The sequence below is a fragment of the Rhinolophus sinicus genome, linkage group LG06, assembly GCF_036562045.2.
Source record: "Rhinolophus sinicus isolate RSC01 linkage group LG06, ASM3656204v1, whole genome shotgun sequence".
Taxonomy (NCBI): domain Eukaryota; kingdom Metazoa; phylum Chordata; class Mammalia; order Chiroptera; family Rhinolophidae; genus Rhinolophus; species Rhinolophus sinicus.
The window spans coordinates 96,721,195-96,791,482 of NC_133756.1; the positions used below are offsets into that span (position 1 = coordinate 96,721,195).

A 70,288-nucleotide genomic window follows, 5' to 3' on the forward strand; every position below is an offset into this window, starting at 1 on the left:
ACCAAGTAAACGTTGATAGAAAAACAGGAAAATCTTAACTGAAAATCTTGGCACAAGAAATGTGTGTATAGAAATGGTCCCAAAGAAACTCACCAATGAACAAAAGCAAAGGAAAGAAGAAGTTTGCCAAGATCTTTTGGAGAGGCAAGACGATGTTTTGTGCCATGTCATCACTGTTGATGAAACATGGGTGTACCAATACAACCCTGAAACAAAGCGTCAAAATGCACAATGGAAGTCAGCCAATTCTCCACAACCAAAAACGTTCCATCAGTCCAAATCAAGAGTCAAAACCATGTTGCTACCTTTTTTGATATCAGAGGGATTATACATTATGAATTTGTACCAAATGGACAAACAGATAATCAAGTTTACTCTTTGGAAGTTCTGAAAAGACTGTGAAAAAGTTAGATGAAAATGACCTGAGCTTTTCACCAACAATTCATGGCTCTTGCATCATGACAATGCACCAGCTCACATGGCACTGTCTGTGAGGGAGTTTTTAACTGTATTGGAACACCCTCCCTACTCACCTGATCTAGCCCCCCATGACGTCTTTCTTTACCCGAAGATAAAGGATATATTGAAAGGAAGACATTTTGATGACATTCAGGACATCAAGGGTAATATGACAACAGCTCTGATGGCCATTCCAGAAAAAGAGTTCCAAAATTGCTTTGAAGGGTGGACTAGGTGTGGGTGTCGGTGCAGTTTCCCAAGGGGAGTACTTCGAAGGTGACTGTAATGATATTCAGCAATGAGGTACGTAGAACTTTTTCCTAGGATGAGTTTGCAAACTTAATTGTCAGATCTCATAGTTCTTTATTTTTGCATCTTTCTTCAATAGAGAATGAAAAGAGCCAAAATTTATGAACACTTAAATTATGTGCTTGGCAACATTGTAAGTCGTGTGTGTGTGTGTGTGTGTGTGTGTGTGTGTGTATCTATATATCTATATATACACACACACATATACGTATATATATACATATATATGTATGTATATATATATATATATACACACACACATATATATATATTCATATAATTTTCACAATAACCTGAGAAGGAGTCCTATTATTTTCCCCATTTTACAGATGAGGCAACTAAGGTACGGAAAAGTTACAATTAGCTCAAAGTCACAGAGCAAGTAATGGCAGAACTAAGAATCCAGGCAATCTGACTGCCCAGCCCAAATTCTTTATTACTACCTCTTCATACAGGGTATTTACATAATCATTAAAATGATTTTCCCAAAACAATGTATCAATCTTTTCTTGAAGGTGCATTCTACCTCCACCTTTAAAGCAGAGAAAAAACACTGGCAACCACTCTGTATCAGTTACCCATCTTCTGCTTCTGAACTGTCATCCCAGAGCAAGGCTCAGGGCGCCCCCCACATCGTGCTTTTCTACTCAGTTGGACTGCTCTCCTTTTCAGTTGTTGAAACTCCACCCATTCTTTCTCTAAGAAGCTAAACCAAGCCCTTCCTAGGCCTATTTCAGTGATCTCTTCCATCTCTGAATTCATGTAACAATCAGTTTATAGACATACTCTTACAGATGACCATCTCTACTAGGTTTATAGGGAGTGGATATTTCCCCCAAGTAAATAGCACAGTGCCTTGCACGGAACTGGTACTCAAAAAGAACCGACTACTGATTAAGAGAGGGTCCTTAGATTGTAGGGGTCTGTGTGGTAGGCAGGAAGACTGGCAGCATTTTAGTTCTTGATTTTGTGTTTTATATGATTTTAAAAAAATCAATGGCTATTATGAACATATCTGGAAAATATTTATTCAATAAACTTTTAATGTGCCAAGGCATTGTGCTAGGTTTTAGAAGTAAAATAAACTCTCTCTCCTGACTTCTATACCCAAATTGCCAGATTTAGCCACAGGTTCAAATCCAAGATTTTCATCCTTATCCCCACAACACAGAAACAAATATTCCAAACTTTCCCCTCCTCAAAGTCTCAACATTTTTTGTAGGTTCTCATCACCTTTGGGACACATGTCAATTACATTTCCATTAAAAAAAAATCTGTCACATATTCATTCTATGAATGTAATGAGAATACAGTACCAAGAAACTGTGTTGTTTACTCTTTTACCAACTTAATAATACCATCAGGACAACTCTCTGTTTATGTGTAGATCTTGTATTAGCTGTGGGGAAGTTGCAATTTTAATTTGTTATGTGATAAAAGAGTTTACAATTACTTTCAGACATCATATTTTAATTGAGGATTTTATGTGGGACAAATGAAGCAAAGAAATTGTTATGCTTTTCACAGTCATTGAGATACAAATTTTTATGCAATGAAAAATGTAATTAAATAAAACTCAAATATAAAAAGCTAACAATTCACATTAATGATCATTGGTACAGATGTTTAGTTTTCTGCCACATTTTCATCGAGAATTAATTAGCTTCTGAACTAAAATACATGAAAAATTGAGGACTCGTTTGAACCTTAATGAAACAAATATGAACTAGATTTTTAGTTCTTTGTAACTTTCTGTAAAAATTCTACAAATAGTGGTATAAATTATGTTAGCAATGGAATTTGGTTCCTATGTTAGTTTTCCAAACAAATTTAAAGAGAGGCATCTTGGCATTTGATTGCTTCTGCTCTAAGTGGGTTCTTTACATTTTACTTGAATTAGCTTGCAAAGTAATTGTCTATCTATCTATCTATCTATCTATCTATCTATCTATCTATCTATCTAAACAATTACTTTGCAAGTTAATATGTATATATAGATCAGTATTAAAATTAAAAATTGGTAAAGAAAAAATAGTAAATACAGATAATCTGAAAGAATATTGTTAAGACATTTCGCCCACACCGTAACAATGGTATAAAACATGAACGTGACGCCTGATAGGATCCACAATAAAGTAAGAAAATGTCTGTTCATGACTCTTTGTTGAAGGGTAGCACATACCAACAGAACCCTGAAAAAGACAACTTTATTTAGTATATATTTACATTTAAATAACATATTTGACTAACATATTTTCTGTTAAAATATCATGAAACATACATCAAATCTCTGACAATAAATTGGCAGTTAACCAATATTGTTAAATATTGACATAAATATGGTGCTTATAATATATATGCACAGTACTACACAAACACGAGTAACTCTCGACCTTAAGGAATTTATAGTCCAAAAGGAAATCCTATCTTTTGAAAAAGTGCTTTTAAAGTGTTAATATTGCAAAACTTTCTATTTTTGTAATTTTCTTCTATCTTTGCTTTCTTTTCGAACATGGTTCATATGTACTATGAGGGCAGAGACTATATTTCTTTTGTTTATCAACAAAAAGTGCCTAGCCCAGCACAGTAGCTGATACACAGTAAATACTCAACAAATATTGAAATGATAGAATGAAGATACTTAGAAATTGCTTTGAATGTGCCAATAATCTTTTGTATGATACTAAAATTCAAGCATCTGATTCTGTGTTATAAAGACACTTACGGCGTTCTTATTTATTTGACCTATTAATTATGGTTTGACAGAGAACTATATTTTACTGCATCTGAGTCACAGCTTTAGCTTTTAAATAAGTAAGGACTATTAGACATGTATGACAGAGGAAGTTAGGGGGAAAAGTTCATATAGTTCTCCAAATAAAAGCATAACCTTATTAACTTTTAATTTTAACAAAAAACTAGGTACCACCATCTTTTTTCTTAGGCATAACATCGATCTAATTGCTAACTCCAGTTGTAAAATTAAAATCCCTTTTAATAACAAGTAATTAAATTCATTGGTTGCAAATTTCCCCTCAATACTTACATATGCTGTAACTTTAAAGACGGAAGAGGTAATTTGTATTTTCTTGGTTTGAGGAATCTTTCGAACACTAAAATGGAGGTGGGGAAGAAAAGGTGCATTTTTAGTATAACAAGCACTGACATATTCCATTTAAAAGAGTCATACTTTTCAGTATTCAGGTGTTCTTATTTCTATAAAACATGGAAATATATAATATCCAACTAAAGTGGTTTGAAACGCATGACATTTGTGGTTTCTTTGAAGGATGAGGCAAAGTCAACTGAATTGAAATTGCAGAAAATTGAATTTTACAGTTAGAAGGTTTGAGGTCAGTCTAAGACTCAGATGACGAAACAACTCCCAGGCCAGGGACAATTAATAGAAAAACAGGAAACGGTAAAAGTCAGACTGAAGCTTATACTGCTGTAAGGGGTAGATAAATGCATACTAAGTTAAAGAATTATACGACGTAAACACAAATGCCAGTTCTGCCACTGATTTGTTATTTCACTTTGGGTAAGACTAACCTTTTTGAAACTCAATTCTCTCGTATGTAAACTAGGCATACTATGGTTCCTTTTAGGATTATAGGAGAATTCACTATAATAAGGTATATGGAAGCTATTTAAAAGCATTTTCTCTCAGTAGCTCTCTTTCACTTTCCCCACAAAAAAATTACCTGTGGCAACATATCGTGTTTCCCCAAAAACAAGACCTAACTGGAAAAAAGCCCTAGCATGATCTTTCAGGATGCTCGTAATATAAAATAAGTCCTAATGCGTCTTTTGGAGCAAAAATTAATATAAGATCTGGTCTTATTTTCAGAGAAATATGGTAGGGCTTATTTCATATTATGAGCATCCTGAAAAATCATGCTAGGGCTTCTTTTCCGGTTAGGTCTTATTTTCGGGGAAACATGGTATAACGAGGAAACAAACTAAGGATTGAGGAAATAAGCTACAGATAGATATTTATATAGTAAACTACATGTAAACATATACAGATTATATTTATAATGCCTTACAATAGGCAAAATACCTTTATATAATTCACCTCATAAAGATCACACAATTCAGTGAGGAAGACATTTTGCCAATTTTATAAAAAATAAAACTAAAGAAGTTTAATGATATATTTAAGATATTCCAATCTAAAGTGGTATTTCTAGGAATAGAATCTATTCCAGTTCTCTTTCTCTATACCTCACCTGTTTATCCTATTCTTACACTCTATAAATACATATGCATTAAGGGTATTATTCAGGTATGACATGTGTAGGTTAAATTTAAAGGAAGTTTCCCTCTTCTTCACTTTATCAGGTGGAAATATTGCTTCTCCTTCACTATTTAATGTGAAAATAATGGAGAGAGAGGAGGAGGAAGAAGGTGACCTTGTGGAAGGGTGAGGGTGTGTGTGTATATGTGTGTGTTTGAGTTTGTGCACCTACTGAGGATGGCTAGACCTATGCCATTTCAGGGTTCAAGATTTTTAGGCAATTTTCATCTCTAAAACATTTCATTCAGATTTAAACCCCAGGACTCATGTAATTAAATTGATTTCCATATATTTCTATGACATGGGTTGAGGTCATTTTCTTTTATTTCTCTAATGCTTAAGATATAGTGCTTAAAAGTTGAAGACTACACTTAAAATGCTGTGTTTATCCAAGGGATAACTATAACCACTATAAACACTTGTATACACCTACATAACCATTCAGATCAAAATACAGGACATACTCATATCTATGGTTATACATAATTTTAAATATTGATCTGGAGGTGGTTATATAGGTGTAAACATATGCAAAAATTCACCAACCTGTATCTACATTATGTTCACTTTACTGTATGTAAATTACCCCTCAGTTTTAAAAAATCTTACAAAAAAAACCTTGTAAAAGTTTGTGCTTGTCAAATAAACTTAGAAGAAAATTTAGTATTTGATACTTCATTTAACATTCACTTAATGCATATTAACATGTACTGTAAGTGTATTATTTAAAAAAGAAACTACAATTTGTACATTAGAAATTGGTTCCTAACAGAAATAAATCACATTACCCCATTTTATTACATCTAATCCTATACTACTGCTACTTTAAAATATTTCATAAAGTAATTTGCCTAATTTTTTATAAGTCAGTATGAACTGTCTGATATCTCTTAAGAAAAAAAGAAAAGAAAATGTAAAGTGATATTCATTAATGACTTCAGGTGTGCTACTAATAATTGTATCAGAATTTTGGCATTCACTAAGTCACTCTCCAGACAACCATGGTTTTTAAGGATGCTGGGACATAGTTTCCATATAGCTCTTTTTAAAAGTGTGATTATATTAATGGTCTAGAAATAATATAATGAATGGTTTCTTATCAATATCATTTGTGCTAATTTCTGAGGATCAGTCCCATATTGGCTTTAAACATGGTGTACAGACCATTTTAAGTAACTGTTCATTTTAATAAATAAGAATCCCACTGCTTGATTAGCATCTGAAGGCCATAATCTAAGCCCTAAATTCAAATCATAAAATTTCACATTTAGGGCAGATATGTAGTTTGGGGAAACTCTCCAAAATTTTTGACAAGAGCATGTGTTTAATGTCTAAAGTAAAAAAAAAAAAAAAAAAGAGGCACCATTAGTAACTGTAGAATTATTTCTTCATAGATATTTTTGAAATGTAATAAAACAATTCATCATTTACCTTCTAATAAAATGGTTCTAAAGTATTGCCTCCTTTATTTAAGGAACCATAATACTTGAAAAGAAGGCATTTTCCAAAATATTTACAAGGTGTATTTTATAGGACTTGCGATAATGGATGAGGGAGAAAATATCTTAAAGAATGTTTTTGTCCTTCTGTTTGAGCCAGACACTCCTAAAGTCAGGCTCTGTGATGTGCCCCAACATCCACAGACATAAGCATGGACTTCTTTGCTGGAATAGATTAATGATGATGTTTATCTGCAAGGACAGTTTAGATTCTGTAAAGCAGCTACTGAATATATAACTAGAAAGACAACAGATGTTTTTCTAAAGAATGCAAAAGCACCCAAAATTCAGATAACAGAACAGGAAAAAATATCCTTCTTTGTTGATTTGTACAAATGATTTGATTGACTATGTGGTTCACAATTCTGAAAAATTACTGATGATACTTCAAGTTCCACTTATGTGTCCTCTACTTATATATTCCTCGATAACTGCTATGTTGACCCACCCTATATCTTTACTTTAACCAAATAACACAGCATCTGACCCAAATCAGCACGACATATATTAGAAAAGCCACAAGTAGCACATGTGATAAGGAAACCAACATAGCTCTTTTAAGGGCCTCTGGGATAATTTACTCCATTCAATTGCTTTGTGTTGGCACCTACGCCATCTTAAGCAAATATTACAATTTTCTATTGAAGTTGCTTTGGGAAGACAATTTCATACCCCTTCTTTATTCTTATTAAAGAAATTCATAAGCATGCTTAAATTTGGATCATGAGAAAAATATTTAATGGTTCTCAAAAAAACAGTAATGCTGTCATTAATTGGGCTGGGCTCCTTCCCAGCCTCCCCTCACATGTGGACTTGTGGTGCATCTCTCCTGAACTGGGAACAGACTGCCCTCCTCTTTGCTGGCCCTCTGGCCTCCATTCCATCAATAGTTCTGTGATTGCTGACACTGATAATTTCCTCTTTTGAACTTTTGGGGGTATTTATTACAGCATAAAGAGCTACAAACATTTGCCTATAATTAATTGAACATTTGACTACATAAAAATTTTACTTATAAAATATTTTAAACAATTCCTTGCCTATTATTTAATGTTAGTTTGTCATAATTTCCTTAAGGTCAAGGACTGTCAGATGCCCGTCTTGTAGTCTCTTTAGAGCTTGGCAGAGCTCTGTGTACAATATTAACACTTGCTGGTTGCCTAACTAAGTGATTCCATGGACACGACTCCTTTCTCTAAGATGTCACCCATTTTGGCTATTCCTTTAACAAGTGGCCATTACTCTTTCGTCATACTTTTTCTTAGCACCCAAAGAGTGTAGAAGAGAATAACAGGTGAGAATATAGGGAAGGGAATGTTGGGAAAAACAGCAGTTTCTTCAATGTTTCGGTTCTATGGTTATTTTTTTCAAATATCTCCAATAGAATTTCCTCATCCACAGTGCATGGTAGTGAAAAATTCCACAGGTTCGTGTGGCTCATGAGGGACAATATACTATGGGGGCTGTGTGTGTGTGTGTCTGTCTAGGGTATAATGCAGAGTATCCACAGGGAGTGCTAGAAGAGGTCTTGTAAGTTTTCATGGGCCCCAAATGATAAGGGCAGAATATGTTTGATGTAGGTATGTGTATGCTTTTTCTGAAATTCTGTTCCTAACATATCTCTTCCAACAATTTTAATAACTCTTTTCTAAAAATCAGAGACAGCTTATAGAAATATTTTTGTTTTTAAAACCATATCAGAAATAAATTAAAATAGCTCAATCATACAGTTTATTGTACAGCTATATGACACATGGAATGGATATGAGAATTGAGGGGTTGAGTATAAGTAAAGTAACAATCAAGAATTCAATGAGAAGCTATCAAGAGAACAATTAAGAATTCAATTCTGTTGTTTTATTAAAGTACATTTTATAACTAAACTCTGGGACTCTGCTTTCCTTGTTCCTATCCCCTTTGCCTATAAAGATGATCCAATATCTTCATCACTGAAAAAACCAACCAGAGAACATTCACTTCGGATAAAATTAAAGTATAAGTAAAAGATTTATAAAGTTTTTATCCTTATTTGATCTTCAAAAAGAAAATAAAACAAAACCAAACCTAGTGGAAGACCTAAAATAAAACGGAGTTTGGGATTAGTTTGAAAAGTAAAGATTACACCTAGATGAAATTCTCCCACCTCTTTAGAACAAAGGTAATCATTTTTTGACTATTAGTCAAGCAAATTCAAACATCCTGAGGGATCTCATGTTCCCTTGAGATTTAAAAGGAGGCCTAGCGTAACAAAAGGAGATGTGGAAGACACAGTTGCTAATAAGGGATGGAGCGGATAACAGGTCTGAATGAGGAAACAAAAAGAGGCAGGTGAAGAATGAGAGGACTGAGTACCAAAGAAGGTCAGGGACATCTAGAAATTTTCCAGCCTGGAAGAGGAGGGGGCTATGAGAAACACAGTTTGGTTGTTAATAGGACCACAAACAGATGTTAGGTAATCCCACCATAGTTAAGCAAATAATTTCCTCTATTAACCAGAGACTTACAGGTTGTAATCTAGCAGCATTACCTCACTAGATCCTTATAGAGAAGCTTTGTTGTTTCCAGGTACGGATTAAGCACATCTTCATATTGACAAAGGGCTCCACCAAGGCAAAGATGTTTGAAAAGACAAAACAGGAACTCTTCTCTATCTGGTTGACTGAATACTGCATATTTTTCTGAGTCTTCTACTAGCAAAACCTATGTAAGATGACAAAATTCATCTTAATGTAACATAACTTGAAGATCTAATTTTTATGTTTTTGAAAGTTTCAATTTAGATATTTAAAAATAATCTTAGTCCTGTTTTTAGAACCAATCCTGAGCCAACTGGGGAGGGTGATCTGTGAGGCCTGCAGCACTTGTTTCTCCCCTACCCCACCCTATCATTAGGTACTAATGTTCAATGAAAGAAATAAATCGAAATCTAAGTCTTCTACTTTATTTCTTTGTTCTAGTTTGTGTCTTCAGTAATTGTTTGCTGTTGCAATTTCAGTGTTGCATCACCTTAAATCTTACTTGGAAACAACAGCACAAATAAATGGAGAAACTTCTCCATCCCATAAGGTCTACAGACTTTGCTTCTATTAAAGCTAAACACAATGGTGATTTTCTAATAGTGTTTGGATCACTACTTTCCTTACTCCCATTGTTACTCCAGTTTGAACTATTCAGGTAACTGGAGCCTCATAACCACCTCTCCTTTTCCCGCTTTCTAATAATATCACCTTATACATCACCAATCTACAGTGACTCTTGCTCTCTTGAGAACTTGCTACCTCTTTCAGAAAATAGTTTGGCTTTTTCCTAATGGGTTTGCTGCCAGAACACAGGTGTAGTGAAAACCACTGCTAAATCTAACCTAAAATGGGAAAGGAAAACACACACATCAATATTGTTGTCACTGGACACATAGATTCCGGCAAGTCTACCACTACTGGTCATCTGATCTATAAATGTGGTGGGATCGACAAAAGAAGCATCAGAAAATTTGAGAAGGAGGCTGCCGAGATGGGAAAGAGCTCCTTCAAGTCTGCCTGGGTCTTGGATAAACTGAAAGCTGAACGTGAGTGTGGGCTCACTGATATCTCCCTGTGGAAATTTGGGACCAGCAGTGTTACGTGACCATCATGGATGCCCCAGGACACAGAGACTTTATAAAAAACACAATTACCGGCACCTCAGGCTGACCATGGTGTCCTGACTGTTGCTGCTGGTGCTGGTGAATTTGAAGCAGGTCTCTCCAAGAATGGGCAGACCTGTGAGCGTGCCCTCTGGCTTACACACTGGGTGTGAAACAACTAATTGTGGGTGTTAACAAAATGGATTCCACTGAGCCGCCTTACAGCCAGAAGAGATACAAGGAAATCATCAAGGAAGTCAGCACCTACATTAAGAAAATTGGTTATAACCCTGACACAGCAGCATTTGTGTCAATTTCTGGTTGGAATGGTGACAACATGCAGGAGCCACGTGCTAACATGCTTTAGTTAAAGGGATGGAAAGTCACCCATGAAGATGGCAATGCCAGTGGAACAACGCTGCTTAAAGCTCTGGATTACATCCTGCCACCAACTCATCCAATTGACAAGCCCTTGCATCTGCCCTTCCAGGATGTCTACAAAATTGGTGGTGTTGGTCCCATCCTTGTGGGCCGAGTGGAGACTGGTTGGTGTTCTTAAACTCGGCATGGTGGTCACCTGTGCTCCAGTTGATGTTACAAATGAAGTACAGTCTGTTGAAATGCACCATGAAGCTTTGAGTGAAGCTCTTCCTGGGGACAATGTGGGCTTCAATGTCAAGAATGTGTCTGTCAAAGATGTTCGTTGTGGCAGTGTGGCTGGTGACAGCAAAAATGACCCAGCAATGAAAGCAGCTGGCTTCATGGCTCAGGTGATTATCCTGAACCATCCAGGCCAAATCAGTGTTGGATATGCGTCTGTGCTTGATTGTCACACAGCTCACATTGCTTGCAAATTTATTGCGCTGAAGGAGAAGATTGACATTCTGGGAAAAAGCTGGAAGATTGCCCGAAGTTTCTGACAGCTGGTGATGCTCCCATCAATGATAGAGCTCCTGGCAAGCCCATGTGTGTTGAGAGCTTCTTTGACTACCCTCCTCTGGGCGGTGTTGCTGTTTGTGACATGAGACAGATAGTTGCTGTGGGTGTCATCAAAGTGGTGGACAAGAGGGCAGCTGGAGCTGGCAAGGTCACCAAGTCTGCCCAGAAAGCTCAGAAGGCTAAATGAATATTATCCCCAAATCCTGCCACCCAAGTCTTAATCAGTGGTGGAAGAATGGTCTCAGAACTGTTTGTCGCAATTGGCCATTTAAGTTTAACAGTAAAAGACTGGTTAATGATTACAATGCATCATAAAACCTTCAGAAGGAAAGAACAATGTTTTGTGGACCATTTTTTTTGTGTGTGTGGCAGTTTTCAAGTTATTAGTTTTTAATATCAGTACTTTTCAATGGAAACAACTTGACCAACTATCTGGCACAGAATTTTGAGACCCATTAAAACAAAGTTTAATGAGAAAAAGAAAAAGAAAACAGTTTGAGTAGGTCTGAAGTTGGGCGTTTTCTTTTACCATTCGGCATTACAGACTATTGATTAATTTGTTGACTGTGGTGGACGTGAACAAGGTGATGAATGTAAGCTATAATATATGTCTTTCACTGAATTTTTTTATACCCTACCTACTTTTAAAAAAGAATGTGGGATAGCTAACAATAAAATATAGATGAAATAAGATAAAAATAATAAAAGACAAAAACTGTAACCAATAAATAAAGTGGGAAGAGACAACAAATAACACATCAGGAACTCTAAATGGAGAAAAGCTATAAAAATTGTACAAAACAGCACTACCATACAGATAAAAGAGGGAATTATAAATTATACAACAATCACTGTCTAGTAGTAAGAAGTACACTTAATTAGGAAAATTGGCTGAGCTTAACATTTTATTTACCCCAATCTCAAATGAAAATCCATCACAAGGTCATTATATAAGAGGCATTTTTAAAAATAATAAACTCTATGGTGTTGACTATATACAGTTTACTTATGGTGACTTGATGAAAGCCAAAGTTACATATAGTAAGATAGGTAAAGGGAAGTGGTCCATAGTTTACTGCTCTCTGGGTGTGCCACTTGCACGTCCGTCTCCCCTCTCTCCATCCCTCCCCTTCTGTAAGGAATGAGGTGATGTTGAAGCCCAACTTTGTAGCTACCTAAAGATCTGGCTTAACACAACGGTAACTAAAGCCCTTAAGAATGGTTAACACATTGCTTACGAGCACCCTCATATATTGGATTGATTAGGCTGTGCAATTTAAAAATAATAATTTAAACAAATTTTGGAATGAATGTTAAAACAGTAACATTCTATGGTTGGGCTCCCTCTCCATTCACATACAGACTGTTCACCTGCGTAGCCCTCAGAGAGCTGGTATGCAATGATTAATGAATCAAACTTCTGAGCCGCAGTCAGGAAGGAGGTTATTATCAGTACTTATGTTACAGTGCGCCAATAGAATCTGTGTTGCTGCACAAGGGGGGGGCCCTTTTTAGTTCAGGCTAAATCTGGAAGTTATTTATTTATTTTTCAGCCAGAACACAACCAAGTTAAAACCTTTCCCATTGCCACAGAGTGGTAAAGAACACAAGAGTAAAACATACAGGCAACTACCGTAGACGGAAAACATTGCGTTCCGGCCACTTCCTAAATAGAGGTGCTATTCATGGCATAAACAAGACAGGCAGCGGCAGGAAGTTTTAAACAGTCCTCTGTTGGAAAGCAAATCTTCCTTTCAAAAAGTCCACTGCTGAGGCTCTCTCTGTGGAAGTGCTGGTGAACTCTCCAAAATCAGGGGTAAGGCTACCTGGGCCTTTTGAGACAAAAAAATTAAGTATGCCAGCACAGGTCAGGGACAGAGAGAAGGGCTGAGATTAGTCGCACCCAAAGGGAGGGAATCCCAGACTAGACCAGACACTTTCTGAGTAATTTCCAATCCTTGGTAATGAGTAGAAATTAATATCAGATCCCCACTGTAAAGTATTTATATTATCTTGTTAAACATAAATATACTTCACTTAACGAAAGAGTAAACTATACATAGTCTCATTCAGTTGTGTCAGTTTGGTTATTCTCAATTAGTTCATTTTATTTTCTTCTTAAACTAAGAGTTCTCTTAGGTATTGTACTAGTGTAGATCAATAAATAGACTGGCTGGATGCCTCCTGGTCTCCTACAGACATTCTGTGTCCAGAATGGTGCATCAGTAGCTTCTTTAGTTCGTTCCTATCTGGATTTGCAATACATTAAACTTGTACATCTCTCTTTTCTTTTAATGAAGAATGTTAATAATTAGTAGTAGTCATTAATATTTTACTAAGTGCCAGGCATTGTGCTAAGAACTTTAAATGTATTATCTCACATAATTCTTACACTATTCCCATTTTATAGATATAGAAACTGAAGCTGAAGGGTTAAATACCACAGTCATTGAGTGGCAAAGCCTGGATCTAAACCTATTTGATACCAAAACCCTGTACATAATCCAAGTTCAGTACACCTTTCACTAAAACAAAATTAACTTAGTCAAATGGCTTTTTTGATCTCTGCAATGAAATAAGAAGCTTCTTTTACTCGAGGGATGTTTTTAAATACTCATTTGATATGTTAAGAGCCCCGCATTGAAGAAAAATAGCCATCAATTAAATAGTCCAGGGTTTCTCTACAGTTAGCACTCACTACTGACATTTTAGGCCAGATAACTTTGTTGTGAGGGACTGTCCCGTGCATTGTATGATGTTTAGCAGCCTCCCTGGCCTCCACCCATTAGATGTTAGTAACACCGCGTTGAGAACTGAGTACATACATAATTACGTAAGTTGACAGTAAAAGCCTCATCCAAGAAGAAATCTACCAATGTAGTGACTATCATTGATCATTATTCAGTGAGAAGAGGTAATTTATGGGTTTAGACAGGCAAAAGTTTTTTACATTAGTCACTTCCTGAAATAAAATTCTATTGTGTAATTTAAAAATTCTGTACTTACTTTTCGTAACTCATCAGAAATAAGAAAGGGATCACAAAAAGAATCACAACATTTAACAATATGTCCACTGTCTCGTACAATGTCTTCACTGTATAACCGATTAAAAAATGACATCGAAATCTGTGTGCAAGGAATGTTTATAGCTTCAATTTTTTTCACTTCAGTTCCTGAAAAAAAGACATTTTATAAAGAGACATAAAAATGTATTTATTATCCTCAATTATTTCACTATAACAAAACAAATATCACTATGCAGAGGTTCAAAGTAACAAAATTTGACATGTTTTGATATATTTAAAAGACACATAGTTTAAGGATTTTATTAAATTTATAATTTGCAGCTTTTTCATTTTTATTAATCATTAAAAGTTTGTAACAAAATTTCACCATTTCAGGCTTAGATGAAGGATATGTAAATTAGAAAATGCTTAAAATGAAATCGATTTTTTTTTGTGTAGTAGAGAGTTCTTAGATCAGTTTTAATGCATATATCAGAATTGCCTATAAAAGCATAGGAGTTACTTTATATGATTTTGGATTTGTATTATGCTTAATGCTATATAATTCATACTATAAAAATTTTAATTAACATAAGTAATGCATATTTCTAAAGTCTGTGAGGGTATCCTGGAAATGTTCCTCTCCATTTAAAAATCTCCCCCTTGTGATCTCATTTACAGTATTTACTACAGAAAAGGTTTTCCTTTTTAAGGTAAATTTCAAATAAGGCCCCGAATTATCACAAGTTTGGAATTACAGAAATTTGAAATCATGGTGTTTTGTCTATTTTTCTGTTGTAGCTCTAGTTCTTCATCCTTCCAACCCTTCTCCCACCCCACACTTACTTCATTAATGTGTCTTTCAGGAATGGATTTTCCATTACTAGAAGTTCTATTAAGTTACAGAAAGACAAAGTTTAAAGTGAATTTTTTATTATTGCCTCAATGAATCACTCAATTTCTCTCTTTTGCGCACCCACACATACACAGGAATTCACTCAGATATAGAGGGGTGGTGTTCTTTCTTCCAAGTTCCAGGGAGACTGTAGATACAGGTGTCGTCATCCTTGGTGTGTCCTCTCTCAATACATTTGCTAGATCTTTGACCTGAGAAGTAGCTTGAGCTTGAGAAGAGTAATATTGGCTATAATTTGCACTTCTTCCCTCTGCTGTCCACCTAGAGTCCTGCTACGACCTGAGCTGGGCTAGTGTAAAGGCAAGAAGGATGCCTAAAGCCCAGAACTGTGTATGTAATTTCAATGCTGCTAAGAAAAGTTCCTTTGTTTCAGAGGAAAAATCCTCTGGGGGATTGAAGGAAATAGACCACAGAAAATGATGGCGTAGGTCTGAGCAATATTAGAAGACCATAGAACAAGAGCAGTGAAGAGTCAAACAGTCTTCGAAGATGAAGTGGTAGCCATGGAATGAGGGGCTGACACTGGGTAACATACCATTTTTAACAAATCTACCCTAGGTCTGATATGAGGAATGACAAGAGGGTTTGGATGGTGAGAGAAGGTAATTAAATTCAAACTACTTAATCTGAGGCATAGAAGTAACATTTGCTATGGATTAAATTGTGTCCCTCTAAAATTCATATGTGGAAGCCATAACCCCCAACGTAATGGCATTTCGACATGGGGCCTTTGGGAAGTAATTAGAGTTAGATGAGGTCATGGGTGAGGTTAGTACTTCAATATATGAATTTTGAAGGGACACAATTCATTCAGTCCATAGCATTCTGCTCCTGGATCCCCAGAATTCATGTCCTTGTCATATATAAAATACATTTATTCTATCCCAAAAGCACCAAAAGTTTTAACTCATTCCAGCATCAACTCTAAAGTCTAAATTCCATTTAAATCAGATATGGGTATTTAAATACATCTAAATACCATCTAAATCAGATATGGGTGAGACTAGAGGTATGACTCATCCAGGGGCAAAATTCCTCTCCAGCTATGAACCTGTGAAACCAGACAAGGTATGTGCTTTCAAAATACAATGGTAAGACAGGCATAGGATAGACATTTCCATTCCGAAAAGGAGAAACAGGAAAGAAGGAAGAAATGATAGTTCTAAGCAAGTTTCAAACTTATCAAGGCAAATTCCGTAAGATTTTAAGCCTCAAGAATAATTCTCTTTGTCCATGCGCTGCTGGGGCAGTGGTCCCGCCTCCACTATTCTCCCACGCAAGGCACTATGGTTGTTGAAACTGAGAGGGTGGCCGTGATTATCTTCGAATTGCATTCTCAGTTCTTCGTTTTTGAAAAGTAGAGCATGTTTGAAGCCAAATGGCTCTATGGTATGTCCTGTAGGATCCAAGAAGTCTGACAGTCTTCATTTCATCTAGTTTTTCTGTCCTCTTTAGTTTAAACTGGCAGTGTCACTGCTGGTACAATCCCATCTCTATTCCTAGCTTCTGTTGGAATGCCTGATTAAGTACACAAACTGCACCCATGATCTCTTTATCAAATGGTAGCTCAGCCACACGCTTAGTGTTCTCTTCAGAAAAAGCTTTCTCATTTTTTGCAATATGGATAGGCTGAGAATTTTCCAAATCTTCAAGTTCTGGTTCCTTTTTGCTTAACAATTCCTTCTTCATCTCCCTTCATATTTTATTATAAGCATTCAGGATGAGCTAAGCTGCTCTTTCAACATTATGCTTAGAAGTCTCCTCAGTTAAATATCCAATTTTATCACTTGTAAGTTCGACCTTCCACAAAACACTAAAACACAGTTCAGCCAAGTTCTCTGCCATTTTATATCAAGGATTGCCTTTCCTCCAGTTTCCAACAGCACATTCCTCATTTCTGTCTGAAACCTCACCGGAATCAACCTTAACATCCGTATTTCCAGGTGGCACCTCAAAACTTGTCCAGCCTATATCCATTACCATTACAGTTTCAAAGCCACTTCTACATTTTTAGGTATTTGTTACAGGAGCACTCCACTTCCAAAATCTGTATTACTCAGCTTGGGCTGCTATCACAAAGTACCATAGACTGGGTGGTTAAACAACAGACATTAATTTCTCCCAGTTCTGAAGGCTGGGAAGTCCAAGATCAAGGTGCGGCTGATTCAGTTCCTGGTGAAGACTCTTTATTGCAGACAGCTGCCTTCTAGCTATGTCTGCACATTGCAGAGAGCTCTGGTGTCTCCTCCTCTTCTTATAAGGGTACTAATCCCATGACTGTGGGTGTTCAAGATCTCATATACACCTAATTATCTCCCAAAGGCCTCATCTCCAAATACCATCACACTGAAGGTTAAGACATCAATATAAGAATTTTGGAGGGATACAATTCAGTGCATAGCACATGCCATCTGTTATGTAGGAATTTGGTTAAATTACATCTCCAGCATTTATAAGATATATAATGCATCATTATAATCACATTGAAAGTTAAAAATGTATTCTTTTTTCCCCTTGATACTAACATTATAATACACTAAGTGTCTCATTTTTATTTGGTGTCCGAGTTGGTGCTCTTCTGGCAATCCCATCAAGGTGGGAGTGGCAGAGGCAGGATGAGGTCAAGGTCTTGAATTCTGGGCCTGGATTTGAATCTCAACTCTATCCAGCCAGCTGTGTAAAACTGCAAATTACTTAGCTCATGACTCTGACTCCTCATTTGGGAAACAGGGATTATATAATGCCTCTCTCGGAGTTGTTTTGAGAATTAAAAGAGGTAATAATGTGCATAATGCTCCTAGCTGACCACATAGGAAGCACCCATTATATGTTAGTCACAAAAAGGCAAAATGTGCGTAAATGAAGGAGGCTACAGTAGCTGGATGAGAGGACGAAGCAGCACCAACAACTGCCAATCAAGGCAATGAAGCCAGTAGTGAAGGAGGTTCCATCTCACACTCTACAATTGGTTCACTTGCTATAAGAATGTCTTTTCTCTCATTTTCTTTGCTTATCAAGGGCCCCAGAGGAAAATTAGAGAGAAGATGGTCAATATTTCAGAAGAAGAAAAAAAGCAAGTAGAAGGAGATAAAAACAAGCTAATGGAAGAGTACTGGCAATCCACTAGAAGCGTCTCCTTTTGAAATGAGTGCTACCTCTTCTGCCCTATTTTTCAGAGTACTTCTAATTGATTCTGTCAGGCATATATGGAATTTTAGGACCTCTCTTTTTGTAATGCCTTTTTCAAAAAAGTCAGTTGTCTTTTGTGAAGTATGTATGAATACAGGGGGAAGGGTAAACACTTTTTTCAATGAACCTTATTTTTTGTATATGAATTGACTGAAGTTACTGTAAAAAGGCCTTATAAACACTGTGATACATGGCTCTGATTATTTCCTTTCAAAGATTTTGAATTGGTAAATATATTTGCTCACTCAGTTTAACTTTGTAAGTAGTCTGAAGATCACACTGTACCAGTTTTTTACTTTATAAATTTTGCAGTAGTCCTTTAGCCAAAAGCAATAAAATATGACCTACTAAAGTCTAACATCATGAGCTGCTTGTAATCTTGTTTTTGACTAATACTAAAAAAAAGTTGTTTTTGTGTGAGGCTCCTAGAATTCCGTAAAAATGCAATGTCAGAATTCATTAAACAACCCCATACAATTTAAAATCAACTAGCTTTTTCTTGAATATAAATTCACATTACCAATCAGATTTTCCTTCTAAATGGAACGGTTTGTTCTACTGTTAAGAGGCCTCAATCTAAAGTTTAAAATATAGTGTTTATGTACAAATTGATGGTTACCAAATGGGGTGAAAGAGGTGAAGGAATTAAGAAGTACATATTGCCAGTTATAAAAACATTCATGCGGATGTAAAGTACAGCATAGGGAGTATAATCAATAATAGTTCAATAACTATGTATGGTATCAAGTGGGTATTAGACTTATCAGGGTGATCACTTCATTAAGTTATACAAATGTTTAATCACCATGTTATACACCTAAAACTAATATAATATTGTATGTCAACTGTAATGGAAAAAATTAAATTAAAAATAAAATAAAAATTATATATACGTATATACACACACACACACACACACACACACACATATATATATTCATGTTTTTGTTTTCAAAATAGCTTTCTAGTAACTCTCTGATCTATTCCTTGACCTAAAAGTTATTAAGTCATTTGAGTGTTATTAAGTGTTTGGGTAATTTTCCTTAAAGATTTCTAGCTGTGTTTCAAAGTACTATAAAAATATTACCTATACAAATTTCTCCTTTTGAGAATTTAAGACTCTCTCCTCCAAGAGTTAACGCACTATTATTACTTGTTAAAAATTAAATTTATTGGGGTGACAGGTATTATTTTTAAAGAATGTTCCATGGTGGCTACTTCCTGTCAGAAATTAATTCTTCTGCCCCAACTGACATTTTGCCCAAGTATCCTCAAATCAGTGGAATTTTACCTGGCCCCTTCCCCTGGGTAGAACTGACCACTCCCTTCCTCTTGCTCCCACTTCTATGGTAGCACCAGTGATACATTAGTGCACTTTTTTTTTTTACATATCAACAAGTTCCTTGAGTTTCTTAATCTTCCCTGCTCTGGCAGAGTCCATGAAAGGTGCACAATAAATACTTTCCAAATAATGAAATAAGAGGAAAATTGCTCTTATGTGCTAAACCACGATAGTAGAAAGATGGAGGGCAGGCCTGGCACAGCTGATCATACTTGACTTTGTTGTTATCGAACAACTGAGTCATTATTCACAATTTGTATTTTAATAAAAATTTCCGAGGCAAAATGTTGTTATAATAAAATAATCATCAGAAAAGATGAAAACAAATTTTATTTACCTAATGTAATCCACTGTCCAGAAGAATCTGAAAGTAACTTCAAATTGGCAATAACATTTGGGTCTTTGAAAAAAGCCTAAAACACAATTTGAGGGGAACAAATTAGATACATTATTTTAAACAGTAATAAGAATTAACTTCTAAAATAACTACAATGAAATCTCATTTAATTCAATTGGGGAAAGACATTTAAATTCGTAAAATGTCTAAGTAATAAATGCTTTAGAAAGAAATGAAGTTTTCCAATTACTACCAGTGAAATTGAATCAGTAATCAACAAGCTCCCAACAAACAAAAGCCCTGGACCAGAAGGTTTTACAGGTGAATTTTAACAACATTCAAAAAAGAATTATTACCTATTCTCCTCAAACTATTCCAAAAATTCCAGAAGGAGAGAAGGCTCCCAAACTCTTTTTACAAGGCCACTATCACCCTGATCCCAAAATCAGACAAAGACATTACAAAAAAAGAAAACTACAGGCCGATATCCCTAATGAACATAGATGCCAAAATCCTCAACAAAATATTAGCAAACAGAATTCAGCAGTACATTAAGATCATACACCACAATCAAGTGGGATTCATTCCTGGTATGCAAGGTTGGTTCAATATCGGCAAATCAATTAATATGATACAGCACATTAACAAAATGAAAAATAAAAACCACATGGTCATTTCAATAGATGCAGTAAAAGCATTTGACAAAATCCAGCAGCCATTTATGATAAAAACTCTTAAGAAAGTGGGAATAGAGGGACCATATCTCAACATAATAAAGGCCATATATGATAAACCCACAGCTAATATCAAACTCAATGGGGAAAAGCTAAAACCATTCCCCTTAAGATCAGGAACAAGGCAAGGTTGCCCACTTTCTCCACTTTTATTCAACATAGTTCTAGAAGTTCTAGTCACAGCAATCAGACAAGAAAAAGCAATAAAAGGCATCCAAATTGGTAAGGAGGAAGTAAAATTGTCATTATATGCAGATGAAATGATACTATATATAGAGAACCCCAAAGACTCCACCAAAAAACTATTAGAACAAAAAACTATTAGATAAATTAATTTAGTAAAGTAGTAGGATATGAAATTAATAGTCAGAAATCAGTTACATTTGTATACACCAATAATAAACTATCAGAAGGAGAAATTAAGAAAATAGTCTCATTTACAATTGCTTCAAAAACTATAAAATACTTAGGAATAAATTTAACCAAAGAAGTAAAAGAACTGTACTCAGAAAATTATGAGACACTGAAGAGAGAAATTAAAGAATATATAAATAAAAGGAAACACACACAATGCTCATGGATAGGAAGAATTAATATCATTAAAATGACCATACTGACTAAGGCAATACACAGATTCAACACAATTCCTATCAAACTACCAAGGACATTTTTCATAGAAATAGAACATATAACCCTAACATTTATATGGAACCATAAAAGATGCCAAATAGCCACAGCAATCTTGAGAAATAAGAACAAAATGGGAGGTATCACAATACCTGACATCAAATCATACTACAAGGCTATAGTAATCAAAACAGCATCGTACTGGCATAAAAACAGACACATAGATCAATAGAATAGAATAGTGAGCCCAGAAATAAATCCATGCCTATATGGTAATTTAATCTACAACAACGGAAACAAGAATTTACATTGGGTAAAGACCATCTATTCAATAAATGGTACTAGGAAACCTGGACAGACACATGCAAGAAAATGAAACTGTACCACCTCCCAAAACCATATACAAGAATAAATTCAAAATGGATTACAGACTTAAATGTAAGATCTGAAACCATAAAATTCCAAAAGAAAATATAGGAAGTAAACTTTCAGACATTACCCTTAGTAATATTTTTACTGATATATCCCCTCAGGCAAGGGAAGAAAGAGAAAAAATAAACATATGGGATTACATCAAACTAAAAAGTTTTTTCACAGCAACAGAAACCATCAATAGAACAAAAAGGCATTCTACTGAATGGGAAAATATATTTGTCAATGACACATCTGATAAGGGGTTAATATCCAAAATTTATTTAAAAAACTCATTCAACTCAAACACTAAAAAAAAAAAAAACAACCCAATTGAAAAACGGTAGAGGACATGAAGAGACATTTTTCTAAAGAGGACATACAGATGGCAAACAGACATATGAAAAAATGTTCAACCTCATAATCATTAGAGAAATGCAAATAAAAACCACAATGAAATACCACCTCACTCTGGTGCGAATAGCTATCATCAATAAATCAACAAACAACAAATTTTGGCGAGTATGTGGAGAAAATGATCCCTCATGCACTGCTGATGGGATTGCAGACTGGTGCAGCCACTATGGAAATCAGTATGGAAGTATCTCAAAAAACTGGAAATGGAACTAGCTTCTGACCCCGCAATCCCACTCTTAGGTGTCTATCCAGAGAAATCCGAAACACTAATTTGAAAAAATTTATGCACGCCTATATTTACTGCAGTGCTATTCACAATAGCCAAGACATGGAAACAACCGAAATGCCCATCGGTAGATGCCTGGATTAAGAAACTGTGGTACATTTATACAATGGAGTACTACTCGGCCATAAAGATGAATGAAATCTTACCATTTCCAACAATATGGATGGACTTGGAGAACATTATGCTAAGTGAAATAAGTCAGATGGAGAAAGACAAATACCATATGATCTCACTTATATGTGAAATCTAAAGAATACAAATAATGAACAAACTAATCAGAAACAGTATCAGAGACATAGAGAAAAAACTGAGGGTTCCTAGATGGGAAGGGGGTGGGAGGGAGAAGGTGAGGGGATTAGAAAGCACAGTTGATAACCATAAGATTGCCATGGGGATACAAAAGACAGTTTGGGGAATATAATCAATAATGTTGTAAAGATTTTGTAGGGTATCTGATGGACACTTGTTTTATTAGGGATACCACTTCATGGACGGTATAGGTGCCTAATCACTGCAGTGTACACCTGAAGCTGAAGCTGAATGATAATGAACATCAACTATAATTTAATATATATATATATATATATATATATATATATATATATATATATATAGTCACAGGATGTGGAGTACAGTATAGGGAATAGAGTCAGTGGAACTGTAACAGCTATACATGATGTCAGAGGGGTACTAGTACATAGATTATAACTTTGTGAGGGGTATAAATGTCTAACTATTACATTGTTTTGTACACCTGAAACTAATTTTTTAAAAAAATGAAGTTTTGTTGCCTTCAAGTTATATCAGTAGGAACAACACAGTATGTCAAAGTACAGGCATCTTCGATACTTAACTTAGTAAAGAGCAAAGTACAGGCATCTTTGACACTTAATTTACAGTGAAAAGTAGGAGGTTATATAAGGTTGCGAATTCTGTTTTCCTTCGAGCTTGTTTTCCCAATTAATTGTCTTGGTAATCACTACTCCCATCCCTCTAACCAGATCTAAATCTAAAAGTAATCGTCAATTTAATTCAAGGAGCACCATAGAAAAGTGATCGATTTGACTTCCTAACAATGATGATTTTCTATATGGCAAAATAAAATAGTCAAGAGTTTTAGTTCCGAGCACTGGCAGCTACTCTGGCTGAAAATATCATAAGAGAATCTTATTAAAATTATCTCAGGCAGTCTACATAATTTTCAGGAAATGGAGAGGATTGGGCTAACGTCTGGGCCCTGAGAACAATTTAAAATTATATGTAGAACTGCCCTGATGAGGAAACAGTCATCCTTGCTGCGACCCCATCAAGCCCTAAAGGAAGCTGCCACTACTGCTTCCTCACCGAGGCCACTGCTGTGCCAGGACTGCCTGCCCTCCCTGAAAGCTACACACCTTTCTTTGCCACCACCTTTGCCATTGAAATGGAGTCTCTGCACCTCTTTCCTTAAGGGGCTCACTTTGAAATCCCAGTCCTGCACTGATAAGTCTGATTGGCAACCTAGATTCCAGGTGTGTGCTCTGAGTGCAAAAGACGCAAGTGTTTTGAGTACCACTTTGGACTTTCTAAAAATAAAATTAATCGCAGATCACATTATGTTCAAAGGGTGCTGGGCAATCAGAAGAAATAATGATGTCCATGATGAGCAATTAAAGAAAAGAAAAACAACAGATTGGGAGGAAATACTTGCAACAAACATGACCTTTTAAAAAAGGATGGGGGCGACATCCCCAGTGGTTAAGACAAGCCTGATTTAAACATGGCCAAAGTATATAAAAAGTCATGCAAAAAATACAAATAGCCAATAAACTTATGAAAAGATACTCAACTTCAAGAGCAGGGAGAGAAATGAAAATAAAGACCAGAAGGTATCACTTTTACCCATTACACTGGCAAGATTTAAAGACTGGCAACTTTTGGTGAAAGTACCAGAAAATAAGCACTCACACACACTGCTGGTGGAAGTGTGAATCTTTACATTTTGGGAAGTAATTGAATATTATCTTGAATATTAAAAACATGCATATCTTATGATCCAACAAATTCCACTTTTGGGTATGTGTCCTGCTGAAATGAAACCACCAGTAGGTAAGATTTACATATAAGGAATTTTTTTATAGTATTGTTTGTAGTGTCAAAACCTGGAAACAACTTCAATGTCCATCAATAGAAGAAAGATTGAATAAAATACAGTGCATTTATTTTAGATGGTATGCAGTTATTAAAAAGAAAGCACATATTAGAATAAAATGTAAGCTCCATCGAAGGCGCCTTGTTTTTCTTACTAACTCGTGTATTCCCAGCGCCTAGAAGGGGGCCTGGCATATAGCAGTTACTCAATAAATTGTATTGATTTTAAAGGAAAACCATAAGCATTTTGAGTAAAAAGAGAGTAGTTTAAGAGTAATGTGCATGATAAAACAAAACAAAACGAAGCCTCTATATGAACATAAACTGTGGAAGAACAGATACCAAACCATTCACAAGTACCTCAGAAGTAGTGGTTGTAGGCTTGTGGGAAGAGTGGGTGGAGAAGGTAAGGGTTAGGATTATTTCAGGATTGTTGATTCTATGAATAGTTCTTTGTTTAGATTGTTGCAACAAGTATTTCTCTTGACATTCCCTTCCAGCTATCACTCTTTTCCTAAATATCTTCTTGAAAGAGGAATCTGTTTTATTTCTCTACCAGTTATTCCTCTGTATCTGGCTCCTGCTCCCACCACTCAACTGAAAGTATACTTGACTTCCTAATTCTAAAATCAAATGGACAGTCCCTGCCCTCATGGAACTTACAGACTAAAAGGGTGGTTATTAACTAACATGCCATGAGTATTATGAAGAACTTCAGTGTGCTATAGAATCCCAGAATAGGCAGACCTAATCGAATAGTGTTGGAGAGAAAGGATAATGCAGAAAGAACATTTAGACTTAGATTTGAAAGCTGAGTAGCAGTGAGCTGGGCAAAGAGTGTACTGGTAAATGTTTAACGACTGATACCCCTCCCTCCCAAAAAAGCCCTGATTGTATAATAGCCATGTGCTGATTTCCACGGTGGAGTTTAAGCTGCCAATAGTTTAGCAACCAGCAAACAAAGATTCCTGAAAATTTAGCAGTCAAGCTGTTCTGATCTGATTCTTGCATGGCACTCGAAAAACTATTTTTTAAGGTGGAGACAATGGCAAGTTTAAGGTCTGTAAGGTAAGAAAGGAGGGGGCATCCCACTCAAGGAAAGTAAAGAGGTTCAATGTGACCAAAGTGGAAGGGGCAATGGTCAGATGAGGTACAGGAGTTAAACTAGACCTTGTAGGTCAAGTCAAAAATTTTGATCTTAATCTAAGATGGATCTAGATTGATCAGCATTTTGATCTATGGGCAGTAAGAAGACACTGAAGGGATTTAAGCAAAGGAAAGGTGATTAGAGTCATATTTTTAAAATATGGCTGCAGTGTAGAGAATGAATTGAAAAGCTACAGAGACTGGTTAGGAGGGAGGGTACTGTTGTGATCCAGGAAGATCTGATATTCACATCAGTCAAGCCTACAGCAAGTAGGGAGGTAGAGAGGTGGGTGGTTTCAGTTAATATTTAGGAGTAAGTGCAAAAAAGGGAGAAGGATGAATCAAAGATGACTACTGGAATTTTTGCATGAAAAACCAGGAGGAATGTCATTTAATAAGAAAGGGAACAGTGAAAAGGACTGGTGAGTGGGTGAAGGTTAATACATTCCACAAGTATTTGTGAATGTCTATGTTATGCCAAGCAAGACAAAGTCCCGTGACATTTACATCCTAGTGGTGGGGGTAAAGGTAAACACAGTACAGGTATCATACATGCTCAATTACGAAAAGTAAGTTTCCCAAAAAATTTTTTCTCAGAAAAAAAGGAAGTTGCCTTTTTTCTCAGAAAAAAAGGAAGTTCATTTTACAAACTCTTTCAAACTAGAGTGTTCATGCAACTATTTTAGTTTATGTAATATACGTTTTGAAAAGAAACATAAGCTGGAATTAACCTCAATCAACACTGGTTTTGAATGCTTTTTAAAGGTCTTCTAAATGAATCATTAAAAGGGAAAATTTAATTCAGATTTGGTAATCATTTCCAGGGGATATCAACTTACAGTTACATTTAGATGTCATTATAAATGGAAGTAGGCTAAGTAGGCTGCAATGAGTTGATCTGGAGCCAATGAAGTTAGGTCTTCATAAAGGCCCCTCAAATAAAGCAATACGATAGTTATGATCCTGAGATTACAACTGTATGCCTAAAAATGAATTAAAAAAAACCCCAACAACTCTACCCTAATGTATGCAAATTGTATTTCGGGTTTGTTATAGAATTTCCAGTGAGGCATTCAGAGGAATTCTCTGTATCTTAAATAACTTGAAGCTGATGTGCTTTGGCAAATATTAGATGATTCATAAACTAATTAATGATAATAAAGATTCTGATGTCAAAATGCATGTGAAGATTTGAATAAACTTGTTTCATAAAATGTGAGTGGAAAAGTATTTCTAAGTTAACAATTTTATATATAATTTTTAATGTATGTCTACTATAATAATAGGCCACACATATGACATATGAGTAGATATTTGATGGTATCATCTGTATGGCAGACTGTATCACCTATGTTGGATAAGTTTCTCATCAATTCTCTCCTTCTTTAAGTAATCCCAATTTTATTTGGGACAGCAACGTGCTCAGCTACACATCTGCACTTTCTAGTCTCCATGGTATGTGGCCATGAGATGTAAGCAGTCTGGTCATGAAATGTAAGCAGAAGTGTTGTGCAGATCTTCAGGAGAGCTCGGCAAATTAAGGACCTTCCTTGCAGTTTATGTTGGAAGATTCCCCATTATCCCTAGTCCTACGGTGAGGATGCCAAAAATACGTACTGAGCCCAGAGGTCTCTCTTGAAACTCAAAGTGAGATCTTATATTCAACTATCTAGGATACTGCCAATTGGATACACTTCAAATTTAGCATGCCTAAAACTGAACTCAATTTATTTATATTCATTTGCATTTTTCCTGCATTTAATGGTATCATCTGCCACTCCAATCAACCAAATCAGAAACTTGGTTATCCTACATGTTCCCGTTCTGCCTTACTCTCAGTATCTTATTAGTCATCGAGTACTGCCTTTCTCCTAAATACCTCTGCAGGCCATCCTGCTATTACTGTCTTAATTCAGGACATCACCATATACTGTCAGGAGGACAACAGTTTCCACTTTGGTCTCACTGCTTCCAGACTCAGTCCTAACAATCCACCCTCCACACTTCTGCCACAGTGTTCAGTATTTTATATTTTACTGTCTTCTTCAAAAGCTTTCAGTGACTCCTCATTAGCTAAATGAAGCTCAAACTCCTTTGTGTAGCACAAAAGATTTTTTCTAAAATATCCCCCCATTTTGTCTACCTGACAAACTTCCCTTCTTTCAGGCCCTAGCTCAAGTGACTTGTCCTCTGTAAACCCTCCTCTGACCACCTCAGTCAAAAAAAATCACTTTCTCTTTTGTGCCACCACAGCACCTTATGCATAGGGTATGTATATCATGTCTCTCTGCAATGCAATTTTTGGTCTGTTTTCCTCTTTAATTGTGTCTTGTTTGTCTGTACAGACCAAGGAACTAAAGAAATGTTTGCTGGATGAATGTTTCCTACCTTCTTTCCACCCATTTACTACCTCACAAATGGACTTCAGAATATACTTTGTTTTCAAGTTGAAAGGGAAAACCCCAAATCTGGAATTCTAGTGTAAGCAATATCCTTTGTTCAGCTATGAGTTTTTGCAATAGAAATGACATGGAAGTTAAATCAGAAGGCCTGATTCTGCTATTTGCTGGGAATTCTCACACAAATTATTTAACAATCCTGAGTTTGTTTCCCCAGCCATAAAATGGCGGTCAAAACGCCAAATTTACCAGATTGTTGTAAAGATTAGTGACAAATATATAAAAAGTGGTGAAAGCTAAATCTGGCACACAGGAGTCACTATTGCTATAGAAAAATACTTTGTAAAGTAGTACACAAATGTTAATAATAGCACTTATATGAGCCAGGCATTTTGTGATTTTATGTATATTATTTCCGTTAATCTTTGTAACAATCCCATCAGATATTCAGCATGATTTTCATATTCAAAAATACTTATTATGTGTCAAGCACATGATCATTTTTCAGAAAAGCAAAAGGAGGCTGAGGAAGGTTAAGTCACTGCTCAACGTCAAACAGCTTGTAAGTCACAGAGTTGGAATTTGAACATAGCTAACTAGAGGGTAAATAAGGGGAGGATCCAGGACTTTAAGCTCATATACTTTTAAGGGCTTGAAGAATACAAAAACATCTATTTTTGAAAATTTTCAAAAACATATGACCATGTGACCATATTGCTAGAATTTCTGAGTTCTTTGGAAGGGGGTTCTGCAAGTGAGGCGCTTGAGCCAGTGAGGGGCCCTGTAAATTCTTAGCTTTAAAGTAAATCTCCTTCTGGGCCATGCTCTTAGCTACAATGCTTTATCTCCTCCAAATTAGTTACATGAGTAAAAATCTCCTCCAAATTAGTTACATAAGTAAAAATGATTGTATGAGTACATTTCTTTGAATTGCAATATGCAAATAATACTGTCTACCTTACAGGAGAAAAATTAGGGTAAACAAACGTGAATTATTTTGAAAATTAGAAAAAAATTGCTGGTATTAGGGAAATTTCTTGTGCTTTATGGATAAATCTTGAATTTATTGAAGAATTCTGTGTCTACTGAACAACCCAAATGAATTCTACACCCTCCTCCATGAGTTTTTTCACAATACCAGTGCCTCTTTATTGGGTGATATTTTTCTTTGTGCCTAAGGCATCTTATATATCCTCATTATAGCAATTATTTCATTGTGTTGTAATTGTTTTACATTTCTAGCTTCCAAAACTGTACATGCCTTGTAACCTGAGATCAGATCTTTTTACCTTTTTAACACCTTTTACCAGGGACACAGTTAAGTATTCAACAAATATTTATAAGTGAATTATTTAAAGAATTTTACAGCACTCTAAAATTCAGTGAATTAAATCCTAATCTTTTTTTCTTTTTTAATTGAGAGCCAGTACTGGTATAAATGAAAAATACAAAAATCTAACCATGAATATTTGAGAAATGTCATTAATGCCATCATCAGTAGCATTATAATAGCATTATATTAACATGATAACACTATCTTAGGGAAAGAGAAATAGGCTTTTAAGCATTGAACAGTGTGCCCACCAAAATTCATGTACTTCCTGGAACCTCAGAAACTGACCTTAGTTGGAAACAGGGTCATAGCAGATGTAATTAATTAAGATGATGTTCTACTGGAGTAGGGTGGGCCCTTAATTCAATAGGACTGGTGTTATAAAAAGAAGAGACACATAGACACATGAAGGGAGATGGCTAAGTGACTTTGATAGTATAGAGATTGGAGTTCTGCAGCTGCAAGCCAACAAGTACCATGGATTGCTGGCAAACACTAAAAACTAGGAAGAGGTAAGGAAGGATTCTTCCCTACAGATTTCAGAGGGAGCATAACCCTGCTGACACCTTGATTTTGGACTTATAGCTTCCAAAACTGTGAGATAATACATCTCTATTGTTTTAAGCCACTCAGTTTGTGATACTTTGCTATAGCAGCCCTGGGAAATTAATACACCCTCATAGTAAATATTTTGGTTTATTAATTAGGGTATTATGTTCTTTACTGCACTTATTACTCTATATAAGATGACCTGATTGTTTTGTTTATTAGTCTTGCCACAGGCCTGTAAGATCCCGGAAAGCCAGGCTCCTGTCTTGTTCCGTCTTGTATCCCCAGCACCTGACAGAATTCCTCGCACATGGTAGGCCCTCAGGAAGTGTGTGTAAATGACTGAATAAACTATGCCAACTATAGACTAACAGCAATGCCTGAAGGACAAGAATGGCAGAGATAACATCATAGATCATAACAGTATTTTTCTTTTGATTGGGGAGGAAAAAAACCCCAGTATTTAAAATAATGTCACTGAATTTTAAGCAACGCACAGGAACTTGTACTTTCAAATGAGTTTTTTTCTTTTTTCAAAGGACTCACTTCCAGCAGCTGAAGACTTATTCCGTTTTTAGAATCTCTCATTTGGAACTGTTGTTAGAGCCCTTTCTCACAAGAGTAGGTTTGATTTCGAGAAACCACCAAAAGTAATTTGAAGCTAAGCCTAGCAAATAAAGCCGGGTAATCATACAAAAAATGAGGTGTTCGTATTAAAAATAGAGACTGATTTTCCAGAGACTGACTTTCCAAAATTGAAAGGATCTCTAATAGGATACTGAAGATGAGCTTATGTACGATATGATGATGGGAAATATAAAAGTTCCTTTTGACGTGTATCATCTGCACGTTTCATTATTCTTAAAACTCCAGGAAAACGACGTCAACAAGTAATGGAGTCAAGAATTTATGTAGAAGCGGGGAAAAAATTGAGAATCAGTAGAGGTCCAACGAACTCTTCAACCATACTAACCATAACGAAATCATCCTTCCGGTGGGCCTGAAAATTCTGGTCAAACCCGAACGCCTGTGCCTGGATTCTGCCCAGCATGGACCTGGAGTAGAGGAGGGAAAGAACAGTGAGCTTTAGGCTGGCACCCGCTGAGAGCGCCCATTCGGCCAGTCCCACCCACGGAACCCGCCCCTGCACAGGTGTTAGTGCAGCCTCGGGGTTTCGCTCAGGATGGGGCCCACCCAGCGCGGGCCGCCTCGAGGCCCGGCCCGCGTCTCCACAGCCGCAAAGGCCAAGGGGCTCTTCTCTCCTTGCCCCTCGGCCTCTCACCACTGCCGGAGCCGGCTGGTGGTCTCCGGGGTGCTCAGAGACTGGAACGTTTTCTGAGGCAGATATCTGAAGTAGTAGCCGCCCAAACCCCCCGAGTCCCCAGCAGCCATCGTGGTACTGCTTGCGCGTAAGTGGGCTTCGTTTCCATAGAGACGCGGGGCCCGACGCTATGGGGGCGGGGCGGGGCGGGGCGGGGCGGGGCCACGCAGAGCGGGGGCTGCCATAGGAGGAAATCAGCTACGCTTCGGACTGTGCTGGTGCCAGCGCTCCTCCTCCGTCCCATCTCCTACTCCTCTGTCCCCGCCTAGCGCTTGTGGAAACTGGGGGTCCGAGACAAAGGAAAATTGCCAATACATAGTTGTAGAAATTAACTCTTAATAATTACTCAGCATGGGTTAATTTCTTAGTCTCAAATGCTGTAATCTTACGTTTATAGTTACCTAAGTTAGATGACTCAAACATTTCCGAAGAAAAACTATTCTGAATTAATTAGATTTATCTATTTTGGAAGACAAATGTGTATGTGACTACTTGGGAAACTATTTTGTTTTACCATCCACATCTGAACGCTTAAAACGGTTTTTCCATACACACTACAATACAATATGCTGTTTAATAGAAACACATATTTCTTGTTTTCTATTGAAAATTACCTTTTGTGTCTATAATGTTTGCTGTTTTGTTTTGTCTAATTGCAGTGTACCTGGCTTCAGAATGGGAGGATAGTTCTTTTCCAGCTCTTTGCTAATTCCTTTTCCTTTCCTCCTAATCTTCAAGAACTCATCTTGATTATTCCTTACTCAGAAGCAGCAGCGGGACACACACACACACACACACACACACACACACACTATTTTTCATTGTCGATTAGTACTCCATTGCATTACTACACCACAGTGTAACGTTTTGGATTGTTCACAGTTTGACGGTATTCTGAGGCAGCTATAAACATCTTTTGATGGACTTACCCACTCATTCCTATTGGAAATAATATGCAAAATGAATGCTCAGTCCTAGGGCATAGTGGTTTTACTACATATTACCAAAAAGTTTTCTAAAGTAGATCAATTTACACCCCCAACAAGCAATGTGTGAGATTTCCAGTTGTTCTATTTTTTTGCAAGCACATAGTCTTATCAATCTTTTAAAATTTTAGCCATTCTGGTGAGGTTGTATTAATTTTTCATTGTGAATTTTAATTTGCATTTCCTTGATAGTTAATGTTGTCAAATAATTTTTTATATGCATATTGGCCATTTGGATATCTTCTTCAGTGAAGTGCTGAGTAAAGTGTTTTGTCCGTGAAGTGTTGTCAGTCTTTTTCTTATTTACAGGAAGTTTTTAAATAGTCTGGATATGAGTCCACTGACTGCCAGGTATACGTATTGCAAATATTTTCCTTTTTGTCTGTAGCTTGCTTGTAGCTTAGATGCTCAGAAAGTCTTAATTTTAATGAAGTCCAATTAATTTTCTTTTATGTGCCATGTTAGTTTTTGCACACACAGAGCCATGGAGCTATTCTTACACTTATGTCTAGGATCCCGCTCAAAATAATTTTTCTAAAGCTCGTTTCAGTTTTTCCATACGATTTTTCATTCAACCTACCTCTATACATTGATGAGACCATTTCTAACCAACTGTGTTGCAGTAGCACTTAAAAAAAAAAATCAAGCGATTGTTATACTTTATAAAAGCATTTTCCACGGGACCTAACCATGTAGTAATTTTTTTCTAGGTTTTTCCAGCTTTATTGAGATATAATTGACATACAATAAACTGCAAATATTTAAAGTGTACAGTGTAATGAAGATTGATATATGTGATCTTTGTGTCTTTTTGAATCCCAAAATAAAAATATAGATATAATTATCTTAATTTGGGTTCAAGATGCTAATTTAAGTGCTGGAACTTCTTTGCATACATTTTGCATTACTCAAAAGTAAATCATTTTGGGAGCACCTGGATAGCTTGGTTGGTTACAGCGCATGCTCTTAACAACAAGGCTGCTGCAATTGGACTTGGAGCTGAGCTGTACCTTCCACAACTAAGATAGAAGGATGACAACTTGACTTGGAGCTGATGGGTCCTGGGAAGAACCCATTGTTCCCCAATAAAGTCCTGGAAATATATACTGTTCCCCTTCCCCAATAAAATCTTTAAAAAAAAAAAAAGTAAATTGTTTTTATTGTGTTGATAAAATTCATCATTTTTTCAACCTTATAATCAATGGTTATACTTTGAGTACATAGTATTAAAGTTCAATGTTTAATTGGAAATTGATAGTTTTCTAATTGTTAGTTGTCACTTAAATATGCATGATTGGTATATGTTCTATTCAACCTTTTTTAATTCAGGCTTGACAATGTTTTTTGTTTTTTTGGGATCTTCCAATCATCTTTAAATTTAAAAAAAATCACATAGCATGTGTAATAAAGAAAAAAACCAAAGAAGCAAAAAGAGTACAAATATTCATAATCCCAGATACACATTTTTCAAGTTTTTTGAATAATGAAGAATATTTTCTATAGAGAATTTTACCAGATAAAGATGTCTGCAGTCTAAATTTCATCAACTCACACTTTAAGAAACTTTGGCCAGACAAGTATACAAGGTATGACAATTAAGTTCGCGAACTCATCCTAGAAAAAGTGCTACATACCTCATTGCTGAATATCACTATGGTCACCTTCGAAGTACTCGCCTTGGGAAGCTATGCACTGACACCCACACCTAGTCCACCCTTCAAAGCAATTTTGGAACTCTTTTTCTGGAATGGCCATCAGAGCTGTCATCATATTACCTTGATGTCCTGAATGTCATCAAAATGTCTTCCTTTCAATATTTTCTTTATCTTCGGGTAAAGAAAGAAGTCATTGTGGGCCAGATCAGGTGAGTAGGGAGGGTGCTCAATACAATTATTTGTTCACTGGCTAAAAACTCCCTTACAGACAGTGCCATGTGAGTTGGTGCATTGTCATGATGCAAGAACCATGAATTGTTGACAAAAACTTCAGGTCGTTTTCGTTTAACTTTTTCCCACAACCTTTTTAGCACTTCCAAAGAGTAAACTTGGTTAACTGTTTGTCCAGTTAGTACAAATTCATAATGAACAATCCCTCTGATATTAAAAAAGGTTAGCAACATCGTTTGGACTCTTGATTTGGACTGATGGAACATTTTGGTAGTGGAGAATTGGCTGACTTCCATTGTGCACTTTGACGCTTTGTTTCAGGGTCGTATTGATACACCCATGTTTCCTTATCAGTGATACATGGCCCAGAACATCATCTTGCCTCTCCAAAAGGTATTGGAAAACTTTGACTCTCCTTTGCTTTTGTTCATCAGTGAGCTCAGAAAGGACACACCTTTCTCATGCCAAGATTTTCAGTTAAGATTTTCCTGATTATTTCTCTATCAACGTTTACTTGGTCTGCTATGCTTCTCACAGTCAGCTGATGATTTGGACGCAAAATTTGATGAATTTTTGCAATGTTTTTGTCAGTTCCGTTTGTTACTGGCCGCCCTGACCTTTCTTCATTAGTGATGCATTCTCTCCCCTCAGAAAGATGTTTAATCCATTTGTACACTGCCGTTTTCTTCATGACATTATCCCCAGAAACTTGGACTCACATGTCCCTGATTTCACTTCCACTCTTGCCAAGTTTAACAAGAAACTTAACATTTGTTCATTGCTCTAATTCAAGCTCAGACGTTGTTTTGATGGCACACAAAAACATGGAATAACAATAATGAACGCCACTCATTAAGACACTGTTACACATTGACAAACACAGCTGTGAGACACTGATATACTAAGGTTATGGAACCTTACTGAGCTGTTTGTACAGTGCTGCCAATGTAGGTGCACTGTGGCAAGTTCACAAACTTAATTGTAAAACCTTGTATATGAGGGAAAAAACCTTCCATATTTACAAAGCAGTTCTTATATTGTGTTTAGTTTTACACACGTTTGTAGTTTGTTTTATCTTTATTGATTTTTATGATCAGTTTTGGTATTTTCACAGCATATTTAATAGCATGGACAATGAAACCCAATCTCTAGCTCTGGTGTCTATGCTTCCTTATCTGTAAATTGAAGATAATTTTTTTTTTAACTCATGGGGTTATCATGAAGATTAAATTAATTTGTATGAAGTCCTTATCACAATGACTGACACTTAATGTCACAATGTATGTTAGTCATTAATATTAATTACTATGTTCATATGGGCTTCTAAGAATAGAATCTCAATATATAGTTTGTGGATATAGGACATAAGGTTTGACATGACATGTCGCAATTTTTGGCTATCCTCTAGAGGCTAATTGGGTTAGAAATGATTGTTTCCTCTCCCTTACCTGTTTCTAGTTTTTCATGACTTAATTTCTATGAACCTAAGTTTTGCATCCTTAAAACATAAACACTAATACTGACTGCCTCATTAGATTATAAATTGATACTACAGGATAAATATGTTAATTATTACTGCTGGCTCCCATTCACTTCACTTACCTGTAAAATTTTACCACATGAAACATTATCATTTTGTAATTAACTGTTATTATTCTTTCAGGTTTTACATTCCTTTCTTCTGACCAATTAGTACCCTGCATATTGCTAGGCACTATGAGAATTCCACAGTGTATAAAACATCAATCCTGCCTGCAAAGCCTTTACAATAGTTGGAATTTATTGAACAATTTTTGTCACCTTGCTACTCTATGTATTGAAACTCTACTTGCTTCCTCTAAAATTTTCCTCTAAAGTATCTAAAATTCAGTACTACACTTCTCACTGACCATTTATTTGCTCTCTAGTCACTGTTTAAAGTTGCTAAGCTACTAGCTTTTCTCTGATAATTTAGAACACACATATATCTGACCTAAAGTAAGTCTGACCAAAAGCATTAAAAAATGTGAAGAGGGAGCTAATTCTCATGTCAACTTACATCAGTGTGCCAAAACAGCACTTATTTTCTTTCTGTAGTTCTATTTGGTGTAAATTTTCTATGATTCTATTTTTTTTTTAATTTATTGGGGTGACAATTGTTAGTAAAATTATATAGATTTCAGGTGTACAATTCTGTATTATATCATCTATAAATCCCATTGTGTGTTCACCACCCAGAGTCAGTTCTCCTTCCATCACCATATATTTGATCCCCCTTACCCTCATCTCCCACCTCCCACCCCCCTTAGTTTTCTATGATTCTAATGATTTCAAAAAGTTTTACTAAACGTACTTAGAAGCCAACAATATTAGGTTGATTCTAGTGGTTAGATGTTCCTGATAAATAATGATAGATTTTTGACTTTTATAAAAGAATGAAATAGGGACTGTGACCACAACTAGTTGAAACTTGAAAATGTTGTTCATCAAAAGTTATTTTGTTTAGATCAGTGGCTATTCAAATCAGTCCATAATAAAAATTTCACTTCATCTCCGGCCAAATGAACAAACTAAGGGTGATGTACTTTTCCCAAAATTAAATCTCTTTTTATTACAGAACCATCTTTATTTTTAAATTATGCTCACTTTTTTGTAATTAAAATACACTTTCTTTAGGAAATCACGATAATTAAATAAAAAGTTTTTTGTTTGTTGTTGTTGTTTTTTATTTGGCAAAAAGTTTGCAACCTTATGTGTATAAAATAAGGTTGCTAGCATAGAGCCATACTACTCAAAATGTGGTCTCTGGACCAACAGCATTAGCATTTGAGAGTTTATAGAAATGCAGTATTTGTGGTCCCACCCCAGACATACTGAGTCACAATCTGCACGTTAACAAGATTCCTCGGGTGATTCACATCCACATTAAATGAGAAGTGCTGGTCTAGACAATATCCATCCACTATACCTACAAGTCCCACCCTCTTTTGCTCTTATATTCAAGTTATTCTGTCCCTCTATCTGTCCTGTTGCTCAATTCAGTTCTCCAAACTCAGGACTTATATTTGATCCAACCTTGTCCCACCCGCTTCCCATTCTCTCCCATATCAAATTCATCACTATATCTAATAATCTTCTAAATGTGTATACATTCTTTTCACTTTTCTCCAGGTTCCACTGTTGACTTTAGTCCAAGTCACTATCATCTTTTTGCTTGGATGACTGTAAGTAAAACTTCCTAACTGGTCTCCCTCTTCCCTCTTGCCCTCCTGACATCTATTCTGTACACAGCAGTCAGATTGAACTTTTAAAAATGATAAACCAGGTTCTAAAACTACACTGTTTAGAATCCTTTAACGGGTTTCTATTGAATTTAGGGTAAATCCAAACTCCTGATAATCTGTATTCTTCTTTTCCAGCTTTCTTTCTTTCTTTCTTTCTTTCTTTCTTTCTTTCTTTCTTTCTTTCTTTCTTTCTTTCTTTCTTTCTTTCTTTCTTCTGTCTCTCTGTCTCTCTGTCTCTCTCTCTCTCTCTCCCTCCTCCTCCCTCTTTCCCTTCCCCTCCCTCCCTCCCTCCCTCCCTCTCTCTCTCTTTCTTTCTTTCTTTTTTTCTTTCTTTCTTTCTTTCCCCAGCCTCATTTCCTATCTCCTTCCTAGACTCCCTACTCAGGGATCATTGATCTACAAAGAGCCAAACTCTTTTCTTGCTCAGGGCATTGGCAAAAATTACGTTCTATGCCTGGAACATCTTCCTCCCCTTTACTCTTAGCCTACTTCCTGTGCATCCTTCAAGTTTCGGATTAGAAACTTTCCTGACTCTTCAATCAACATTGGTTTTTCAGGTTATTCTTTCATAACACATACTTGTCCCTTACATTGCTTATAACAATGTGCAATTATTTAAATATTTGTGTGCTTCTGTAGTTCATGTTTGTTTCTCTCACCAGCCGGTAAAATTCAAGAGGTCAGAGACTGGTAATTTTGTTCAATATTGTGTTCTTGGTGACTGGCATACAGGAGGAAATTCCAAAAAACTTACTGAGTAAATGAATCAACTATTCTGATTTTATTGATCTATATTATACATTGTGTGTGAAAAAGAAAATAACTTGACTAGGTTGACCAGTTGTATTTTTGTTGTAAACATTAAGTTCAGCCATAGTACACTTGCTATCTGGATATGTTTAATTTAAAACAATTTCACCTCTTAATGATTAAGAAGCCTATTTAAAGATAACACTAAAATTTTTTAATTTATAGGTAGTGTAGTACTGTAGTAAAAGCATAGATGTTAGGGTCAAGCCAATCTGCTCTTCACTCTGCCACTTACTAATTGTGTGAAGATAACTTGGCATGTTACCCTCTCTAAGCTTCAGTTTCCTCATCTGGCTTATTGGGAGAATTGAGAAAAACTTCCTGGTATGTGCTGACTAAATGAATATTAATATTATTCACTTATTTTTACTACATTTAGTATAATAGCGGCCTGTTATTCATCATGTCACATATTTGCTGGCAGTTAAAAGGCCCTGTGGTAAAGGAGAGGGTTAAATCTGACTTCTTTTTGTTTCTGGAAGATGTCTCCCGTGGGGGTGGGGCAGAGGGGGGATGGAGTGGGGTGGAGTTATGGCCCCAGGAAGATATAAACAAGTAGGGGCTGGAATGTGTCTCCCTCTGTTCTGTGACAGAACTGTCTTTGACATTAATTTAAAGCTTTTTAGGGCTGTCAAGAAAAGCAGTTCCCTTTGCCTTTCTAATGGCTGGGTACAACTCATGTTAGTTTTGTTTGGTTTCTAGAAAAATACTTTTTATTGCAAAATCCTAGTTACACTTGTTTAAACAAAGTTTATGAAATGTTAAAAAGCAAGGTACCCCAATTTCCTACTCAAATCAGTCTACCACACCTTCAGCACTGAGAGGGGGTAAGGCCCAAGGAGCGGGTACAACTATAGTCTTCATTGGAGGAAAATGCTAGAGACAGAAGGGGTCGAATCTTAGGGAAATTCGTGTGAAGAAATAAATCTCTAAAGCTCAAGTGGGGGAGGGTGTAGCTCTTGATTATTATTTATATGTTTTTCTTTATGGGTAAACCTATAGATAAACCTACACACAATCCAAGAACTGACTTTTTGGGATTGCTTGAAGGAAAGGACCACTAAGCTATTTCACTCTTGCTTTGTAATAAAACGGAATTCTGGTCAAAGATCCTCCGTAATAACAGTGACCTTCCTTCACCAGAGAGCCATGTCCTCACACCTTTACTGCCTTTCCTCGTCTTCTGAGACGCCTGGCTGATTGTGCTGTTTCTCCTTTGGAAATAGGAATATACTTGTGAGGCTCAGTCCATGACTGTTCCTTGATGCCTCCTCATAAATGTAATATTTATCTAGCTTCTCAGTCAGGGAGGCACAGCCGCTCTTTCAAGTCCACAGGGGAGTCTTTCACTTGTGTGTGGCAATGTCAGGAAGCTGGGAGAAATGGGTGGGGGTGGAGATGGTATCCCAATCAGGCAGGTCTTTTTACAGATCCCAGGTGACAAATTCCTGAGGTTTAATGCCCCACCCTCCATGGACTATTTTTGATGCTTATGAGATTGTTATGTTTTGTAATAAATGGCTCCTCAGAAAGTACAGTGATTTTATTAAACTAGCACATCGTTTTTTTTTTTTTTTTATTAAAGTTTATCGGGTGACAATTGTTAGTAAAGTTACATAGATTTCAGGAATACAGTTCTGTATTACATCATCTATAAATCACATTGTGTGTTCACCACCCAGAGTCAGTTCTCCTTCCACCACCATATATTTGTCATTGTGTTCTTTAGACATACACTTGAATAATGATTAAAGCAGATGATATGATGAGGGTCCTAGAGATGTGCAAATGCACATACCAGTCTTTCTTGGCTATAGGATCACATTGTTTTCATATCTATGTATTTCTTACCTTTGTAGTTTACTGTGAATGTTTTAAAATGATTTGGTTTGAATAAGATATGAATAAAAAAGGCATATGGAGCTATGTGTGTGGCATTTTGATTTTTTTCTGTACTCCCTCTCTCTCCTACCATACACAGAGAGTAATATCTGTAGATTCTCAGGTGTGTTTAGGTTGCAATGCTCCAAAGGAATCGGCATACCTCCTCCCCTTCAGCCCGCCAACTGAGAGTATGTGTTTTGAGGATCAATGATTTAATACACAGAACGTGCTTAGACGCGTCTCCTGCACATAGAAAGCAACGAAGTGCTAGCCAGTGTTATTATTTACTAGGTGTCCATTATTTACAAAGGGGTCTTATGTGGTTATTAGTTACAGAGCAATATTCTAAAAAGCTTACAGTATAGTAAGGGAGACAGGGCATGTGCACTACAGTCAGAGTGATTGTTTAAAAAACAATCTGATCAGGTCCTATGGTATTAAAATCTTCAAATTCTTACCAGGCCACTAGGTGTCTGCCTCTACTTATCCTTACAACCCTACCTTTACCATCTTGCACCACTTTCTCCTTTGTTCTCTAAATGCTACATATATTGGATTTTTTCATTTCCTAGAATGTAAACTCCATGGTGGGGGGGCGGGAGGAAGAATTTTATTCTATTTTGTTCAGTGATGGAACCCTAGCACCTACGATGATGTCTGGCACAAGGAAGGGATCAACAAATATATTTGTTGAATAAATGTCAACATTAGTGTTTGCAGCCCTCTCTTACTTGAATAGAACCCACTCCTTATCCCCACCACCTCCTTTCATTGAGCAACTCTCTATCTATCCTTTTGCATTTAATATCACTTCTTTATTTTTTTATTAAAATTTTTTTTTAAATTGGGGAATACTGGGGAACAGTGTCTTTCTCCAGGGCCCATCAGCTCCAAGTTGTTGTCCTTCAATCTAGTTGTGGAGGGTGCAGCTCAGCTCCAAGTCCAGTTGCAGTTTTCAATCTTTAGTTGTAGGAGGCGCAGCCCACCATCTCATGAGGGAATTGAACCGGCAACATTGTAGTTAAGAGCTCATGCTCTAACCAACTGAGCTATCTGGCCACCTCTGTGGAAGCTCAGCGGCAGCTTGTTGTCTTCAACTTAGTTGTGGAGGGTGCAGCTCACTGGCCCATGTGGGTATCAAACTGGCAATCCTGTTGTTCAGAGTTCACGCTCTAAACAACTGAGCCATCCGGCTGCCCCAATATCACTACTTTAGAGAGTCATTTCCTGACACCTTTGTTTGAATTAAATTCCATTCTACATGCTCTTTTACTACTGTGAACTCTTTAACTTCTAATTATTTGTTTAAAGTATGGAGAGAATCATAATTGTTTTGTTCACTCTGTATCCCCAGGTCCTATTTTATTGCCTGCATCATTAAAATTTCTCAATTTATTAAAGTAAAAAATAGCTGTAGTGGAAGGTAGAACAAGATAAATGCCATAGTGCCATAAGAGGAATATAGTTAGAGTGCTTGAAATTTAAAGGAGAAAAAGTTATTTACAATGATAAGAATCAGGTAATATTTATTGGAGGATATAGTATTTGAGCTAGGCTTGATGGATGGGTGGGATTTGGAGGTGGTAAGAAATGTCATCCTTGGCAAAAAATAGCCTAAGCCAATGCATAAAAGTGGTACAGATGCTGTGTGTGCTGCCTAGAACCCCTTGCAGAACTGAGGCACTCACTCCTCCAATTGTTGAGATTGTGGTCTGTGGATGGTTTACAGCTCTGAGTCTCTCTCTAGGAACTGCCCATCACCAGAGAGAGCTCCTTTATCTAAGTTTACACTAGTCGTCAGGGCAGCCACAATTCAATGATTGGACAATGCTGGCCCCTTACCTCAGTTTGGGACATCTCATCTAAGCTTTAAAGTTCCTTCTAGGATTGACTGGGATCTCTGTGTAACTGCTTCATAGTTCCAACATATCCCTCTGCTTAATCTTTCTTCCTTCTCTAGAGGGGAACATCATCCCTCAATAAACCTCTTATGGAGGAAATAAACTGGCTCAAAGTCTATTTCCCATAGAACTTGATTTATGATAAGCAGACACTATGAGACTTGCATAGGAAGATCAGTTGGTCTAGAGAAGTGAGATTTTTTTCTTTTGAAACATTTGAATTTTTTCAATAAAATTCTTGTCTAGAAGCATTAACATGTAAGTCACATGAAAGGGGGGTTTCTGTGCTTGAAGCAGGTGTGAGTGCTGGGTTCTTACCTGTTTGGCTCCCTTATGCTATGCCAAGAAGATTCTCAGAAACCCTTTGGGTCTCATATGAGTACAGTTTGAAAACCAGTAGGAAAATCAGAGTCTTTGAAATGCGACAGGAAATAAAATGGGGCCAAACAATCGAGTGCTTTGAATGCCAGGACAGGAAATCTGGACATTATTTTGGAGGTAAAGTTAGGAGGGTAAGGAGAGTATTGATAGTATTTAATTAAAGGACTAACATGATCAGAGCTGCATTGAGGCAAATGACTAAACATACAGGAAAAATAATCAAATCTCCACCTCACACTGTATAACAATGTCCATGTAGATTAAAGACATATATATGATGAAACCATAAAATTACTATAAAAATATGTAAATATTTATAAAATCTTGGGGTTTTCCTCAAAGCATGACGCCACAGGAGTTACCTGGGGGGGCATCCTTTTTATGTGGGATACTCAAGAAAAAAAAAGATTGACAGATTTAGATACAAAATTAGAAACATCTGCACATGTAAAACACCATAACCAGAAAAGAAAGCCAGATGATTATTGGAAATGCATTTTGAAGTTAATAAAATAGATTAAGGATTGCTATCCTGAATACATAAAAGGCTCATAAAACTCAATTTAGAAATAGAAAATTGGGTGAATTATATGAACAAATGATTCACAAAAGAAAAAAATATTAAATAACCAACCAAAATGAAAAAAATCAAAGAAATAACTAAAAATTAAACAATGATACCTTTTTTTTCACTTATCAACTTGGCAATATGTTGGAGATACTGTTGGTTGCCTACCCAGCCTTCTTTCTTGCTAACAGAATCATAGATGTTTCCTGATTGGATATAGGCCCAATGTTCTCAATGAAGGTAGTTCCAGTCCCTGATTTAGGGGTAAAGCTGAGATCCATTTACTATGTTGAAATAGAAGGCCAAGTCAGCTGAAAACCTTTTAGGGAAGACTTTCCTTCTTGGACTTTCAACATTAGTGGGCAGTCATACGGGATTTCTCGATAGTATGATCACTCTCCCACTTCCCAAAACAACTATACCACACCTTCTCCTATAGTCTCTAAGTTCCCATTCCCACTTTAGCTGGTGACCTTGCCTCAGATTTGAATGAGAAAAATAGAAGCAATCAGAGAGAATCCCTTCATTTTACACCATTAACTCTGCCAATTTACTTGTCCCATCCCCCATCAAACATCAAACCCTTCACTTGGATTCCATTTCCTCTATTTCCTCAAGGACTTACCTCCTGCATCTATTTCCCTCTCTCCTGTATTGATTCTCTCTCTACTTGATTCTCAGCTTAGTCTTCTTTACTTGATGATTCACACAAACATGCACTATTACCTCCCATCTTAAAAACGAAACAAACAAAAATAAACTCATAAACTTCTTTGGATTGCATATCCCCTTCTGGTTACTGCTCTATTTCTTAGCTCCCTTTCATGGCAAAACATCCTGAAGACTCGTCTGTAGTTACTGTCTGATTTCACAGTTTCTACTCCATCTGCTGAGTCAAACTCCTGTCTGCACCAATCCACAAAGACTACTCTTGTAAAGGTCATTAGTGACCTCCAATGTTTCTAAATCTTATTGTTTCTTCTTTATTTTCCTTTTACTTGACGTTTTAGGAGTTTTGTACTCTTGGTGTCGCTTCCTCTCCTTAAAAGGACACCAGTTCTTTTGGATTAGAGCCCCACCTTTATGACCTCGTTTAACCTTAATTACTTCCTTAAGGGCTCTATCTCCATATACAATCACATGGGGGTTAGGACATCAGCCTATGAATTGGGAGGGGAGGACACACAATTTCATACATAATAAGTTATCTTAGTTTTAAATATCATCTACATGCCAACTTTTTTTTTTTTTTAAACCGCTGGCTCTGACCTCTCTCTGAAATTCCAGACTTATGTCTCCAAATGCCTCCACATCTGGCACGGATATTGAATAAGCACCTACATTTCACACGGCAAAAACAGACCACTTCCCCTCCTGCTTCTTCCACAACTTTCTAGTCTTTTCTATCCTAGTCAACAGACGCTCCATCTTTATTGCAGTTTGAGTCCTAACATAAGAATTACCCTAAATTCCCCATCTTTCTCTTATCTTCCACAGTTAATCTACCAGCAGTTTCTATCAAGTCTACTTCTAAAACATATTCCAAATCTGTCCATTTCTTTTCCTCTCTCCCACTCCCACTCCAGTATAAGCCTCCATTATTTCTCACTTGGGCCATAAACAGTCTCCTAACTAATCTCTGTAATTCTACTTTTGCTTCATTAAAATCCATTCTCCTAACAGCTGCATGATCTTGTTAAAAGATCTTTAATTCTTCTGCTTAAAATCTTCCAATGGATCATAGAACTAAATGTAAAAAAAAAAAAGAGAGAGAGAGATATCATTTGAATAGGCACCTCACCAAAGATATTATTAAATGAATGACAAACAAGCACATGAAAAATGCTTGGCATCTTAACATATTAGGGAAATGTCAATTAAAACAAAAATGAGATCTCATCACTCTTCTGCTTAAAACTCTGCAATAAATATTGGACCTAAATATAAAATAACAACAACAACAACAATAAGGCAAATAGTTTGAATAGACACTTTACCAAAGATGATAAATGGATGGCAAATAAGCACATTAAAAATGCTCAGCATCAATTAGGTCATTAGGAAAATGCCAATTAAAACCACAATGAGATTTTATCATTCCTCTGCTGAAAACCAGCCCAAACGTGCATCATTTTTCACCTGTTCTATAAATAGTCTTACAACTGATCTCTCTGCTTCCGCTTTTGCTTCATTATAGTTAATCCATTGTTCTCATAGCAGCTGCCTGATTTTATTAAAAGATCTTGTCACTCCTCTGACTAAAACCCTTTTACAGATCATAGACCTAAATGTAAATGCATAGGCAATTCAGTGGAGAAAGGACGGCATTTTCAACAAATGGATCTGGAACAATTGAATATCCATGTACAAAGAAAAGAAAAAACAAACTTTGAATTATACTTTGCACCATATACACAAAACTAACTCAAAATGGGGTAAGCTAAATGTAAAACCTAAAATTTTCAAACTTCTGAAAGAAAACATGGGAAAAAATCTTTGTTACCTTGGGTTAGGTAAAGATTTCTTAAGTGAGACACAAAAAGCGTGAACCATAAAAGAAAAAAAGTCAATTGGACTTCATCAAAATTAAAAACTTCTTCTCTTCAAAAGACATCACACAAGGACTTGTATTTGAATGCTATAGTAGTTCATTCATTACTGCTCCAAACTGAAAACAACACAAATGTCCATCCATTGGTAGGTAAATTGTGACACATTCATAATGCAATACTAAGTAACAAAAAAGGACAAACTACAGAAACATACAAAAACATAAATGAATCTCCATGCAAAGAAGTCAAACACACATGCTTGGTTTAATTCTCTGTTTTCACTGCCTTGAAAATTCTTAATAATTTTTTAACAAGAAGCGCCACATTTTAATTTTGCTCTGGGCCTGCAAATTATGTAGTTTGTCTTGACTGCAAGATTCCATTGATAAGACATTTTCGAGAAGTTAAATTCTAGTGGCAGCTCAGTGGTTGTTAGGGGCGAGGGGATTCCCACAAAGAGGCAGGAAGAAACTCTGTGGAGTGCTGAAAATGTTTTACATCATAGATCATGACGTTGATTACATAAACATATACATTTATTAAGATTAATGAAATTGTAGACTTAAAATTGAGGGAATTTTATTGCATATAAATAATACCTCAATAAAGCTTCCACATGCGAGTGCAAGTACCCACGTTCTTTTATATAAAATAAACTCCTATGGTGTCCCTTTACATTTGGAATAGAACTTTCCACTCTTCTGTCCTCTGGTGGGGAATCCAGACCTTCTTAATCTCTGCTACCTCATTTCCCTTCACCACTGTACTCAGTGACCCTAACCTTCTTGCTGTTTCTTACATGGACTGAGCTTGTTTCTGCTTTAGACCTTTGCCCTAGCTTTCTATTTGTCTGGGATACTCTTACCCTAATCTTTGTATGGCTGGTTCTTGTCATTTGCTCTCAATTTAAGATTGAGGCCTTCTCTGATCATCCAACGGAAAGTAGTCTCAGACATTTAATCATATCACCTCATTTTAATCCTTTGCGTAGCACCTATGAGCCCTGGCATTTTCATTTTCTCTTTATTAATTTTCTCCCCTACCAGACTGAAATCTCCCTGAGACTGGAAACTTAATCTGTCATATTCATCACTATATCCTTAGTGCTTAGGACAGCACCTGACACATAGTATGTGCTCAGTACATATTTGTTGAATGAAAAAAACATTTGATAAAACACAATTTAATGATATGGAAAGAGCTTATTGATATATTGTTAGGCAAAAAAGAGTAGCTAAGAAAAGCTATGTAACAACTATACCATTATCTGTAAAACATAGACAATACATAAGGAAAAAGACTAGAATATACTGTAAGACATGGTCCAGCTGCTCATTAAACCCAAATCTGCTCTGGAAGAGGTAAGTTTTTGCTGGTAGACACTTCTAATGGCCATGGTGATCTATAAAATTGTCCCCTTGAGTTACATATGGAATTGGATTGTGAGGACTGATAGTTTTCCTCATATGTTGCATGTGTTTCTCTCTAGCTCTTAGCATCTTTTGCCTGGAAACCCATACTCTATACTTTCTTTATGTCTGAAAGCTGCCAATAGCATTATCTGTGACTCCCATAAATTGTCATACAACCTCACCCTTCATCCCAGCTTCCCAACCTATGTGGGCCTTGAATCTTGAGCCAAGTCACTTACCAGAGGCTATTTTCAGACCCTGCCTGGGAATAAAAGAGAAACCCTAAACTGGGGTCCTTAGAGCTGTGGTGAAGGTATGAGTTGTATATTCCCCAAGTCAAAAACAAAGTATCTCCTGACTTACGTAGCTGCAAACTTACAGAGATTGCATCAGACACTCCATCTCCCTAGTGCTCTTTATGTGCCACCATTACTGAGACACTAATGAGCATCCTAGATCATACCTGCTCTTACTTACTTTGATCTCCAAAGTAAACCAACTCCCTAGAGCCTAGGCCTACAAGAAGCATCACCACTCATTTGGTCCAGAGAGAGTAATTAACAGAAGACACACCTTAGGCAGTTGAAATCAATTTTTAAGATGGCATTTATATACATTCCAGACCTAGTCTTGCCCTTATCCCAGATCTGGGCTGAAACATTCCCATTTCATGGTGCCATCCTCTCTCTACACCCCCTCCCCCCAAGTACCTGAAATATTTACAGGCTGTTCAAGAGGATTGACAGGTGCCAGAATGAGGATCATAGTGATAATAGTATAATAAGAAAACAATAGCTAATATTTTTGAGCATGCATTGTTTTTACCAGGCATTGTTCTAAACATTTTCCATGGGTTATCACTTAATTCTCTCTAAAACACTGTTACATGGTTATTACTAATAGTACAAAGCATAGACCTATTGTTACTGGGCAAGGAGGGAGGCACTGCTTAGCTCTCCTTCCAACATGTATGTATTGCCTTCCCATAAAAAACAGCAACAAAGATAGCAACAACCAGAGATAGGTCTTTCATCTTTGTGGAATTCATGAATGCTGTAATAGTCCCACTGTAATTCCTCTCTTCCATGGTTATCTACCCCATTTTCCACCACTCCTTGCTTCATCTGGCCAGCTGAAACCCTGCCTTCTATCCCACACTCTGTTAGTCTGAGATGGGGAACTGAATACAGAGTGGAAAACATCAAATTGCTTTTGACACCAACTCAGCTCAAGTACTTAGTATATTTGTGATAATGCTTGGGGGTCGAAAGAGATCATATGAATATGCACTCACCTCAGTAATAGCCTGGAACTTACTACAACTCCCCATTGGGTTAACCAGGAAAATGACTGATTCCACTGTACCTCGGAGACAATTGTGTCTATTTTGACTCTGGACTTTTAAACTTGGCGGTCAGCCCTTGCTCCACACCCTGACGAGTTTATATAAGCAAAACAAAAGAACATTTGACCCAGACCTCTCCTTGTGATCCATGGATCAGTTATTGCCTGTTTCCTTGGTTTTTGTATCTGTTTCTAGACCATTTAATTTGTAGTTCACGCTGGCTTTATATATATATATATATATATATATATATATATATATATATATATATATATATATATTTTTTTTTTAATTTTATTGGGGAAGAGGAACAGCACTTTACTGGGGAACAGTGTGTACTTCCAGGACTATTTTCCTAGTCAAGTTGTTGTCCTTTCAATCTTAGTTGTGGAGGGTGCCATTCAGCTTCAAGTTGTTGTCCTTTCAGTCTTAGTTGTGGAGGGCACAGCTCAGCTCCAAGTCCAGTTGCCGTTGCTAGTTGCAGGGGGCGCAGCCCACCATCCCTTGCGGGAGTCGAACCAGCAACTTTGTGGTTGAGAGGACACGCTCCAACCAACTGAGCCATCCAGGTGCTCAGCGGCAGCTCAGCTCAAGGTGCTGTGTTCAATCTTAGTTGCAGGGGGCGGAGCCCACCATCCCTTGTGGGACTCGAGGAGTTGAACTGGCAGCCTTGTGGTTGAGAGCCCACTGGCCCATGTGGGAATCGAACCGGCAGCCTTCGGAGTTAGGAGCATGGAGCTCTAACCACCTGAGCCACCGGCCGGCCCCCATTCTGGCGTCTTGAAGTTTAGTTTTCTGTTCTTTTGATTTGGGCGTTCCCTGTAGTCCTGCGAGCAATCCATTCCTGCAGCCTGGGGAGGTGGGTAAGAATTCATACAACTGGAAAGTTAACTTTGTGTAAGGAGGGAGGTGAGTTAACTTTTGGGTTTATTAAGTTTAAGGTGAAGTCTTGAATGCTTTCACTCCTTCAAGGATCTACTTCTGCACACTAGGTCTCACCAAAAAAGATTTCTGTGAAAAATATTCAGCATTTTAAAATGTATATTCCTGCTTGCTGGTCACATTTCTTTGATTATATTTGGTGATAATTTACAACTGCTTCCCATTTTGTTTCATAGTATTCCTTCTATGACTTCATACAAGTTATTGATGAAAAATGTTGAATGGGATAGGACCAGATACAAAGTCCTCTGGCATGACACTGAAGACCTTCCATTAGATGGGCAGATCTATTGTTACACATAACTATATTATCTTACAACTCATATTTAATTTTGTCTACCAGAACAGCCTAAGATAATGTGTCTAATGGTTTCTGGAAAATAAGATCCACAGGGTGTATGGCAATCTCTCTACTTCAGCAGTTTTCAGGCTGTCTTCCTTGGAACCTTGAATTTTGGGGGAAGTGTCTTAAGGTCTATATTGGGGAATGGGGGAAGGAGAACAAGGCTTTTTCTTTCCCACCTCAGTGAGAGCAGCCCTACTCTTACCTGTTTTAGAAATTGAAGTGCTGGGTAAGATTTCACTTGCAGAGATGATTCTTTGGCTTTAAAATGTTGTAAAAACCTTTTTTTCAAGATAATGATCATTGCTGAAAATAAAGAGAAAATACCCTTTTTGCTACTAATTCCTTCTGTGTCTGAATTGGCTCACCAGTCATTAAGGTCAGTTATATGTGTGCAGTCTATTGTCCAAACTTGTTTCTAGGCTTTTACAGACTAGCTATGAAACTAATTACAGTTACAATATGGATCCAAAGGAAAATTCATTCTGAATTTGAAGAAGTAGTATGGTAGGTTCTGGGGTCAGATAGGCTGATTTAGAATTCCATGGGCGGCCGTGTGGCTCAGTTGGTTAGAGCGCAAACTCTGAACAACAGAGTTGTTGGTTCGATTCCCACATGAACCAGTGAGCTGTGCCCTTCACAACTAGACTGAAGACAACAAGCTGCTGCTGAGCTTCTGGAGGGGTAGCCGGATGGCTCAGTTGGTTAGAGGGCGAGATCTCAACAACAAGGTTGCTGGTTCAATTCCCGCATGGGATGGTGGGCTGTGCCCCTGCAACTAAAGATTGAAAATGGCGACTAGATTGAAGGACAACAACTTGGAGCTGGTAGGCCCTGGAGAAACATACTGTTCCCCAATATTCCTCAATAAAATTTATATATATATGTATATATAAATATCTGTAAAGAATTCCAGCTTGTCACACTTTCTGTGTGGCTTTGAGTGAGTTTCTTAACCTCTCTATGCTTCACAGTTCCCATATGTTAAAAGGGGGAAGACTGTACCACCTACATTATATGGTTCTGAGACCATTAAATGAGGTTATCATGTACTGTGCCTAGCAGAATGCTTGGCACTTGGTAAGTGTTCAATAAATTGTCATTAAATTATCATTGTCAATATCAGTTGATATCAATCATAAATGTCAGTAAATTATTTTCACTGTAACTTGCTCAAAATCTGCCCATGACTGCAGACCACTGTCTACTTCTGAAAAATTATCTAGAGTTCCTTAATTTATGAAGGCTTAACATAAAAGTGGGTCCGCAATAAAAGCTGACTAAAATTTAGTTGTGGCTTTCTTGGCTTTCTGTTTATAGGGTACTTGAATCTATTGTCAGATCATATATGTTAAATCAACTGTCACTTAAATTATTTTTATTTGATTGCTTTAATCTTTAAAAAAAGCATATCAAAATATTTGATTGATAGGAAGTTTGAATTTTACCTTAAAATTAAATGTATTCTGGAAATTGGACATAAAAATAATCATTCTTTTTGAAGTGAGAAATTTTCAAAATAGTATATCTGAATAGAAACATTTAAAATTATTTTAACAAAGTGTAGATATAATGTGCAAATTTTAATATTGCTATAGCATTTTTGACTCATAATGATAAAAAAAGACTCAAGAGACAGATATATTAGCTACGTAGGCTTAGAAGCTGACACACAATCCTGCCTTCTTAATATCTAAAATGCACCCTGTTCTTTGAAAGGATTCCTTCTTTTGTTTTTATTTTATTTTCTTAAAAAAAGTTTTCTTTAAAAATGTTTGTGTTTATTTGATGTTTATTTAGGTACCATGCTGAAAGATGAGGTTACGTTAACTATTTAAGAATTGACTTAACTGAGATAATATATGTCAATGAAAACTCCATGTAGGAGAAATACTTTAGCAGATGTTTCTGGGAGGAGATTACTTGTTTATATCTGACTTATAAATTAAAAAACTAACCTTGCCAATTAAATCACATGCAATTTCTAGATTGTCATGAAAATAAACTGGACATAGATGAGATGGTTTTATGGAAGAGACGGATTTCATTCTCTCCTATTTAAAACGATGCTTTTGGCTCATGATTCATTTGGATTAAAGGTCCTCTTGGCTTCCTAGCCACATACACCTTCCAAGTCTTCTCTTGTAATGCTCTGATAGCATCTCTGGGTCTTTGATGATATTTTTGACTTCCCAAACCATTTGGCAAAAAGCCATTAGAAAACCTTACTCACGGTAATACACACATTTGGAAAACAACCTAAATAAATACATTGGAATATTTTGCATGGGGAATAAATCAGCTAGATTCTCCTAGAAACGCAGTATCTGCTTGCTGAGTTGGTGGCTTTAATAGTTCTGTTTTTAAGAAATCCCAGTTATTCTTTTTTTCTTCAGCCAACGAGAAAACAGTCATCCTTCTTCTCTATGTTGATGAAATAGATTCTGTGATAAGTTTTTATTCTAACCCTAGCCCTTAAAAATGTTTTTTAAAAAACTGTTTGAGGCAGCTGGTTAGCTCAGTTGGTTAGAGCGCGGTGCTCTTAACAACCAGGTTGCTGGTTCAATCACCACATGGGCCACTGTGAGCTGTGCCCTCCGCAACTAGATTGAAACAACTACTTGACTTGGAGCTGATGGGTCCTGGAAAAACACTCTTAAAATAAAAGTTAAAAAAAAACACAAAAAAACTATTTGAACATTTTTTTTGTGGTAATTGGTATGTAAAATATTTTGTAAACAGAAATGACACATCAAAAGGAATATGACCCTTATACTTACTGTGTTCAAATTTGAGACTTAAGCGTCAATGTGACCCCATCAGTGAGTATCTCTATAATTTATCCCTCATTTATTAACCATGAATTACATTTACTTGAAATAGTTTTTGCTTTTCTTCTGTTTCCTACTTGTTTAATCTTACTATTTTTCTCTGCTCTGCACTTTTTTATTTTTTATTTTGTTTTTTAATGTTCTTTGTGGTTTTATTTTATTTTTTACAGCAGGGCTTTATTGAGATATAATTTACATACCATAATATTTATCTTTATAAAGTATATAATTCAGTGTTTTAAAATATTTTTTATGAGTTTATTTGAGCCAAACTGATGACATGTAAGGAAGCAAGATTTCATATGCTATTATTCAGTGGTTTTTAATATTCATAGAATTGTGCAATCGTCACCACTGTATAATTTGAGAATATTTTCATAATCCCATAAAAAAACAACTCCATATCCATTAGTAATCACTCTCTATTTCCCCCTCCAACAGCCTCTGGCAACCACGAAGCTATTTTCGGCTTCTTTGGATTTGCCTATTCTGGACATTTCATGTTAATGAAATCATGCAATATGTGTCCTTTTGTGTCTGGCCTTTTTCAGTTAGGATAACATTTTCAAGACTCATCCATTTTGCAGCATGTATTAGAAATTCATTCTTTTTTATTGCTGAATAATATTCCATTATGTGATATACCACATTTTATTTATTTGTCACTTTTTAGCTATCATGAATAATGCTGATGTAAACATTTGTGTATAAGTTTTTGTGTGGCATATGTTTTCAGTTCTCTGGGGTATATGTCTAGAAGTAGTCTCATTGCTTTTTTTCCTTTTAACTTTCATTTAATTCATTCTGAAATGGTTTTACATTTTTATTTACATTTAAAAATATTTAATGAGTCACCAGTATTTACAATGTGGTGTTTGCTTTCCACTGATTTCTAAGAACTCTTTATATAGTCTATATATGGTTGTCAAATTGTTGCAATCTCATTGATTTTCAATAATTATTTTAAATTTAAACTTGACCAAAGTTACACAGAACTTAAAAATCTATATTCTATCATGAAACAATTAGTAGGTTCCATTTTAATTCCTTCTCCCAGAGATAATTACTTTTAATTCTTTTAGCTTTTTCTTTAGGTATTTTCCTCCATATTTCTAAACAACATGCTTATACTGTCATTCTTGATATTTCAGTTTCATATGTGATATATTAACCTCATTTTATATACTATTTCTTATACTATTCTCTACACTCTCCCCACACCTTCCTTTCTCTCAGCCTACTAAAGTACTTACCAATGTTTTCATTTGTTATATTAATATTTAATAATTGCATTATTATGACTGTAAATATATTTTTTGCTGTTGTCATCTAGTATACTATGAATATATTTTCATTGTTGCTCAACTTGTTGTTTGGGTTATTATGAAAAATTATGATTTTCAGTTTAGTTTTTAAGGTAATTTATTGCTAATTGTTATTCTGCCAGACTGTGGAGTGAGAAACAATATTCAAACACAGTAGGTTTTCTATCATTCTTTTCTTCTTGTAGCCATCCCTTCTGTATTTGTCTTGGCTGGTTTCTTTCTAGGCTTGGCACACAGCTAAATCTTCCTTTACCATAATCCTGGGGATTTTTATTTTTTATTTTTTAGCCTGTTCCTGTATTGGCTCTGGGTTCTCCAAGAACCAAATGCCAAGATGGGGCTAAATGAGGAAAGATTTTATTAGGGAAATGTTTGTGAGCAATAACAGAGAAGGAAGTGAGAGAGGCTGAAGTGTCTATCAGACCGCAAGGCAAGTCTGACCTTGAGGGAAGGATGATTGGATGGAAGTGTCTTAGATCCCTGTGTGGTCTAATGAAAATTAAACAAGTCTTCAAGTGGCCCATCAATAGAGTTCTGGTCTCTCTCAGGAATAAGACTGTCTTAGTCATGGAGTTGTTCGCTGGGACCAATGCATGGGAGGTGTGGACTGGGCTGGATTTCAGAGCAAAGCATTTAGGGCCCTGGGTCAATTCTGCTCCTGTAGTTGGAGGTCTGCTAGGTGCATTCTAACTGCCACCACAGCTACCTTGTTTCTCAGATTTCATATCTTTGTTTTCACAGTTTACTCCCTTGTTTTGGTAGATCACATCCTCTGGTAGTTTAAGATCACTGTGCACTAAGAGCCTGTGTCTAACATTCCTTAAAATTTCATTATTCCCCTTTCCTCAGTGTACAGTCACTGAAATGGCCATAGATTTCTTTAGGCAAGGACTGAAAGAATCTTTATAGCGTATATTTGTTGGAGGTATTGCAGGGTACTTCTTCCTGGGACTTGGCCATCTCTTTGTTCCGTGGGTTCCAGATCTAAAAATTGGATTGGGTCTGGGAACTGAGCAAAGAATTGCAACTGTATTTTGAGACCCCCATCTTCAGTCTCCAACTCCTTCTTTCTTACCTTTTTCTGATTGTAGATGTTAAGTAGAGCATGTCAAGGAAACCTGGCGATTTTGCCTCTAGAGACCCCAAATTCTATTAATCATCTCTCAGTGAAGTTCTTTTAGATGCCTCTTTAACCTTACTGGTTGCTATGGTAACTTTGGTTCCCTGGCTTCTGGCAGTTAAATGCTGCTACCAAGTCTGTCTTAATTTGGGGGCTCATCATGTCCATCACTATTAATGAGCCCTGCTCTGTGACCTTCGGCCCTGGAAGGTCTACAGAGGAGAACCAGCACTGAAGTTCCTAGTGATACAACCCCTTTCTATTAAGAGCTAGCACTTACCCCACGTGAGAAGACCCTACGGAGGCCTCTCTACCACAAGCAGTCGATACCCGTCAGAGTTGTCCCCACTTCCTCTCCTGGCTGACAGGAAGATAATGAGTGTTACATCCCTGCACAATACAGCCAGGGGAGTGCTGGGCCTGAAGGGTCTGTAAGAAGGATCTGCATGGTGGGACAAGTGCCAGAATTGCTAAGAACTTCAGTGTGGTTCCCCTCTGATGGTAGGAGAGTAGGCACAGAGCTGGGGATCTGTTGAGCCCAAATTTCTGAGGATAGCTACTCAGATGTCCCCATGTTTCAGTGCTGTCACTTTAGTGTAACAGAGCATTTAATTGCCTCCGCAGCGCCCCATCCTACCTCTTAAGTCCTGTGATTGCTCCTCAGCTGTGCTTTCTTCCACTGTAGGGATACAAGGATCTCTTTGTAAGAAACACCACCGCAAGTATATACTGGCACTCACACGTAGCCCTAACGGCTCATGGACTGCTCTCTGTTTCTCATTATCCCTCTGAAGGGTTCCAATTCTCTTAGCAATAACCAGCCCCTGTCTCTGCAGGCATCCTCAGTCCTGTGTCTTTGAAAGGCCTGGGTTATTGCACTGGTCAGACTGTTTTTCTCCATTGGAATATTTCTCCAGGTCATCTGTGAAATACTCAGCAGTTGAGCCACCACCTTGTGCCAGGGAAAATCTGTGGTCAACATTCCACTTAGGCTGGGGTTCTCCTTGCCAGCCATTGAAGCTCTTAGCGATGCTTGTGCCTCTCCTGCCATACAGATCTCTGCCCTATAGGCTGCTTTCTTGGACCATTCCTAGTACTAATGATGCCAGTTCAGTTCTTCTGAGATACCACAATGGAATTAGAGGTGTACGAGATTTATCGGGAGGAAACACCAATGAAGGATAAAGTGGAGCAAGACAGGGGTTAGACGGGAAAGTCTTGATAGTATGATGTGGCTCTGACACCTGAGAAAAGAGACAGGGAAGGAAGCGGCAGCTCTGAGAAAATGTCTTGCCCAGGCCAACGAGGCACCTGTGAGAAAGGACTGCTCAGTAGAGGAGTCCCTCACTGGGCAAGAATGGTCTGCTTTTAGTACATTCACTACAGTCATGCGTTGCTTCACAACAGGGATCTGTTCTGAGAAACGTGTCATTAGACAGTTTTGACTGTGTCCTTGTGCCAACATCACAGGGTGTACTTACACAAAGCTAGATGGTATAGCCCACTACACATGTAGGCTAGATGGTATAGCTTATAGCTCCTAGGCTACAGGCCTGTACAGCATGTTACTGTACCGAATGTTGTAGGCAACTATAACATAGTAGTAAGTGTTTGTATATCTAAACATGCATCTCTAAATATAGAAAAGATACAGTAAAAATTCAGCATAAAAGATTAAAAATGATATATCTATATAGGACACTTACCAGGAATGGAGCTTGCAGAACTGGAAGTTGCTCTGGCTGAGTCCGTGAGTGAGCAGAGAGTGAATGTGAAGGCCGAGGACATTACTGGACACTACTGTACACTTCATAAACACTATACACCAGCATGACCACAAACACGTAAGTAATGTGTTGAGCTCCTGATGACTACGTCGCTAGGCGGAAGGAATTTTTCAGCTCCATTTTGTTTTATTTTATTTTATTATTTTATTTTCAGCTCCATTTTAATCTTATAAGACCACTGTTGTTGTTGACTGATACATCATTATGTAGCACGTGATTATATATTCAGTCACTGGGAACAGCCTGGGGGAAGTGTGGCAATCCTACAAACACTGTGGTGGGTCTGAAGGTACAGCAGATAAAGGCTGTCAGTCAAAATCCTCCTTGGGACAGTTTATCTCTTGAAACGAAATCTGGGCAGTGCACCCCATGGCTGTCATATCTATCTGTCATGCGTGGTCTCTGGTCCCACTCCCCGCACAAGAATTTCCTAGCACTGCAGTTCCTAGTGATACAACCCCTTTCTATTAAGAGCTAGCACTTACCCCAGGTGAGAAGACCCTACTGAGGCCTCCCTACCACAAGCATTTGATACCCGTCAGAGTTGTCCCCACTTCCTCTCCTGGCTGACAGGAAGATAACGAGTGTTACATCCCTGCACAATACAGCCAGGGGAGCGCTGGGCCTGAAGGGTCTGTAAGAAGGATCTGCATTGTGGGAGAAGTGCCAGAGTTTGGTGAGGCCAAAAAAGAACACCAGCAGATCCATGGATAGGATGGGGGCTCATACCACTATAGTCTTGCTGGCGGCTGGGTTGGAGACACAGGAAGCAGGAGACACACGATCTGCAATCCGCTGTCCACTTTTCTGCCAGCCAACCAACCAATCCCACTTGCTAGCTGAAATCTGCGCTTGTTAGCTTAGCAACGGCAGTTATATTAGTGGCTAATGGCTAACTGGTTACAGCTGATGGCCATCTACTACTCGAGCCAGCACCTTTCTACGTGAGGGCGAGAGCCTGGAAACTGCTCTCTGGGACTCTGTCCCCACACTATCCATTGCCCACTCATCTATAATGTCTGTTTTGTCATAAATCAGATTTCTTTGTTTGCATGGACTTATTTTGGGGTTCTCTATTCTCTTCCATTGAATGTTATATGTATCCCTGTGGTATTATTAAGATAATACCACATTATCTTAATTACAAGAGCTTTCTATTAAGTCTTGTTATTTGATAAAGCAAGTACCTCCAGGTTGTCCTTACACAGGTGTTATCCAGGCTATTCTTGTTCCTTCCCTCTTCCACATAGATTTTCAGATTAGCTTGTCAAGTTCCGCAAACAGCCCTTAATTTGAGGGGAATTGCATTGAATATTTAATATCAATGGTAAGAACTAACACATTTTTTTACATTGGGTCTTCAAATCCAATGATGTGGCATATGCTTCCATTTATTTAAGCCCTTTAAAATGTCTTATTTTTTTTTCCAGAAAAGGCTTGCATATCTATTTAAAGATTGGTCATTGGTACTTTAAATTTTTGTCGTTGATGTAAATGGTATCTTTTTTTTTTTTTTCAGTTACATTTTCTGTTGTTTCTTGCTATTGTATAGTTTTACCTTTTGGAGCTGTCCCAACTTGAGGCAAAGGGGTCTGGCCCTGTATACTGCACATCAACCAGCCATTGGAAAAGGGCTGCCCTCAGGGGCTGGGTGTGACTCCGTGTGAAGAGACTTTTGGTCTGAGGGCAATGCCTGGAGAATGACTCAGTTAAGAGCTGTCAGGCACCAACATTCCCACCAGTCGGGCAAAGACTCAGTCATGATGGGTGAATCTCAGCAGAGTATCATAGCAACCACTAAATGCACTTTAACGGATGAAAGAAATTCTCTTTTATTCTTAGTTTTGTTAAACATTTCTGCTTTGGTAAAAGAAGGGGAATTACCCAGCTGTACGGTGTAGGGAATTGGATCAGGGGTCTAACTGCCTCTTTTTTTCTATTATTATTATTATTATTATTATTATTATTATTATTATTATATTAGCTTCAGGTGTACAAAACAATGTACTAGTCATTTACAGCCCTCACAAAGTGATAACCCCTCTCCCCATCTAACAGCTTCTTAAACAGACTTTCAACTAACCTGGTTCAGTCTCACCTTTCCCCCAGTTTTCAGAACTCCCTGTTGTCCGTCAAACCTGAGCTTTTCTGTGCCTTTGCAGGACAGACTGGCTTGCTTTCAGGCTTCCCCCCTAACACCTGCTAGCAGAGGTGTTAGCTTTCTTTGATCTTCTAAGTCAGTTACCATGTGACCACTTGCTTTCTAGCCTTCAAAGGTTTTGTGCTGTCTTCTGTCCTGGTCGTTTTGTCCTTGTATTCTCTCCTTTTTATCCTTCAATTGTCATTTAAGTTGGGTTCAGGAAGGAGCGGAGGTAAAAGTGTGCATTCAATTGCCCTCTTTGCCCAGAAGCTCTCTCATTCTGGTTTAGAGATCTACGAAGCAAAGATAAAGCAGGTGGAATTTGACAAATGCAGTTTGTAACACCCGAAATTGCCCTTCCTTCCTTCTCCATCCTTGCTTGTCTGACCTACCTACCCTTTAGGTCTCAGTTTAGTAGTCAGATTCTCCAGGAAGTTTGCCTTCACAGCCAGGTCTGGGTTAGATACTCCTATGTGATTTCATTACAATCTTTGTCATTTTTATTGTAACATTTATCACACTTTGCTGTGATAAATTATTTATCAGCCTTGAAGAACTCACAGGCTATACATTTATTGACAGGGGGCTGTATTTTATCTCTGTTGAAGTCTGAAGTCCCAAGCATAGAGATGATTTAAGAGGTACTCAGTAGAATTGTACTGAATTAATACATACATAAATAAATAAATAAATCACAGAACTTTGAACTAATTTCCAAAAAATGCAGTAACTTATAAAGTTCTCACTTTTCTATAGATAAGTACATATTTTCTTTTTTTGCTGGACGGTAGAAACCAGCAAAAATAGTAATTTTACTTCCATGGACATTAGAATTATAGATGTTAACCAATGGCATTTTAAAAGTACTTGAATTTCATCACTAATATGAAGAGTTTCTGAGTAGATAATGTGTAAACTTCTTTCTTACTTTAAAATTTTTTGAAAGTTTACTACTTAAACTTCTTTTAATATCTAAGCATTATAAAAATCTCTGGGAGAAAGGCATTATGACAACTACTTCATAAGCAATAAAATATGAGGATCAAATGTTTAAAATGGAGAAGACATGTAAAAAATATTTTAGGTGGTTCATAAATATTTTTAGGTCATTTTTCAAATTTTAGGAAATGTAAGCATTAACAATCATTAAAGCAGTCTTTTAATATTACCATTCTGTAGTACAATTCTCTAATCGTACTTTATTATACTTTGTTTTCATAAGTGCTAACCACTGGAACAAAAGTCAGACTGATATAACCTTTCCAGAGGAAGTTCTTGTAGAGTTTATTTTCCCTGGTATTCATACATTAAAATTAAAAATTTAAAGCAAATTTGTGCTTACTAACTCCTCTTCTGATTCTGAAGGCACAGGAGCCCCTTTTAGAAACATTTACTTAAAAAATTCCCTGAAAAATGCTTTTGTGACAAGCAAACTCAAACTCCAGTATGGAAAATCTGTTATATGGTTTATAATTCAGCTTCATAGGAAATCTGGAAAGCCTAACTTTGAGGGGCATTTGTTCTCCTCTTGAGTATTTATCAAAGGAGACAATTTCATATGCTGTTAATTTTTTGGACTTATCTGGATAAAAAAGTAATAAATGCACAAATTAGATAGTGTGAAAAATATAGAAAAAATTGAGAAAATTAAAATGCCCGGAAATCCTACTACTGAGAAACCACTACTGCTAATACTCTGTTGCAATAATTTCCTGATTTTCTTTCTTTGTTTCCTTGCATAGTTAAGACACAAAAAGTGTAGCTCCACAATCCTCTTTTCCCAGTTAGTAACGAATCATTGCTATTTCTCTATTTCATTAAGTATTCTTTGAAAACATGATTTTAATGGTTGCATAATGGTCGTCATATGAAGCACATAATTTAACAAATTTCCTATTGTCATGTAGAGAGCTTTATTAAATTTTCCTATTATAACAATAAGCTTTATTATACATATATTTTCTTGTTATCCTTGAGGATATTTAGTTTTTAGAGTTTCTTAGTAAAGACTTGAGATAATACTGTGAAATGCATATAAATTAGAAAATACATTTACTCTTATTAATTATTAGTATTAGTGTATGGGGAATTTTATTTATATTATTTGTATTATTAAATTTTACCAACTTACCATTTGGGAAAAAGTTAGATCATATCTCCTTTCAGAATGAATTATATCATGAACCATAGTCTACAACATATATGTATATATATATTCATATATATATTAGTAGTTTCTGACAACACTTGTTTTATTTATGCATAAATAAAACAAGTGTTGTCAGAGACCACTAATTTTCAAATCAGGAAGCAATATATTAGTGAGGGAAGATATCCTATTGGTTGTATATATTGCAAAATGCCACAAGAAATGTAACACCCAAGCAACTTTCAAACTCCTCAAAACATTAAAAATAGAACTACCACATGATCCAGCAATTCCACTTCTGGTATTTATCTGAAAGAAACAAAATCACTATCTTGAAAAGATATCGCACCCCCATATTAATTGCAACGTTATTTACAATAGCCAAGATATGGAAACAACCAGCATTGTTTTTAGAGTGAAAGCTACCGGCATTGACTGAGATGGAAAAGTCCATTGTTTTATAACCACTAGAGGGCAGTATATGATATTAGTTTTTTTTAAAAAAACCTGAGCCATAATGGCTTAGTACATAACTGACCTAGCTTTACAACTGATTCTGATAGACATAAAATTACACTTAAAAACACGTTGGACTGCTAATGTAATGTTATTTGAGGACCTCTATGTGGTACACACCCACTTAGGGATATATTGATGAATTAAGACATGTTCTATAATTTAGTAAGAAGACAACAAGGCAGTTACCCATGTCTTTTTGGCGTATGTCTGTCTTTCCAACCTCATGTACTGCCACTCCCCAACTTGCAACCTGAGCTGCAGTCATGCTGAATTACTTGTGGTGTCCTTGAACATGCTGTTCTCTTTTCTGGAATATTGTTCCTGCTTCTCTCTGCCTGAACACCAACTTACACCTCGAGCCCCAACACCCTGACTTGCCCCAGCAGAGCTAAGTGCAGCTATGTGTTTTCTCCACTCCACTCCTTTGGGTCAAATTTAGTTCTATTACAGTTGATTACTTATGTCTCTTTCCCCAGGAAACTGAGCTCCTGGAAGGCAGAGGATGAGTTATTTTTGTTTCTCTGGCTGTGGTATTTGCTGTCACATAGTGCTTAAAAGGCATACTTAATAAATGAGCAAATAAAAGTGCTCTGAACAGATGATGTAATAAGAAAATTTCCTACCTAATCTCCATTGATTCTTCCACCCCCTCCTTCCGTACAAACCACTAAAAAGCAGCTATCAACCTCCAAAGCAAACCAAAGACGGACTGTTTTGACTCGCAGGTGGTGAGGGAGAGTTAGGCTCTGCCCAACAAAAAAGGGAAAGGGAATTTTGGAGGATAATTAAGGTTTCCATAATATTTCCCCCTTGTTAACTTGGGGTCATCGATGATATGCACTTCAGAAATACATGGCTGAGACTGAATAATCCTTGTTCTTCCATCCCTGTCTTACACTCGTATTCTTTTTTTGGCTAAGTGGGTAAAGTGGTTTTGTCTGCCATTTGGCTAGCAGGTAATACCTAGACATCTTCAGCATTAGGAAAACATGGTGCCTAGTACATTCCACTTGTGGTCTATGAAAGCTAAAGGAATTAGAGTCAAGCTTCAACATGCCCTAAGCACCATGCGGCAAATTAAACAATTCTCCACCTAGGTGGTATAAGTGTTTGTTTGTAAATGTTTTTGTTTTATGTTCACTTCAAATATATCTGCAAAAAGAGGAAAACATACTTTTGCTTGTTTTAAATCTTGTAGATATGCCCATACTCATAATCATCTAGAAAATTCTTTTCTGTAAAGAGACCTGGTTATACATTACAGGGATTAAGTGAACTCTAAAGTCAAATAGACTTTGGTTTGACTCCTGGATATGTCTTTTCCTAGCTTTGTGGCCTGGGCACATTATAAAACCTCACTTTACCTTAGTTCCCTCACTTGAAATATGGACACAATAGCAGCACTTACCTCATTGGGTTGCTAGGAGATGAGATCATGCATATAAAGAGTTGTGCACAACATTTGACATGTTGTAAGCTTTCAATAAATGTTAGCTATTACTACAGGATAAAGATCTTTATTATAAAATAAAATCATTTTTTCACGGCATATAGACTTTTCTTTCAATAACCAGTACTTAATGGGGTTCACCGTGCCCCCCACTGAATACAGCAGTAACAGGTGTTCTTTTTGTCATTTTGGTAAGAGATATGCTGTAAGTGAATGAGGGTTTGTGACCATGAGAACCTTGGTGAAGGTGAAGTGAAGCCTTCCCCTGTAGGATGCCACAGCCCAGGGGGGACTCAGTGGGCCTCACAAAAGTCTCTCCCAGTGTTTCCCACCCAGAGTTCTTAACTTTTGCTACCCATGCAGAGGCAGTGGGAAATACTGCCTCGTTATCAAGCACTTTGAGGCTCTTCTACTACTTGGACAAGAGTGAGATTTCTCCACTTCAGCGTCACTGATGTTGGGCTTGGAATATGGTTTTCAAACAGATTGTCCAAATTGTTAATTCCTGTGGGTAGGAACATTGCTCTGTATAATCCACATCAAAATGGCATATATACTCAAGTGCTTAGTACATTGTAAAACAAACTATTAAGAATATGTTTAATGTTTTATATAGTTATAATGAAATTTGTTCTGAACTAAAAATAAGAACATATGGTACAAGATTTTAAACATTTTGAGAGTTTAAAAAATTTTTTAACTTTTAAGTTTGAAATAAGTTTAGACTTACAGAAGAGTTGTCTTGATAGTACAGAGAGGTTCTATATACTCACTTACCTAGCTTTCCCTAATATTGACATCTTACACAATCATGGTAGAGTTAGCAAAACTTAGAAACAAACATGTATAATACTATTAAGTAAATACAGGCTTTATTAGGATTTCACCAGTGTTTTTCCACTAATGTCCTTATTCTGTTTCAGGGTCCAATTCAAGATAATATGTTACGTTTTATGTCCTTTAGTCTATTCTGTGATGGTGACATTGTCTTTCCTTTTCTTTCATAAACTTCACACTTTGGGAAAGTATCGGTGAGGCATTTTGTAGAATGTCCTCTTTGTCCCAGTTTGTGTGATGATTTTCTCCTGATTTAATTAAGGTTGCAGATTTGGGGGAAGAATATTGCAGAAGTGATGTACTCTTCTCAGTGCGTTATATGGTGGGGGTGGGGCGGGTACAACATGATATTGATATATTTTCTTACTGGTAATTTTAACCTTCATCACTTGGTTCAGGTGCTATTTGCCATGCTTCTCTACTGTAAAATTACTTTTTTCCTTTGTAATTACTAAATACTTTGGTGGAGATATTTGAGGCTGTGTAAATATATCCTTTTTCTTAAACTTCCCAGCTAATTTTAGCATCCATTTGTTGATTTTGCTTGCAACAATTGTGTGGTTTTCTAATAATGATTTTTATATTTCTCTCATTTCTTCTACATTTATTAATCAAAATTCTTCTGTAGAGTTGCTTCTTCTCCCCAATCTATTCGTTTAATCATTTACTTATATCAATATAGACATATATGTTTGTTTTATTCTTTGTGTTGTAGTATTATCATTATTTATTTTGTTGTTCAAATTTGGCTATTGGGAGACCTTTCAGGCTGGTTTCTGTGTTCTTTTAAAATGTTGCCTTATTTATTTATTTATTTATTATTTATTTTTATTTAGTACATCCTTACTCCAGGCATATCTTGTATTTTCCCTGTGCAAATCCTGGAATCAATCACTTCCCCCAAAGCCCTGGTTCCTTTTATTAGACAGTGACATTTAGAAACCAAGATCTGAGTGCCAAATCCTGTTAGTAGACAGAGTAAGGAAATACATGTATGTGTACTAACCCACATATTCATTTATACTCATTTATCTGTGTGTGTGTATGCATATATATTTTTAATTTTAATTAAATTTTTTTTATTAGTTTCATGTGTACAAAACACTGTAATAGTTAGACATTTATCATTTATACCCCTCACAAGTGATAACCCGCCAGCCCCAATCTACTACCACTCTGACATCACACACAGCCATTACATTTCCACTGTCTGTATTCCTTATGCTGTGCTCCCCTTCTTGTGATATATAAAATCGTAGTTGACATTCATTATTGTTCAGTTTCAGCTTTAGGTGTACAGTGCAGTGATCAGACATCTACACCATCCCTGAAGTGGTCTCCCTAATAAGACAAGTGTCCATTGGATACCCTACAAAATCTTTACAACATTATTGATTATATTCCCCAAATTGACTTGTATCTCTGTAGCAATTTAGTGGTTACCGACTGTGCTTTCTAATCCTCTCACCTTCCTGCTTATCACCACCCTCCCATCTAGCAACTCTCAGTTTTTCCTCCATGTCTCTGAGACTGTTTCTGATTAGTTCATTCACTTATTCTATTCTTTATTTTCCACATATAAGTGAGATCGTATGGTATTTGTCTTTCTCTGTCTGACTTATTTCACTTAGCATAATGTTCTCTAGGTCCATCCATATCATTGCAAATGGTAAGATTTCATTCTTCTTTATGACTGAGTAATACTCCATTGTATAAATGCACCACTGTTTCTTAATCCAGTCGTCTACCGAAGGGCGTGTCTTGGCTATTGTGAATAGCACCGCAATAAACATAGGGGTGCACAAATTTTTTCAAATTAGCATTTTGGAATTTTCTGGATAGATACTGTGGGGACAGAGCCCCAGAGAGCAGTTTCCAGGCTCTTGGCCTCACATGGAAAGGTGCTGGCTCAGGTAGTAAATGGCCATCAACTGTGATTGGATGGCCATCAGCTGTGGCTGGTTGGCTGTCAGCTGTAACCAGTGAGCCATTGGCCACTAATATAATTGCCGTGGCTACGCTAGCAGAAAATGGGGGCTAGCAAGAAATGGTGGCTGAGCTAGCAACAGTGGATTGCAGTTAGCACGGAGGAGTGCGGGATGCGGATTGCAGAGAAGCAGACAGCAAGTAGCAGATCGTGTGGCTCCTACTTCCTGTGTCTCCAACCCAGCCGCCAGCGAGAATATAGTGGTATGACACCTCTACCTATGGCTCCGTGGGTGTTCCTTTTTGGCCTCACCATATCATGCGTTCCTATGTGGGGAGTGGGAGCTGAAACCCCGCCTGATACCCCGCATGACAAATGGTGCAGTGAGCAGGGTATGGTGCCAGCCAAAGCTCTCCGAAGGGCAGTGGAGCAGTTTGTGCATATGAACACTTAGTCTCAGAAAGAGGAGCATCTACTGGAGAGCTGGACCCTTGTGGAGGGGTGGAAAGACGTGGATGGTTGCCCAACCAGCATAGACCGGAGAAAGCAAAGGTCGTTGCGGCCCTGTGGGCTGGGAAGTGCTTGCTGAGGCAGCCCAGATGCAGGACTTGTCCCAGGAGGAAACGCTTGCTGAATCCTCTGTGGGAGGTGAGGGTGAGGTCAAGGTCGTCCTTCACCCCCAGGACAGCCCTGGTGAATGACTATGGACTATGGGGAATTGCTTTCTATCCCTAATTTAATGGACCATTTGACTGTTTGCTTGGGAACTTACCACCATGTAGTGGAACTGGCAGATGTTTGCTTTTGTGGCTTGACCAGCCGCCATCGAGAATATGTAAGCACCTTGACTGTGGGCTGCTGTTGTTCCAGCACGGTACCCTGAGAGGCCTTGGCTGTGCCCAGAAAGTCAGGCTGTGCCCAGAGAGAGTGGCGGTGCCCTGAGAGGCCCTGGCTGTGCCCAGGAAGCTGGGCTGTGCCCAGAGAGAGTGGCAGTGCCCTGAGAAACCCTGGCTGTGCCCAGAGAGCCTGGCTATGTCCAGGATATTGCATTCACCTCCAGGCTCCTCGCACAGGGCCCCTCGCGGAGGATGCTTGTCCATAGATTGTGAGGCGAGACCCAGTAGGGGTAGAGTGTGGGGACAGAGCCCCAGAGAGCACTTTTCAGTCTCTCGGCCTCACATAGAAAGGTGCTGGCTCAGGTAGTAAATGGCCATCAACTGTGATTGGATGGCCATCAGCTGTGGCTAGTTGGCCGTCAGCTGTAACCAGTGAGCCATTGGCCACTAATATAACTGCCGTGGCTACACTAATGGAAAATGGGGGCTAGCAAGAAGATGGTGGCTGAGCTAGCAAGCGTGGATTGCAGTTAGCACAGCAGATTGCAGCTAGCAAGGGGAGTGGGTCGGCTGGCAGAAAAGCGGACAGCAGGTCGCACGTCGTGTGAATCCAGCCTCCCGTGAGACTATAGTGGTGTGACTCCCCTACCTATGGCTCCGTGGGTGTTCCTTTTTGGCCTCACCATATCCTGCGTTCTTATGTGGGAAGCGGGAGCTGAGACCCTGCAGGCCGCCCTGCACGACAGATACCCAAGAGTGGAATTGCTGGGTCATAAAGTAGCTCCATTTTCATTTTTTTGTGATGCTTCTATATTGTTTTCCATAGTGGCTGCACCAATCTGCAATCCCACCAACAGTGCACGAGGGTTCCCTTTTCTCCACATCCTTGCCAGCACTTGCTGTTTGTTTATTTATTGATGATAGCCATTCTGACTGGAGTAAGGTGGTATCTCATTGTGGTTATTTGCATTTCTTTAATGAATAGTGAGGTTGAGCATTTTTTCATACGTCTGTTTGCCATCTGTATGTCCTCTTTAGAAAATTGTCTCTGCATGTCCTCTGCCATTTTTCAATTGGGTTGCTTTCTTGGTGTTGAGTTGACTGAGTTTTTTAAAATAAATTTTGGATATTAATCCCTTATCAAATATATCATTGATAAATATCTTCTCCCATTCAGTAGGATCCCTTTTTGTTTTATTGATAGTTTCCTTAGCTGTGAAAAAACTTTTTAGTTTGATGTAATCCCATATGTTTATTTTTTTTCTCTTACTTCCATTGCCCGAAGAGATATATCAGTAAAAATCTTACTCTGGGTAATGTCTATAAACTTTCTTCCTATATTTTCTTCTAGGTGTTTTATGGTTTCAGATCTTACATTTAAGTCTTTAATCCATTTTGAATTTATTCTTGTATATGGTGTAAGGAGGTGGTCCAGCTTCATTTTTTTGCATGTGTTTGTTTAGGTTTCCAGCACCATTTATTGAATAGACTGTCTTTACCCCACCGTAAATTGTTGCTTGCATTGTTGTAGATTAAATGACCATATAGGCATGGATTTATTTCTGGGCTCTCTATTTTGTTCCATTGATTCATGTGTCTGTTTTTATGCCAGTACCATGCTGTTTTGATTACTGTAGCCTTGTAGTATAATTTGGTGTTAGGTATTGGGATACCTCCCACTTTGTTCTTATTACTCAACATTGCTGTGGCTATCCGGGTTCTTTTATGGTTCCATATAAATTTTAGGATTATATGTTCTATTTCTGTGAAAAATGTCCTTGGTAGATTGATAGGAATTGCATTGAATCTGTATTGCCTTAGGCAGTATGGACATTTTAATGATATTAATTCTTCCTATCCACGAGCATGGTATGTGTTTCCATTTATATATTCTTTAATTTCTCTCTTCAGTGTCTTATGATTTTTTGAGTACAGGTCTTCTACTTCTTTGGTTAAATTTATTCCTAGGTATTTTATAGTCTTCGAAGCAATTGTAAATGGGACTGTTTTCTTAATTTCTCCATCTGATAGTTTATTATTGGTATATAAAAATGAACTCATTTCTGAATATTAATTTTGTATACTGCTGATTTACTAAATTCATCTATCAGCTCTAATAGTTTTTTGGTGGAATCTTTGGGGTTCTCTCTATATAGTATCATGTCATCTGCATATAATGATAATTTTACTTCCTCCTTACCAATTTGGATGCCTTTTATTTCTTTTCCTTGTCTGATTGCTATGGCTAGAACTTCCAGAACTATGTTGAATAGAAGTGGAGAAAGTGGGCAATCTTGCCTTGTTCCTGATCTTAAGGGGAATAGTTTTAGCTTTTCCCCATTGAATATGACGTTAGCTATGGGTTTATCATATATGGACTTTATTATGTTGAGATATGGTCCCTCTATTCCCACTTTCTTAAGAGGTTTTATCATAAATGGCTGCTGGATTTTGTCACATGCTTTCTCTGCATCTATTGAAATGACCATATGATTTTTATTTTTCATTTTGTTAATGTGATTTGCACATTAATTGATTTGCCGATATTGAACTAACCTTGCATACCAGAAATGAATCACACTTGATCATGATGTATGATCTTTTTAATGTATTGCTGAATTCTGCTTGCTAACATATTGTTGAAGATTTTTGCATCTATGTTCATCAGGGATATTGGCTTATAGTTTTCGTTTTTGTAATGTCTGTCTGATTTTGGGATCAGGCTGATAGTGGCACATAAAAAATATTTGGGTGCCTTCCTTCCTTTTGGATTATTTGGAATAGTTTGCGGAGAATGTGATAATTCTTTTGGGAATGTTTTGTAAAATTCTGCTGTAAAGCCATCTGGCCCAGGGCTTTTGTTTGTTGGTTGCTTGTTGATTACTGATTCAATTTCCTGGGTAGTAATCAGTCTATTTTAATTTTAATTTTTTAAGGAGGGCATAGCTCACAGTTGCCCATGAGGGGATCAAACCTGCAACCTTGATGTTATTAGCACCACACTCTAACCAATTGAGCTAATTCAGCTAACCGGCTACCTGTGTGTGCGTGTGTGTGTGTGTGTGTGTGTGTGTGTGTGTGTGTATTTATATATATGTATATATACACATATTTTTTTTAAAGAGCTTTTTTTCTCTTAATTTTTATTGGGGAATATTGGGGAACAGTGTGTTTCTCCAGGGCTCATCAGCTCCAAGTCGTTGTCCTTCAATCTAGTTGTGGAGTGCAGCTCAGCTCCAAGTCCAGTCACTGTTTTCAGTCTTTAGTTACAGGGAGCACAGCCCACCATCCCATGCGGGAATTGAACTGGCAACCTTGTTGTTCAGAGCTCGTGCTCTAACCAACTGAGCCATCTGGCTGTCCCCCTATATATATATATTTTAAAAGCATGAATTCATGCTGATACCTCAGACTCCAATCTAGCACCACAGATTTTATTCTAGAATTCCCCATGTTGTGCGGGGCAGCCTGCGGGGTCTCGGCTCCCACTCTCCACATAAGAACATAGGACATGGTGAGGCCAAAAAGTAACACCCACAGAGCCATAGGTAGGGGAGTCATACCACTATAGTCGCACTGGAGGCTGGATTCACACAATGTGCGACCTGCTGTGCGCTTTTTTGCCAACCGACTGAATCCACTCGACTCAACTCGACTCAACTTGACTCAACTCACCAATCAGCGTAGCCGCGGCAGTTATATCAGTGGCCAATTGGCTAACTGGCAACAGTTGATGGCCAACTAGCCACAGCTGATGGCTCTCTACTACCCGTGCCAGCACCTTTCCACGTGAGGCCGAGAGCCTGGAAACTGCTCTCTGGGGC

The 70,288-nt window shown here is 37.2% G+C and overlaps 1 protein-coding gene across 1 annotated transcript; it reads right to left on the reverse strand.

The window, feature by feature from the left end:
- Positions 1 to 1,205: 1,205 nt before the first annotated feature.
- On the reverse strand, positions 1,206 to 31,382 carry CFAP300 (cilia and flagella associated protein 300). The gene is made up of 7 exons (XM_019712677.2): positions 31,232 to 31,382; positions 30,923 to 31,004; positions 19,918 to 19,993; positions 14,135 to 14,301; positions 9,095 to 9,267; positions 3,815 to 3,881; positions 1,206 to 2,960 (listed from the first exon to the last, which is right to left on the reverse strand). Exons 1-7 carry the CDS (start codon positions 31,339 to 31,341, stop codon positions 2,832 to 2,834), a joined length of 804 nt encoding a protein of 267 aa, XP_019568236.1. The 5' UTR covers positions 31,342 to 31,382; the 3' UTR covers positions 1,206 to 2,831.
- Between the last annotated feature and the right edge of the window lie 38,906 nt (positions 31,383 to 70,288).

Bases quoted from the DNA above. Each gene is read 5' to 3' on its own strand.
- CFAP300 (XM_019712677.2), bottom strand. From the start codon at position 31,341: ATGGCTGCTGGGGACTCGGGGGGTTTGGGCGGCTACTACTTCAGATAT. The intron at 19,994-30,922 runs GTTAGTATGGTT...ATTGTGTTTTAG, and splicing joins GGAAGGATGATTTCGTTATG to GCTTTTTTCAAAGACCCAAA. The intron at 2,961-3,814 runs GTAAGTATTGAG...TGTCTTTTTCAG, and splicing joins TCTTTAAAGTTACAGCATAT to GGTTCTGTTGGTATGTGCTA.